The sequence below is a fragment of the Notamacropus eugenii genome, chromosome 6, assembly GCF_028372415.1.
Source record: "Notamacropus eugenii isolate mMacEug1 chromosome 6, mMacEug1.pri_v2, whole genome shotgun sequence".
Lineage (NCBI taxonomy): Eukaryota > Metazoa > Chordata > Mammalia > Diprotodontia > Macropodidae > Notamacropus > Notamacropus eugenii.
Genome location: NC_092877.1, coordinates 117,648,487 through 117,720,575, shown reverse-complemented (window position 1 = coordinate 117,720,575; position 72,089 = coordinate 117,648,487).

Here is a 72,089-nt window from a genome sequence, read left to right as displayed (position 1 = left end):
CAGATCTAAACAACTGTAAAAATATCAGTTGCTCATGGGTAGGCCAACTCAATATAATAAAAATGACAATTATATTGAAACTAACTTATTTATTCAGTGCCATATCTATTAATCCAATAAAATTATTTTATAGAACTATGGAAAATAATAACAAAATTCATCTAGAAGAATAAATAGGCAATAGCATCAAGGGAATTAATTGGAAAAAATGCAAAGGGAGATGTCTTAGCAATACTAGGTCTCTGGTACTGGCTAAGAAATAGAGTGGTATTTGATAAACCCAGAAACCCCAGATTTTGGGATAAGAACTCATTATTTGACAAAAATAGCCAGGAAAGCTAGAAAACAATAGGACACAAATGAGGGGTAGACCAACGCCTCACAATGTATACCACAATAAGGTCAGAAAGTGCATAATTTAGACTTTAAGATTGATATCATTAGCAAGTTAAAAGAGTAAGGAATAGTTTACCTGTCAGATCTATGAGAAGGGAAAGAATTCATGACCAAAGAAGAGATAGAGAACATTACAAAATGTAAAATAGATAATTTTGATTATATTAAATTAAAAAGCTTTTGTGCCAACAAAACCAATTCAACCAATAGTAGAAAGAAAGCAGAAAGCAGGGAAACAATCTTTCCAACAAGGGTCTCTGATAAAGGCCTCATCTCTAAAATATATAGGGAACTGAGTCAACTTTATTTTTTATTTTTTTCAGTCTGTGTAGAAATTTATTGTCAGCTTTCAACATTCATTTCCACAAGATTTTGAGTTGCAAATTTTCTCCCCATCTCTCCCTTCCCCCACTCCAAAAAACCCTGCATTCTGATAGTCCTCCCTTCTATCACACGCCTCCTTTTTCTAATCCCCATCTTCTCTCTTTTCTTGTAGGACAAGCTAGATTTCTATACCCCATTACCTGCATTTCTTATTTCCCAGTTGCATGCAAAAACAGTTCTCACCATTCTTTAAACTTTGAGTTCCAACTTCTTTCCCTTCCTTCCTCTTCACCCATCCCCACTGAGAATAAAATGAATTCAACATAGGCTATATATGTGTAGTGTTGCTGAAGACTTCCATAATAGTCATGTTGTGAAAGACTAACTATATTTCCCTCCATCCTATCCTGCCCCCTATTTATCTATTCTCTCTTCAGACCTTGTCCCTCCCCTAAAGTGTTTACTTCTAATTACTCCCTCCTCCCACTTGTCCTCCCCTCTATCATCCTCCCACCTCACTTATCCACTTCTTCCCTACTTTCCTGTAGTGTAAGATAGATTTTCATGACCAATTGAGTGTGTGTTATTCCTTCCTTAAGCCAAATGTCATGAGAGTAAGCTTCATTTTTTCCCTCTCACCTCTCAACTTTTCCCCTCTTTTGAGAAAAGATTTTTCTTGCCTCTTTTATGAGGGACAATTTGGCCCATCCATTTCCCTCTTTCTCCTCCCAATATATTAGTCTCTTATGCCTTAATTTTATTTTTTTAAATATCCTTTTCTATTCAACCCACCATTTGCCATGTTCTGGCTACTTCTTAAACAGGGCTATTCAATGAATGGATGTTGCCTCACCCTATGTGAGTACCTGCAAATTCCTTGGCCTAAAGGCCCAAGGGCTCCCACTGCATCCTGGGTTGCCTCCAGTCTTCCTGAGGAATATCAAGTCACTGGATTCAGATGGCTCTGGAGGAGCCGTGAGGCTGGTGACCTGCACAGCCCTCTTTCACTCAAAACAAAGTCAAGTGCAAGTCATGTCATCATTTCTCTGACGGCGTGGTCTTCTTTGGCAACAAAGGATGAACATGAACCTTTTGCCCTCTGTCAACATGTGTATAATCCCTCCAACTACCCAAATACTAAGAAAAGTCTCAAGAGTTACAAATATTATCTTTCCATGTAGGAATGTAAACAGTTGAACTTCAGTAAGTACCTTTTGATTTATTTTTCCTGTTTACCTTTTCATGCTTTGTAAGGGGCCCAGAGGGTCCCAGGGGGTGCAAGTCAGAGGCAAAGCCTGTTCCCGTGGGAACGGTGCTGATGCGCACCCTGGCAGAAGCTCTGTGTGACCCTGGAACCTGATGTTCCTGCAGATACCAATGTCCTGTACAGTAAAGTTACAAGTGAGCCTGGGAACCCAGGAACTAGCTGCAGGAACAAGATAAGCTTTCTTCCTTACTGCGGGTGTAAGGATGTGGAACAGTCATGAGATGGTGAAGTAATGGGATGAGCTCAGCATGTATGTGATTGGTGGATCAGCCTTTATAAACCCTAACCCTCAGCTGAATAAGGAGTTGTTGTTGCCTGGATCATCTTGTCTCCAGTCTCCTTCCTTCAGGGCCCACAGAGTAGAAGCCTGTGGGTCAGGGGGATCCAGGGGTTCGGGCTCTGACCCCGAACAATTGGCGCCCAAACAGGGACTGGAAGGGAAACCGAGGTCCCCCTGCAAGGCGTGGGCTCGGAGTCGCACGAGAGTGATGCCACCTGCATGCTCCAGTCAGTGCCCCGGTGGTTCTGTGGAGCTTGGGAGAGACGTGCACTCGGCTGACTGGGACAAGAAGAAGAAAGTTACAGACTGTGAGTAACCCTGCTTATAGATAAAACAGGTAGAGAGCTTAGTCCAGAGAGATCATATCCAAAGCTACAGAAAAAACGAACAGGAACTTATACAGATGGCAGAATGGCTATGACAGGATTGCCCAGAACTGCAGGAGTGGAAGAGATGATGCAAAGGTGTGAAGATGTAGGTTCGGTAACATTCGCAGCTCATGTGAAGGAACAGGTAAAGAGACAGTATAGAACTGAAGCTGCCAGCATGAGACAAGGACAGAAATGTTATAGCTGCAGGCCAGGAGTGAGGCCTAAAACACCATGCCCAAAGCGTAGAAGAAAGGGTCATTGGCCCTCAGAATGCCGAGGAGCCCTGCCACAACAATACTCTAGCCCAGGACCTGAAGGAGGGACAAACCTGACAGCATGGAGAGCCAAGCCCAACAAGGAGACTCAACGCCTCAGACAATGGTACCGAGTGGCCACAGTGAAAGAAAGAAAGCCACATACCTAGGTTGTACATAGTGTCTGTGTCTGTGTTCTGTCTTTCTGTAATTTGTGTGCATGTGTTTGTGTGTTAATACCGCCGATGCCCTTGTGCTGGTTGGAATGCAGTTATCTCTTTTCCTCCCCCTCTGTTTCTCTCTCTCTGATGGCTGCAGCATCAGGGAAGAGAATGGGAGAGAGAAAGAGAGGAACTCCTCTTGTTTAGTTTCTGTGACTGCTAAAGTCAGTTCAGGTCAGGTCAGAAACACGTACCAAGAAACAATGTATGTACAGTTTTAGTAGGGGCTGCTATCTAAGCCCACTAGAATAACTTGGGTAGTACCTTGAAAAGTTGTTGGTAAAATTCTCTCTCTCTTTCTACCTTTTAACCCTGGCCAGGTTGTGAAGGTGGGGAGACAGACCAGAAATTGGGGAACTTTTTCCCCTCATCTTATGGAGGCAACCCAACTAGTGTTTTAATCATCTCATGTCTCACCAAAAAGAGAAAAAGTTTCTTTGCTGTAATTGTTTTAAGTGTATGATGTCACTTCTCATTGGATAGTTCAGACAGGGCAGATTCACAAAGTTTTGGGGACTGGGGTAAGTACAGGGACCGAAGGCCCCCCGTAGCTGGGAAGAAGGACCAAACGCCCGTAAGCGAGTAAGGTGAGCCCCGCTGGGAGCGGGAAGAAGTCGCTGTTCATCAGCGCAGAGATCCCCGCTGACCGCGGGAAGAAGTCGCTGCCAGGCAGCGCAGAGATCCCCGCTAACCGCGGGAAGAAGTCGCTGGACAGCCAGCGCGAGTCCCTCACTGCGTGCAGTGGGGAGACGGGGGAGCCCCGCTGGGAGCGGGAAGAAGACGCTGTTAGACAGCGCAGTGAGCCCCGCGCGCGCAGCGGGAAGAAGTCGCCGTCAGCCGGCGCAGAGATCCCCACGCGCGTAGTGGGAAGAAGTCGCTGATTAACAGCGCAGAGAGAGCCTCGCAGGAAGCGGGAAGAAGTCGCTGGGTAGCAGCGCCTCGCAGTTAAACGGGTACCATGGGTCAGGGGTATAGTGTCCCACTGATCAAGCCTGAGGAGAAGGCAGTGCTTGCTAGTCACTTATGAGTGTATATTGGAAATGTAAATAACGGTACCTACAGTTCACTGTTTGGGTTACTATTGTGTTTCTAAACTGTAATAACACTGTCTTGTATTGTACATTAAGTGATCGTGGTATTCCAGAAATTGTGTTACAAAAGGCTAGAGATGTTGGGAAGCTCGTGTAGAGCAAGTTATGTTATTGTAAACTTTACCTGTCCTGTACCCTTGTCTCATAGTGTTATGTGATTGCCCTTCAGAGTAACCAGGTATTTTCCCCCTACGTTTTGCAGTTGCTGTTTTAATGCTAAACCTAAAATTGTTAATTGATTACTGTGTAAAAAAAGGAACGGAGTAAAAATTTTATTTAGACTGGTTCTGCCCATTCAGAACAGTCCTCCTATATGTTTGGGGTTTGGCAAGCATGGGATCCATACCAATTCCTTTTAGTTTGTAAAACTGCCAAGGCCTCTTTCATGTGGACAAGGTCATCAGTCCCAAGAAAGATATTTGTTTAGCTTATATAATTCATAAACTAATAGATAGAAAAGATTTTTAATAATTGACTTTTACATCAGGACGAGTGTTAAATTTGAGAAGGAAGGATTGTAAATGAAATCCCATATGTATGTGAGCCCTGTTACTCTTCATTGCTTATTGCAACTCCATGAGTATAGAAAGAACTGTGTCTGGTTCTGAGCTGTGAGCAGTGAAACTTGCTGTTTAAGGTAAAGGCATTTGGGACTATAGCTAGTTTCCTTTTAAGTTTGAGTTTGAATTTGGGTATCGTTGCTTGCATTAAATCAGTATCTGAGAGAATTGCCACAAGTTACTCAGAAGGACTGTGATCCTGCACTGTTAACAGGTGAAGTTTGTATCTGGATAGGAAACACCGAGGGGACAATTCTAGACTCACTCTAGGATGGGATCCTCCTGGTCAGTTTTTCCCTTGTGTCCTGGAAAAAGGAATGTTTCTCACCTGACTATTCCTGAGTCTGGCTATGGAATAGATACTGCATGGTTTGGAGTATTGCACTGTTACCCAATTCAAACAGAGTCAGGGATGTTTTACCCTGTCTTAGTTGGTATGCCACATGTCCCTGCTTTTCCTTCTATAGCAAATTTCTCTGAATATAGCAAGTGACCAGCAACATATGTGAGCCCTTTTGTACTGGGAACACCAATATTAGTTTTATCGGAACACTGATATTATTTTACCTGAACTTGGTATGATCAAACATTTCTGTACATTCCTTTCACCCTAAGATGTCCTCATTGTGTAGAAGCATTTTAAAAGAAGTACCATTTTTCTGTACTCAGTCTTATACTGTTACCAACACGAAATTCCCCTGCGCCTTTTCCCTGGGCATTCTGTGATGATTACGGCTTTGGTTCATTTGAGGAATGTTACTTTCGCTTTCCCTATCATTGTAAACGGTTTTGTCTTCAAGTGACACTGTTGTAAAGGCACCGGACAGATTTCTGGAAGATGTGCTGCAGCAGAAAAGATCTTGCTATTTTGACACGCAAAGGTTGAAATCCATGTGTGCATGTATTCTCCACTTCATTTCTACGAGTTTTCTTCCAGCATGGACATAAACAAGCCTGTGCAACATTGCTGGACGTCTCTTCAGTTGTGCAGTTCGAGTTAGGGGTCTCTTTTGTGTATGGCCCTACAGCTCTGGTAGTGACGCTATGCCTTGTGTGCTACCTGTCTGTGGTAGGAAGGTTGTGGAAGGTAAAGCAGTCTGGATGGTGGGTTCAACAGCTTTGGATGCATAACAGGTTTGATTGACACTAGGGAAAGCAGACGGGAAGGTGGGGTGTGTGGGGTCATCAAGGTCCTTCATATCCCCCGATCGTTGCTCCAGGTACTTTTGTGCCAGTTTCAGGGGGTTTAAGCATGTAGGGACAGCGTGGGGACGTATGTTCAGAAGACAGCAGAATGATGTAACTACCATTTTTAACCCCTTCTGGTCGATTTTGGCCTTTGCTTGCTTCACCTCCTTGCCAGCTTTGTCTCCTCCAGGTTTCGTGTCTTCCACTTTGGAGATACCGGTTCTGGCTCTATGTGACTTACTGTCTGCGGCTCGTTACCCTCTGGACTGCTGTGGCCTCTCCACTATCGGGACCTTGTGTGCCTGGGACGGCTCTCCGTCCCCTCTCATCAGGATGCCAGCTGCAGACGCTGAGACCTTCGTCCCTTACGCCGTAGATCTGGGTTCTTCTCTTCAGCAAAAAACAAAAAGGGGGAGTGACGTGGGCCCTCAGTTTGGCCGTAGTGGGCCCTCAGTTTGGCCGGATGTACTTGGGCCCTAAGACTGAATTCGCATTGTATACAGTCTCTTCATCAAAAAACAATAAGGGGGAGTGTCGTGGGCCCTCAGTTTGGCCGTAGTGGGCCCTCAGTTTGGCCAGATGTACTTGGGCCCTAAGACTGAATTCGCATTGTATACAGTTGAACGTATGTCCTCGGACCCTAATACTGAAATCACTTTTCCCAAATATGTTTCTCTCTAGCCCCTAAATACCATCTCAGGCAGTTTCTCCCTCAAGGACACAGTCTGCCCCAGCAGCAGCCGTTATCTCCCTCAAGGACACAGTCTGCCCCAGCAGCAGCCGTTATCTCCCTTCCTCCTTCCTCCTGTAGTAGTCAGCTGAACCTATAGGATTCATGTGCCAGTTACGTATTACTGTTCACTGACCAGTCATGTGTATCCTAGACTCAGTTGTATTTATATTGTCACTCAGATGTCAGATGTATGTATATTGTTACTCAGATGTATATATTGCTATTTTGATTGGAACAGGATCCTCACTTATTAGGCCACCACTCCTTCAAGACCAGACACACCACCATGAGGTATTAAGGATGATATGTATTGTACTTTATCTCGATGTATCAATTCTCAATCAGACCCCTTTGCTATGATTATACAGCAACCCACATATGCTATGTTCCCTGCTAAGGTAAATCATACTTGGCTCTGTAGAAAGAGATGGTGCAACATCTGGCTGTTAGATGTGACAAAAACTATGTATTAGCTGTGTTGTGATTGCTTGTTTCTTTACGTCTGCTATGGCCTTAGGCCTGCTAATTAGCTATATGTACTATATGTAGGAGGGTTAGCAAGAATGTGGGCAGAGGTGCAGAGCAGTATAATAGTAGTGATTGTGATGGGACAGATACCAGACTTCACCTGTATAGAACTACGGACTTGGATCAAAACTGTGGCTCCCCTGGAATTGCTTGTATGGTACCTCAGAGCTGCAAAAACAAAAAGGGGGAGTTGTAAGGGGCCCAGAGGGTCCCAGGGGGTGCAAGTCAGAGGCAAAGCCTGTTCCCGTGGGAACGGTGCTGATGCGCACCCTGGCAGAAGCTCTGTGTGACCCTGGAACCTGATGTTCCTGCAGATACCAATGTCCTGTACAGTAAAGTTACAAGTGAGCCTGGGAACCCAGGAACTAGCTGCAGGAACAAGATAAGCTTTCTTCCTTACTGCGGGTGTAAGGATGTGGAACAGTCATGAGATGGTGAAGTAATGGGATGAGCTCAGCATGTATGTGATTGGTGGATCAGCCTTTATAAACCCTAACCCTCAGCTGAATAAGGAGTTGTTGTTGCCTGGATCATCTTGTCTCCAGTCTCCTTCCTTCAGGGCCCACAGAGTAGAAGCCTGTGGGTCAGGGGGATCCAGGGGTTCGGGCTCTGACCCCGAACAATGCTTCTCTTGATTCTTGTTTTTGAAAGTCAAATTTTCTATTCAGCTCTGATGTTTTCGTCAAGAATGCTTGAAAATCCTCTATTTCATTGAATGACTATTTTTTCCCCTGAAGTATTATACTCAGTTTTTCTGGGAAGGTGATTGTTGGCTTTAATCCTAGTTCCTTTGACTTCTGTAATATCATATTCCAAGCCTTTCAGTCCCTTAATGTAGAAGCTGCTAGATCTTGTGTTATCCTGATTGTATTTCCACAATATTTGATTTTTTTCTTTCTGGCTGTTTGCAATATTTTCTCTTTCACATGGGAACTCTGGAACTTGGCTACAATATTCCCAGGGGTTGTTCTTTTCAGATCTCTTTCAGGGGGTGATTGATGAATTCTTTCAAAATTTATTTTACCCTCTGGTTCTAGAATATCAGGGCAGTTTTCCTTAATAATTTCATGAAAGATGATGTCTAGGCTCTTTTTATTGATCATGGCTTTCAGGTAGTCCTATAATTTTAAAAATGTCTCTCTTGGATCTATTTTCCTGGTCAGTCGTTTTTTCAATGAGATACTTCACATCCTCTTTTATTTTTTCATTCTTTTTGATTTGGTTTTGTAATTTCTTGGTTTCTCATAAAGTCATTAGCTTCCATCTGCTACATTCTAGCATTTAAAGAACTATTTTCTTCGGTGTACTTTTTAACCTCCTTTTCCATTTGGCTAATTCTGCTTTTTAAAGCATCCTTCTCCTCATTAGCATTTTTGGTCTCTTTTGCCATTTGAGTTAGTCTATTTTTAAAGATGTCATTTTCTTCAGTGTTGTTTTGGCTCTCCTTTAACAAGCTGTTGACTTGCCTTTCATGATTTTCTTGCATCAGTCTCTTTTCTCTTCCCAATTTTTCCTCCACTTCTCTTACTTGACTTTCAAAATGCTTTTTGAGCTCTTCCATGACCTGAGACCATTGAATATTTATTTTAGAAGTTTTGGATGAAAAAGTCTTGATTTTTATGTCTTCCTCTGACATGGTAAGCATTGTTATTCCTCATCTGAAAGGATGGAAAAAAAATACCTGCTTGCCACAAAAGTAGCCTTTTATAGTCTTATTTTTTCCCTCTTTTGAGCATTTTCCCAGCCAGTTACTCCACTTTTGAGTATTTTTTCAAAAGGAGTGTATACACTGGGGATCTGTAAGTTCTCAGTTCCTCCAACATGGCACAATCAAGGGAGAGGAGTTTACTCCTTTCCTGATCTGTGCTCTGGTCTGGGAGCAACCACAAGCTTTTCTGCCTAGGATCTCAGAGTAGAGTTACCTCTCTACAACTCCCTCCAGCTCTACCACGTCAATACTCCTCCTCACCCCAGGGCCACCACTCAGGGCTGACATCCAGATCATCGGCTCAGTTCCTCCAGGGGCTTTAGGCTGAGGGCTCCTAAAATGGATGTTGCTGCTTCACCAACTGCCACAGTCCTGGGTCTGGGGCAGAGTGCATTCACTTCTCACTCAGGTGAAAGAGCTTTCTCACTGACTTTTGAAGCTGTCTTTAGCATTTGTGCATTGAGTAATTTGGGAACTGCAACTTCTGTCCTGTATTCTGCCTGCTCCAGTCCTGTCTATACAGCACCTAATATCCAAGGTTGGGCCATGCTCAGCTCTGAGTCTGTTGGGATAGATATTCCTGTTGGCATTCCAGGTTGTCTTGGGCTGGTAATCACTTTTACTCAGTTGTTTTGTGGCTTCTACTGCTCTAGTATTTGTTTAGAGTCATTTTTTACAGTAATTTTATGGGCTTTGAGGGGAGAGTTAGAGTAGGTCCGTCTTTCTATTTTGTCATTTTGGCTCACTCCCCACCCCTACTTTTGATCTGTTTCTTCATTCACAACTTTGAATAATACGAAAAAAATAACCTGATAGCACATTTATGAAGTGTATCAAATTGTCTACAATTTTTGAAAGAGGGAAGGAGAGAGAGGGAAAAAAATCTGAAACTCAGTATCTTGTAAAAATGAATGCTTAAAATGTACTAGGTACAAAGTAAGAGCAATGCTGTTAGATGATCAGTGGTCAGTGATTTAGCTCTTCTCCACAGTGTAGTGATCCAAGACAGTTTTGAAGGACTTGTAGTAAAAAGTGCTATTTATCCCCAGAGAAAGTATGGCTGGTGTCTGAACACAGATTGAAGCATACTTTTTTTTTAAACTTTTTTCCTTGTCTATATTTTCTTTCACAATATGACTATTATGAATATGTTTTGCTTGACTACATATGTTTAGCCTATATTGAATTGCTTGCCTTGTAGATGAGGTAGGGCAGGGAGAAAAGTAGGGAGAAAGAAAACTCAAAGTTTTAAAAACAAATTTTAAATAGCATTTTACATGTAACGAGGGAAAAATTCTAAATGAAAGCTAAAAATAGGAAAACGTGAAAGTTTAAAATTTTCTTGACATGTAACTGGGAAAAAATAAAAGACTATCAAACTTAAAAAAGAAAACAAATAGTAATGAACTTCCTTGCTAGATTGGAGACTTCATTTCATTGATTGTATCTTATTTATATCTTCATGAATTATGCTTAAAATGATGAAAGTTCTTTTTAAGTTATATAATACTAAAATTTTCTTCAACTCAAATGCTCTTCAAAATGGCATAAACTAGAGAAATGCAAATCAAAACAACTCTTAGGTACCACATCACTCCTATCAGATTGGCTAACATGACAAGACAGGAAAATTATAAATACTGGAGAAGAAAATTGGAACACTAAAACATTGTTGGTGGAGTTGTGAACTGATCCAACCTTTCCAGAGAGCAATTTGGAACTATACTCAAAGGACTGAAAAATGTGCAGATTTTTTGAGCCAGCAATCCCACTGCTAAGTCTGTATCACAAAAGATCACAAAAATGGAGAAAGGACCCACATGTACAAAATTATTTAAAACAACTCTTTTTTGTAGTAGCCAAGAACTGGAAATTAAGCGGATGTCCATCAAATGGGTAATGGCTGAACAAGTTGTGGTATATGCATGTAACAGAATACTATTGTGCTATAATAAATGATGAATGGGTGGACTTCAGAAAAACCTGAAAAAACTTATATGAACTAATAGTAAGTGAAGTGAGCAGAAGCAGGAGAATATTGCACACAGTAGCAGCCATGTTGTGGGATGGCTGATAAACTTGGTTCTTCACAGCAAGGCAAGGACCAAAAACAACTCCAAAAGGCTCATGGTGGAAAATGCCATCCACATCCAGATAAAGAAATATGGTGTCTGTATGCAGATCAAAGCATGTATTTGCTCTCTTTTGTTTTTCTTTCTCATGATTCCTCCCATAAGTCATAATTTTTTTATACATGATTAATGTGAAAATATGTTCACCAAGGTTGTATGTGTAGAACCTATATCAGACTGCATGCCATCTAAAAGAGAGGGGGGTGGGAAGGAGGTGGAAAAAATTTAAAACTTATGGAAGTGAATGTTGCAAACTAAAAATAAAGGTATTAATTTTTTTAAAAAGCACAATCTAGAATTGAGGCGTGAAGGCCTGTGTTTAAGTGGGAAGTTAACTCCACTGCACCTATCTCATTGGGAACATGACGGGGTTGTCTTCTGAGGTCACTTTTGGCACTAAATCTATGATGCTGTAAATTAATGGAGTGGACAATTTATTGACTCTTTTGCTTTGGTGGCTTTTAATCATTGGGAATGTAGTTTTGATGTCATTGATGTCATCTGCAAATGTAAATTAGCTATATATTCTTGGTTTTTCTCTGGAAAATATATCTAGAGCTGACTTATTTGTTTCCATTTTATTTGTCTTAATAGTATTTTATCATTCCAATTATATATAGAAATAATTTTAACATTCATTTTTACAAAATTTTGATTTCCAATTTTTCTCCTCCCTTCCCGCTTCCTTTTCCTAAAATGGTAATTTGAAATAAGTTACATATGTAGAATCATGTAAAATGTATTTCCATGTTACTCATGTTGTGAAAGAAGAAACAGACCCAAAGGAAAAACATGCAAACATAAGAAATAATGAATAATATGCTTCAATTTGCATTCATAGTTCAACAGGTCTTTTTGGATGTGGATAGTCCTTTCTATCTTGAGACATTTGGAACTGTCTTGGATCATTGTATTGCTAAGAGAAGCTAAGTCATTCATTGATCATCACACAACGTCATTCATACTGTGCACAATGTTCTACTGGTTCTACTCGTATCAGTTTGCATCAGTTCATATAAGTCTTTCCATGTTTTTCTGAAATCATCCTGCTCATCATATATTCAATAACTTTCATATACCACAGACTGTTCAGCCATTCCCAAATTGTTGGGAATCTCTTTAATTTCTAATTCTTTGTCACCACAAAAGAGTTTCTTTATTTATGAACTCTTTGTGATACAGACCTAGTAATGACATTGCAGGATCACAGGATAGTCCTTTCAGCATAGTTCCAAATTGTTCTCCAGAATGGTTGGATCAGATTGCAACTCCACCCACAATGAATTAGTTTCCCTATTTCCATACATCCTGTCCAATATTTATAATTTTCCTTTTTTTGTCATATTAGTCAATCTGATATGTGTGATGTGGCACCTCAGAGTTCTTTTAATTTGCATTTTAGAGTTAACTTTTTAAATGAAGTAAACTTTTTTTAGTAGTTTCTTGAATCACTATTAAAAAGATGGGTAACTCAATGTCACTACTTTCCCTTTTCCTGCCTGTGAGTTGTTCATTAAGTCTATGTTGTTAGATGCCTAAGGAATCTATCTTGGATGCTAAACTCTAAATCATTTCTATATTATCAAATATGTTTCCCTGAGTTTTTCCTTAAGGACTGGGTGGAAATTTAAAGTTTTCTGAAGAAATTATTTTCAACAGGAATGCCTTTGTAAGATATTTTGAAGGTTATCTTGAGAAATGAGAAGCTGAGTGATAGAATGGACAGAAAAGTGGCCTTGAAATCAAGAAGAACTTGGTTCAAGTTCAGTTTCTTTCACAGACTTGCTCTGTGACCCTGAATATGTCCCTAAGTCGCTCAGTGTTCAAGGCAATGCTAATGCTATAAATCTGCTAGTTCTCATTCTCGAGGAGGTCCAAAGTGACTTCATTATGCTAAAGTTAAGTTTATGTGTCCAATTGTGGCTGTTCAGACCAGTATGAGCTTGGAATGCTGTACTACAGGTAGGGAAAAATAGTCTGCATGAATGTTTGAGACAGATAGTCTAAATTAGTGTATCCTGCATTTCCTTTGAGTTGTTTCAATTCTGCTTTGCTCATAGAGCACAGCACCTTCTCTGATGTGGTCATGCCACACTGACCAGTCCTGTGCCAGTATCTCCCATGTCACATAATCAATTCCAAAGTTCTTGAGGGAGACCTTAAGAGTGTCCTTGTGTCACTTCTGACCACAATGCACATGCTTGCCCTGTTCTAAATATCGATGGTGATCCAAGTTGTTCCAAGTATGAATGGTTTAGTGATAGCTCATGGAGCACCTATGTTTTCTTGGTGTTAATTGCTAGGCCAAAATCAGTACAAGCAGCAGAGAATTGATCTGTATTTTGTAGCATCTCATCTTCAGAGGCTGCATTGAGTGTGCAATCATCTGCAAACAGAAAATTATGCATGGACACACTTTCCACTTTGGTCTGGGCTTGCAGTCTTTTTAAATTGAAGAATTTGCCATTGGTGCAGTAGCTGACCTTGAACCTACATTCATCTTCATTGAAAGCTTTTGATAATATGGGGTGTAGACTGCATCAGAGACAACTGGAACCTCTGGTATAATGGCTGCTGAACCCTTTTCATGACTGTTTTCTGCCTTTGGTGGCTACCTGTTCCATTCAGTTCTCATATGTGGCACCAAGAAACTATAGCATGCACAGTAGTGACACTCTGGTAAACCATTTTGGCATTTGGGCTAAACTTGGTTGAAGGTAATCAAGGGGTATCAAATCCATTGGTGAGTTAGGGGGGTATCTACTCCAAACATATGAAGACTTCCCCTGAAGAATGGATGAATGAGAACAATTTGTTCTCACATCCATAAAGGAAGCTGAAGCAGGAACTGTGGAGCACTTATAGCCTGATTAGATATTGAAGATGCCAAGGTCATCCACTGCATCTTGAACCATCACCTGTCGTTTTGATCTGTACTGCCACTGGAATGTGTGACTGGAGGAGATAGTGAGATTGATGACTTTGTGCAATGCTATAAATTAAAGAAAACATGAAGACCTGTATGGGCCAAGAAAGTTTTTTCACCAAGAATTCTCTATGCCAATGAAATCACACGTCTTTCAATAACCCCTATTCCTCTTTCCATTACCATAAGTGTGTCTGCACATAGTGTGGATTCTTATTTAGTCAGTGAAATTCATTCATAGCGCTCATCAAGGTGGATTAATGTGGTGGAGAGGCACAGAAGACCAAGGAGATAAGAGACACCATCTGAAAACTTTTCTGGACCACAAAACAGTCATAGTATGAAGAACACTTATTTATAGCATTTGAAGAAAAATTCTTTAGAAAATTTCCCAAGCAATTTTCTATGCCTTATAATGAAAATTGAATGATATAGGAATAACTAATAAATGGATTCAAAGTTCTTCAGAGTTACAAAAGACCATGCAAGAAGGGAATGCCATTTAATAAGCACCAAAATGCCAGATACTGTGCGAAGATTAAACTAATGATGATGATGTATGCTTAATACAGGTAACTAGATGCTTAAGGAGGTAAGAAATTTTAAGGACTATGAATATTAACAATAGGAAAATAGTACTATACTGAGTTCTTCAGGTCATTGTAACTTTACTTGGGACATATCAAGCACAATTTCAAACTGCAAATTTGCTTTCCCCTTCCCGTTTATAATTGTTCATGGATCTTGAGATTACTAAGAGAAATAAAATCTGTATTTTTGAATACACCGGAATCAAATTATTGTTTTTGTTCACATTATGGGACTCAGTGTTGTACAACGTAAAGATCACTGACTCTGGAATTGAAAGACTTCAATTCAAGTCTCACCTATGATTCATAATACCCATGTAAACATTACATTGTCCTAGGTCACATAGGTAATGTATCGGCCTCAATTTCCTCATCAAATGATTACAGGGGTGGTACTAGATGACACTTGTGACTGATTCCATCTCTTGAATTATGTGGTCCATTCCAGCTCTAGATCTATGATCCCATTTTCTGACTACTGTCTAAATATGTTTTCCAGATTTATTTTTTTAAGACACCAGAAGTAAATTTCCTAGAAGTAAATGAAATTTGTTAAATGAAAAACATGGTATCAGCTTTTGAAGTTTGATTACAATAGATTCTGATTACAATGATAAATTGATAACGTTCACATATAGTTTCTTTTTCTGTTGGGCACTTGCTCCTTGAAATTAACTTTCTAGACAAATGAGTAGAAAGTCATTTACTGTCATTATGGCAAAATGAATTTATTGATGAAATTCCACTCTAGAAAAAGAAGCCTGAACATGAATGCTGTAGAGGCTCCCTGACTGGAGGTGCCCTAGACGTGAAGGAGGATAGGACTTGACAGTAAGTTGCATTGATGTCAATCAATGTCTAATCAGCCCATAGTACTTGGGTGATTTTTGATGCAATTAAGCAACACATTTAGCATAAAAGAACAATTTAATCAACCATATGATTCATGTTATATGTTAAAAGCCTGAAAGATGAAACACTGCACACTAAGGTTTCTTCTTAATTTGAAAGGATATAGTTTTCATGCCACAGGATAAAAATTAATACCATTGGAAGAGAATGCCTACGCCTCAAACTATTATAATCTTTTAGGGTTCTCCATTTTTTCAAGTGACATAACATCAGCATATCTTAGCACAACTGAAATCTAGCTGTGAAAATGTTCCCATGGGGGCAAAAGAACAAATTAACACCAGTTTGAGTAAAAGTCTACCTAATTAGCTGATCTATATTATTAGGTCACAAGAAGAAGCTAAGTACCACAGTATTCTTAACACATGCCCCAAATCCTCACTCCCTGCCTTCCCCTCTCACTTCCTTACCCTCACAAAGTGAGATTTTTCGTGAAGCCTTGAATTTTGTTTGGGCTTCAACACAGACCAGCACAGTGGCAGCTTTTATTTATTCAATATGTTTGTTGTCAGCCAGTCAAAAGTACATTTGAACTTTTCTATGTTCCTCATTTGAAGGGAGGACAGGGCTAGTAATGAAAAATCTTATTTATATATAAATTTTTCCTGGAACATAAGCAGTAGGGGAGACTGAGAAATGTTATTATTTGGAAAGAAAATAGGGGACAACCTCTGATGGTGAAATTTTTTTTTCAAAAGCTTGGTGGGCTTGACTGCTTTGGAATCCTTGAGGTGTTGCCACCTGCAAATTCAATTTACTGGGGAAGAGGGGTATGAGGAGGAATTGGCAAGATGGAGGAGGATTGTTGATCTGTCCTAAGAGCTGAGAGTTTGAATTACTGAGCTCAACATTCTGTGTGCAGCCTCAAACATGCTCTATGTTGTGTTAACAGGAAACTGATGATTTTGAAGAATAAAATACACTGCTTACATGAATATTTCCATGTTGCATATGTTACCTTTGTAAGCATAAATCATACAACTTCAGTAAAAATTGATTCTTTAAAATTATTCATCTATATAACAAATGTTCTATTTGTTCCCTATTGCTCTGACACAAAAATAGTGACCACAGGCATTTTAAAGCTGTGAAAATATTATTTTGATTCATAAATGATCATTTCCTTCAACAAAGAACAAGAAAATAAGAAATTATTGCACATCAAATATGAATTTTCATAAAGTACCAAATAGCTCCCCTTTTTCTCTTTTAATATTTACAATGAACTGAGCACATTGGTTTCAAAGCTATTTCTCATGCATTTGTCTCTGAACTGCCTTCTCCTACCTTCTGTGCCTTGACACATTTTCATTTTGATGTTTTTTTTCAAAAAAAATATTACTTCCTCCTCCTCTGCATTTCTTTCTTTCTTTTTTGTTTGTCACTTCCCCCACCCCCCAACTAGCCAACTTCACTTTATTACCCATGGTAGCTTGATTAATATACGCCCTAGATACCTATAAATATTTTGGGGGATTTCTACCACCTAATTAGTAGTTATAATCTGCCATTCCTAGGAATACAACAATGATCATATAGCAAAGACTTTCTACTCTTAAATCCTCCATGTTATGAATGATAAGTCTGTGAGTGAAATACCGTATGATATATACAAGTGGGTTAATGAAGTCGTCAAATTCTATTTTTTATTTTTTATTTTATATATTTATATGTTATTTTTTAAAAGTTGGGGGAAAAAAGCTTGAGGGCACGAAGATACTTCATCAATGAGACAACACCCCAGTCAAATTTAAAAAAAAAATAACTATCCTGAAGTCATTCACAGTCATTCTTTCTGCCTTTACTTTGCTGCAGTCTCACCTCCCTCGCTTTCTTCAAGCCTCCCTTTAACTCTTACATGTTAAATTCTCAACTAATGGCTGTTTTTCTTTCTCAATGTAAAGCTGACATTTCACTTGAGAAATATCAGGTACAAGCATTGCATGGAAGCAATTAAACTACAGTGATTTAGGTTGTCTTAATAAAAGAAACCTTTGAAAACAGCCAGCTGCCTAGAAAGCTATTTCCTGAGGGTCAGACTTTTTCCCCCATGCACAAGTCCTGGTCCACACATGCAAATCTCCTGGACTTCAAAGGGAACATTGAATTTCTCTTTTTTCATTCCTGGTGCATTTTCCTCCTTAAGAGCTGAGGTCTGTGCTCAATCACTTTGAGTAAAATTTTGTGCAGATAGTGATGATAATAACTGGAGCTATGAAGATGATCAATTTAACATGGTTATGAAGGTGTGAATTCCTCTCATTTTTTTAGGGCTCTTTCAAAAAAATCAATCCAATAATTATTTATTAGCACTTATTATATGTAAGGTACTCTGATTGTTCCTGGAAATACTGAAAGAGTAGCCCCTTGCCCTCAAAGGTTTATATTCTACTCAGGGTATAAACTGATAATTAAATATTAGATAATCTGAGGAGGAAGAAAATAATAGCCTGAAGGTTCTGGGAAAGCTTTATTGAAGTAAGTGTTGGCACATGGATAGAGCTTTGAAGAGGGATTCTAGGAGATTAGATTGAGGAGAGAGTGTATTCCAGGAACTGGGGACCCACAGACTATGAGAATAAGACATGCATTGGACAGTGGATAAATCAGTAACATATCCTATAATGAGTGGAGGTGGGAGATATGACATCTGTTGAGGAAAGAGAAAGCAAGATCAATTCTTTTCATTGTGTTAATGAATGTGAACATACCTCCAGTTCTTCAGGTACTCAGAGAAGCCTTTGAACAAAAATTTGCAGTTGGATTTGTTTCTGTTTGTGCAACTTTCTGCTGATAACTTCAGACTTAGGTTGGTCTTACAGTACTTACAGTAAGTACTTACAGTACTTACAGTACTAGGATTGATGACCATTAACATTTCAGGACTACTGAGATACCTCCACCCTCTTCCCTCTCTCCCCCACTGGCACACTGAGATATACCACAGGAATAGTCAGTTAAAGTGCACAAGCTACTTTCCTATAGTATGAGGAAACTAAGGTTAAAAAGATTTTTAACTAATTTTAAGGCATATCACATCTTTTATTCTATTAGCAGTTGATTTAACATACAGCACACAGTGAGTCTTCCTGACAAAACTAGCCACTATTCACAGTACTTGAAGGGTCTCCATACTTTCAAAACCAGATCTCATGAAGCACATCCCTTCCCACCAATGTGCCAACCAAGGACACAGTAAGAACAAATAAAAAGTATTTAAGGAAACAGTATAGTAATTAAAGTAACAACACATTATTTCACACACAAACTTTAGGCATTGTTTCCCACAAGTATATATGCCATCATTGTATTTGATGGAGAACACACGTAACAGTATTCACTTCAGGAGTAAACATAGCTACTCTACATAGTAGAACCATAAACTTGTAAATCTGGAAGCTAGAAGGGACCTCAATAACCTTTTAAAAGAAGCACTTTATTTTTTAGATGAGAAAACCAAGATCCAAGGATGTTAAATTTCTTGACAAAGGAAGAGCAATTAATAATCCAGAAATATTTTTAAGCATTTCTTGTGTATTGGGTAACACAGATAGCATCAGCCTCTAAATTTGAACCTCAGACCTTTGACTGTGGTGGTAATTGTTCTTCCAGTATAACGCATGGCTTCATTTTGGAGGAATAACTCCTGGTTCCTATATTTAGGCACTTGAAGTCTTAAGGCAATAGTATTACATAACTCTTTCTGGGCTTACTCTATTTTACCAAGGTGTTAAATGACATGCCCACGTTAAGGCAGATAAGAAGTGCCAAAACTGGGATTTGAACCTGCCTCTTTTTATGAGAAACACATTTCTTGATAAGATTCATAAAATTTGTTTCAGCTCTTTTCAAAATTTTTAATTCATATCTTTTGATGAAGTATATATCTTGTAATATAAGTAGTTACAAACTTTCATACCATCCTTGGTAACATCTCTTGCCTATATCCATTCTTTCTATTCCTATTGCCTGGTCTAGAGCTTTATTCTACATGAACAACTTAGCTTCCTAACAATATATACTTCCTCTACTCTCTCGCTTTTCAAAACATTCTTAGTATACTGGAGACAGCTGATCATATCATTCCTGCTCAAAACGTTTTAGTCTCAATATTGTCAACATAGGAAATGTCATATTCCTTCACTTAGGAGTCTACTATATATATATATATAGCCTGAGGTCACTTTAACGTTATGGCTTCTATATGCTGCTCAAATACAACTATTGTCTTCCCTTACAAAACTCATTGAAGTTTTCCATCTCTGAGACTTTTTACATACTCTTCTTTATCCCTGGAATTTTTTCCCTTCGACATTTAATTGCTAAACTTCAGTCCATCTTTTAACACCCAATGAAAATTGTACGTTGTCCATGAAATTTTCCCTAAACCTCTCTGTCAGTGATAGTCTACCTCCTTGCACTTCATACACTTGATAAAATATTTAGGCCTTCACCTGAAACTTTGCAAATGCAGCATGGAACACTGGTTGTAAAAATGATCTCCAAGCCAGGGAAGCCTTAGTTGGAGTCTCACTTCTGAAGCATACTGACAGTGTGACTTGGGAAAGACACAATTTGTAGCTTCTATAGGTTACTCTCTAAGATGACAAATAATAGAAAATCTTCCCACCTGTGTTGGTAGAATGAGTTTTCTCAGATGAGAGTGTTATATACCAGTGAAATCATAGGTGCAGTCCTTACCCATATCGAGGATAATAGATTTAAAGACGAAGGAGCTTGATAGATAAACTAATATCCAAAGACATAAAGACATGCATAATTTAGTCAAGCAGGTGCAATATACGTAGCAGAGCAAAATGTGAAGTCAGATACTCTGATTCTAAACTTATCCCTTTACTTTGCTGCTCAGATTATTCTTAAATTAAACTCCATTAGTTTCCCATAAGGAGAGAGGGGAAAACATACACATGTACCTTGCTTTATGAAGATATATGCTTTTAAAGTTAATAATTATACAATTATTCCAATGGTAGTTGTTTCACCAAAAACAATTGTCCTTGGCTATCTCTTTTTTTTTTTTGACTTCACTAACTCCCTTGGCAATCTCCTTCACTCTTACGATGTCAGTTACTCAATTTATATAGATGTGTGACTGATTTGTGTCTCTAGCCTTGATGTCCTGTCTGAAATCCTGATCTATATCTCCAATTGGCCAAAGAATATTTTTGCTAATACTCCAACATCATCTGAAGTTTCACATGTCCCAGAGATTTTCATATTCCTTCCCTAACATATTACTCATTTTTCTTTTATTATTTTCATTGGTCTTATTAAATTTCCCATTCTTTTGACTGAAAACTTTGGTTCATATCTAAGCTATACTTGTCCATATTACTTTTGCAACACTTTAAACTCCAAATCCACCCCATTTCTATTACTGTTGTTGAGTCTTTCAATCTTTACCCTTCCTTCCTCTAATCCATCCTTTGTGCTTTGGCCATAATAGCCTTCATCATGTCACCATTACTCAAACAGCATACTTGACTTCTAGTGACTTTAATAAAGCACATATTCCTTTGCTTGTTATGCAAATACCTCAACTGTTCTCATTGTATATGTCTAGTCTTCCCATCTATTTTTCCTCTCCATGCATTCTATAGCCAAATTAAATATAATTCACAATGCCATGTAACCAATTTATAATTCAGCCAAAAATGAAACTCATTTCCCAGTAGCCAATTCCTTTCTTCCATGAGGCTTCCTCCTTGCATACTCTTCAATTACTAGAAGAAAAATCTACTACCTTGCTCTACTTCATTGGAGGCAAATCAGTCAATAAAGGAGAAGCAGAATGATCACAAAGGTGACTTCTGAAATTCTTGTTCTGTGTGTAAAAAAGTTAAGCAAGTGGAAAAAATTGAATATTACAGTGATAGCAGGATCAAGTTAAAAGTTGAGAGGAAATACGTGCATATTTTCATAAACAATCAATAGTTGCTTCCCTTAGTCTTTGTCAAGCTAACCTAATCTTTTCAGCTTGGTACCATGAATCCTATGGGAAAGTGGAAAAGATCACATATTATTGAGGTATCTGGGTTTTAAACAATATAGAGGTATGAATTAGATTTAACTTTACTGCATATAAAGTCTTTCATCTCACAAAACCATCAAGTCCTAGTAAGGGAAGAAAAAAAAAAAACCTCACTCCAGCCTTCAAAGTAATGACATGATTGGAAAGTGGGCCCAGACTGAGCCGTACTCACCTAGAAAATTTTAGCAGGCTGATCCTAATGGTAGTCATCTCCTTTCTCCTCTTGATGAACTTTAAGATAAAATCCATTTATCATCTCAGAAAAAAATCATAGGGAGAATCTCAATTAAGAAACAATCACAATGAGAAATTAATGGTAGAAGAACATAATTGCATTGAAAAGTCGCTTTATTTCAAGCAGTTCAAGGTCAGGGGTGACTGGAGTAATCACTATCCACCAGGAAGTCTCAGCACTCACTTTCACGATTTATAAATTATAAGACATGTGCCTGGATGTTCCTAGTTTCATGGTTCATCTTTGATTTTTAACTAAACATTTTTGCAAATCATAGTTTACAGTGAGGGTACAAAGATAATTGAGGTGAATTTTTAGATGTTCATTAGTGGTTTTTAATTTTTTTTTCCTTTTTGAGTAATATATGCATAAAGAAGTTCTTAAAGACACAAGGACCTTTTTTGCTTTCCTGCTAGGTAAAATCAGAAAACAATTGACTTCACTTGTGTCTCAGAGACTTTAAAAATGACACTGTTATAAAGGATTTTGATTCTACATAGTGAAAATAAGCTTTATACTTGGAAGACAGAATCTCTTTCATATTCTAATATTCCACCAACCCTATTTGACTATATGTAAGCAACTAAATTCATAATATGTCAACAGCTAGGGACCCAAATGGGAAGCAGTTCACTGAGCAAGCAACTCAGAAATGGGAGGGTACAGAGGAAAAAAAATAAAGCTGAAAATCATGGAATAGTGTAAAGTATGCATTGTCCATGTTGGTGGCATGTGTGCACATGGTTTCTTTTGATGTGGCTCATCAATATTTTGATGAGACTTGAATAATCAATATTTTTTGGAGTCTCCTGTGCCCGCCCTTCTCCAAGGGAGACCAAATCTTCCCAGAAGAGGAGCTGAAGTTTAGAGACGTGAGGCTGGCCATAATATACCCAATGAGAATAGTTATTAGCTAGACTATCTTCCTCAAAAAATATTGTTAGTTTAGGAGAAAACTAATTTTTAGGTTTAATCCACTTCAACTGCTGTTGCTTAATCGAGAAGGAGTGGTAGAAGTTATTTCTGAATACTTGGTTCCATTCTCAGAAAATAGATTGTTATACAAAAACTATTAGAAACAGGAAATGATGAATAAAATAATTTAACCAAACAAATAACAAGCTAATCAGACAATTCACTGAGTGAATGATATCTTTAACTTATAGGAGATAACTCAGCTCAAAGAAGAAAATGAGAATCCCCAATCATTAAAAGAGAAAATTCAAGCTGAGAATTGGGACCTTCTCAAGACACTGGCTCTTCTTTATGTGCAATGTTTTCTGGAGTCTTTCTCTCTAGAGAAAAAAGACCTATCATGTCATGTGTTTTCTCTCAAATCTAAAAGACAGAAGATCAGAAGATCCCCCTAAGCTCTTGCCAAATTCATCCCTCACACACCCTGGAATATCAAATAATTGCTCTCTCCAATGAGTAGAATTTTATTTTAGTTTCAAGGTTTTGTTTTGCTTTTTTCATGATGCTAACAGCATTTTGTTTGGAAGGACTTAACTCCTTGGCTATTTCCTTACCTGATTATCCTCTGATTCATCTTATATTCTCTTTTAACCATTCCTACTTAGTTTAATGTGTTCTTTTATAACATTCTCCCATTTACCCTGGCTCTATCCTCTTGGGTCCAAAATGCCAATAATAATATCTGTGTAGCAATGTAAGAACTAAAAAATGCTTACAAAGTAGGTTTTATAAGCTATATCACTGCCATTTGATGTATGAAGATTTTGAGGAATAAGGCTGTAAAGCAATGTGTCCAGAGAAATATAATTAAAAAGTAGTAGAACCAAGATTTAGGCACAGGTTTCCTGAGACCAATCCCAATTTGTGACACTGCATGAACCATCTCTTCAAATAGAAAAATGAATGAGTGCATAAATGAATGGATAATTTATCTCCTACATATTTAATGTCAGCAATTTTGCCTTTCTAATTCTCTTCCACTTTCCATTTAAATTCATTTAATTCATCAAATAATTCTCCTACAGCATGGTTAAAAGTCCCATTACTAGCTTAGTAGCACAATTCTGGGCAAGCACTACCTTATAAATGTATTTCATAAAATGTGAAGCCCAGAATTAAACATAATATTCCAGATGTGGTTCAATCATAGGAAAGTGAAATAAAAATAAAATATTCTCTATTCCAGACACCAAAGTTCTGTTAGTGCAACCTTAGATCATATTAGTTCTTTTGTGTAGGCAATACTGTTCATTCACATTAACTTTGGGCTGTATCAACTCCCTTTCACTCCTGACCCCCACCCCCACTCAGGCCCCACCAAGGAAGTGTTGTTTTGCCAATAGTCTCTCCATCTTCTATTAATGCGGATGATTAAAAAAAATTCAAATTAAAAAATTCATATTAAAAAAAATTCAAATGTAGATTTTCCATTTATCTCTACTAAATTAGATTAAGTCTATGTTTCAAGTATATTTGCCCATGGCTCTGAGATGTTATAGTGTGTACAGTGGCCTCACTCTCATAAAAGTCTCAGCACACAATCTAAACAAGGTTGAGACTAACCAAGAGCCCTCAGACTGTTCAGTGAGTTAGGGGGGATTTCTACTCCAAGCGTGTCAAGACTTGCTCTGCAGAATGGGTGGATGAGAACAATTTGTTCCAACAGCCATGAAGAGGGCTGAAGCAGACTCTATGGAGTGCTTTGTCTTGATCAGATATCAGCCCCTTGCCTGTCATGGTATCTTTTGTTTTGCTACTCAACTTTGATCACTCCTGAAGAGAGAATGAGGCTGATAATTTTGTGCAACTCTGGCTCACATACATCCAGTTCACAACAGCTGTCATTGATTTCTTCAAAAATGAAGGATAAATAATAACTCTTTTTGAATTCTTGATTCCATATGCCAACAAATTGTATAAATATATGTATGTGCACATATATATTTAATATGTTATATATGTATATATAACACACAAAGTTTTTGGCATAGAATATGTATATATATACATTACACACTTCTACATGTGTATTTTCACAGATATATATACATGCATGTATGTGTTTATATATGTTTGTGTATGTGTATGTTCAGTCCATTAAATGTAAAAGCCTATCTATGGCTTCTTACTTATACATTTTGAAAAAAATTGGATAATGTGTGGAGATCTGTTATGCTGATTATTTCTAGTTGATTGTAATAGGGTAGATTATTATTTTACCTTTCCCCACTTACCATCAGATAGGAAAACAGATCTCATTGAATTCTGTGGGCAGGATTGAAAAAACTACTTAGTTATTAATAGGACAGAATGAATTTTACTAAAATCTTATTCCTTTTGGAAAAGGTGGGATCAGGTAGAACATCTCCACTCATAGTAAAATGTGATGGAGCTATGAATTCAGAGATTATCTTCTGCTTTTGGGAACCAGAATCCTTGATACAGGAAAGAAGAGACTTTACTAGGACTTTGTGATTTGCCTAAATGAGAGTCGCAAATGAAGATTCAAGTCATTTTTGCTTTGATTTTTCTCTTCACCTTTCTTTCTGGTTAATCATGTGGTCTAATTTTGAAGGGTTACTTTTCTGAGGCTAGAATTTAGCAGGAAATGCTTTATAAATGAATAGTTGTATGTTAAATCTATGGCTACATTAGAGAAATAAAAAGACAATGCTCTCACAATGTATTTATCCTTGTGAAATTTATTGAAGATTATAGGTACAACCACTTAGAGGAAGTAAGAACAAAGAGCAGATTTATTAGTAAAGACCTTGGATGCTTCCAGATAAGAGCTATATGCTTTTACAGGCTTGTAAAGTACATCTTATATCAACTTAACTTAGTCATCCCAACTGCAGCACAGCATAAGGTTCCACAAGAAATCATGGGATGGTGATAAGCATGGTACCATGTCAAAGAATGTCCCGTAAATCAATCAATAAATCATTATTAAGTACCAACTACATGCCAGACACTGTGCTTAGCTTTGGAGATAGAAAGAAAGGCAAAAGACGATTTCTGCTCTGAAGGAGATTACAGTCTAATTGAGGAGACAGCACACATACAAACTATGTAAAAACACAACTTACACAGGAAAAGATGGAAATAGCCAATGAATGCAGAAGGCACTAGAATTAGAAGGGATCAGGAAAGGCTTCATATAGCAAATGAGATTTTAGCTTCAACTTGAAAAAAGCCAAGGAAACCAAGAGATAGAGATGAGATGGGAAGCATTCCTGGAATGTTGGAAAGTCAATGAACATGCTTCTGTTTTGGAAATGGAGTGTCTTGTTCAGGGAACTAAACGAGGGGTCATTGTTAATGGAGTGCTGAGTAAGTTGGGGTGGGTCATATAAAATGTAAGAAGACTAGAAAGGTAGGGAGGGGAGCAGGTTATGCAGGTCTTTGAATATCAAACTCAAGCTTTTATATCTGATGTTGAAGGAGATAGGGAACTACTGGAATTTATTGTGTAGAAGCATAGCATTGTCAGACTTGCACTTTAGTTCATTGTTATCTGCCTTTCAAAAATAATTGTAAAACTTGAATGTTTAGGATTATTGAAGAAAAGGAGTTGTTTTCCCTTTGCATATGAATAATACTGTATAGATGTTTGTCTTGGAGGAAACAGAGGTTCCTATTCATGGTCCATGTGCTTCGTGGTCCCTATTAAGTAACACTTCTTTCTGAAGCAGTATTGTGTGTGTTTATATAGGTGAGGTTTAGCTCAACTAGAAGTCCATTGGCCAGTGCCTAGAATTTCCCCAGGTGTACTGGCCTTTGCTGGACATGAGACATGGCAGGCTTGCTGATAAAGTGTCACCACCTCACATAAAATTTTAATTAATATGAGAGTACAGTAAGTCAGTTTGTTGAGATTGGTGACATCATGAACCCTTTGAATCTGTTCTGCTTTAGCTCTACATGTCTATAATCCAGTGTGATAGTAAACAGTCTGCCCCACAAGAAGAGGCATGCACCACAACAAGAAAAAGACTAAAGAGTTTTTCTTATGCTTCATTCCCCTGTAGCCTATGTTCTGTAACTTTAATCTCTGTTCAGCAGTGAATAGGTCAGAGGATGCAACCCTGATTTCCTCTCTCATGTCATTTTCTCAACATTAGTATTCAAAATCCTTTGTCTTCTAAATGGAATTACGATCAAACAAATATTTCTCAATGAAACTTACTTGAAAATTCAATCTACCTTTGGATTTGACTCCTGTTTGGGTGGACAGCTCATTTAATTTAGAAAATTATTCATGGCTTTGCTTAAAGATAGTTCCTATAGCTTTGGCCAACTCATATGGATGCTCCAAGGAGCTTCTCAGAGCATACTCCACAGCATACGCTTGCTATTTAAACAGATGCTCTAAACTTGGAGAAGCTCCCAGAAGGCATGAAATTGCTGAAGAAGCTATGGGCCATTACTTTGCACTCCCAGGAAATATTCACTGTGCTAGAAAGTTTGAAAATCTAGCACATAAACTTTAGGTATCTTTTTGACCTATGCCAGGCCTTTAGAGAACTATTAAAAGCTGACATTTTTTTTCTTGGCTCAACCCTCTCCAGCATTCCAAGCTCACAGTCTATAATTGGGAGGTGTGACAGTGGGAAGCAGGGAGGACATTTCACAAGCCTGACCTGTTTCTTCCAAGATATATCATCAGAGTCAACTACAGGTTTATCTGAAAAAAACAATTTTCTGAACTTTATCCTTTGCCCTTGACTGACATTTATTTGCTGTCAGAAGAGACTGAATTCTGACTCCACTTTTGTATAACTGAAAGGAGAAAAATAAACAAAACTTTTGCTAGACATGTAACCACTTTGGGATCTGACTGGGATGGGGAAACCTTAACAGAAAAGCTGCATTTCTTTCTTGTGAGTGAAGGTATTTGAAAGTAAAAGTATTCAAAATGAATAAAATGTCTTTACTGTGTTCAGGATAGAAAAACATAGAGGTCCACTAAAACCAAATAGAATCATCAAAAAGAGAACAGTAAAGAACCAAGTGTTGACAACCACAAAAAAAATGTTAAACTTTGACACTGATCCAAAGAAAGGTTTTAATTTATAAGAACTGTATGTATATTAAATAGAAATAAATTTATAATAGCATACTTGAGAATAGATCTCTAGACATTGTCTTGTCTTCTCATAAAGAGTATAGTTTCTGGTTATATTTACTGCATGGAAATTGAAATCTCCTTGATCCTTTTGTGATATTGTAACATTCAAGATTAACATTTAAGCGTGAGAGATGCTATGTGAAGTTTAATTGCATGCTTTCACCCTATATATCAATATATTTCACCTTCTGGGAAAGAATGAGTCCACTCGAACTGGTGTCCTTCTTCAGAACTACTGGTGCTAGAAAGAACCGTACCGTAGTTTGCTTAAAGGATTCATTGGGATTATGTTCCCCCTAGAAGCCACCTTCATGTAATTTACATTTATTTTTGTAACCAAGAAATCACTCAAATATTATTCAAAATATGTAAGAGTCAACAAAAACTCAAGTCTTAATTTTTAATATAGACATGAATTAGATACATATACCTTTAGTACTATAAAATGGGTATTATACATAGGAATCAGAGAACATGGGTTCAAATTACAATCTCCTGATTATTGGGAGTATTTTAACTTAGAACACCATTTCTTGAGGAGTTCTACCCATGTATGATTCATTCCTAATTCCATTGAATTTGCAGATTTCTCTTCTTCCACATGTCATCTTACCTTTATTTTGAATGTTATTTCCCCCTTCTCTCTTCCCAACTTTCCTATTACTTTTGAAGCTATCACTATTCTTCAACTCATTCAAGCTCTAAAGCTCAATATCCTCTTTGACTCATCACTTGTTCATCATCCCATGTCCAATTAATTGTCAAGTTCTGTCATTTCTACTTTCATAGCATCTCTAGTAAATGTCACCTTGTGTAGGTAAGACCCTCATTCCTTCATTTGTGGATTATTACAGTTTTCTTATGTTTGGACTTCCTGTCTCAAAACTCTCTGCATTCCAGTCTATTTTCCCCTTGGCTGTCAGATTGATATTGTTCAAGTGCATGTCTTATCAAGTCACTTTCTGCCCATTCAGTAAATTCCAATAACTCCCTATAACCTCTAGGATTAAGTATAAGATGTTAAGCTTAAATGTTCAAAGGTCTTCATAATCTGTCTTTCTTCCTTCCATCTTTCTATTCTTCTTACACCTAAACATGACTGAATCTCACCATATCCTCTTTGATCTAGTGACAATGACTTCCTTGCTATTTCTTGTAGAATTCACTCCATCTCCCAGTTCGTGGCATTTTTACTGGCTATCTACCATGCCTGGAACATAATCTCTGCATCTTTGATATTGTTAAGTTCCACTTAAAATCACTTTCTACAGCAAGTCTTTTTTTATTTATTTTAATGCCACCATTCTATTGATTTTTTTTAGTTTATTCTATATATATATATATATGTCTTATTTATAATAGAGTCATTTGTATGTTGTCTCCATCTTAAACTGTGATGTCTTTGACAGGAAATATTATTTCCTGCTTTTCTTTGTATTCTAAGTGCTTAGCACAGTATATGGCACAAAGTAGGCACTTAATAACTGTTTATTGCTTGACTGATTGTGCCAAATTTTCCCATAGCACATATTTTACTCACAAGTCTAAGATTCAGGATGTAGCTATACTTTTTTTAGGAGAGAGCTAATCTCATTGACTCTTTTCTGTATTGTGTTATCCTTGAGCATATATTTTACCATAAATCATCTATTAAGTATATATCCAACGTACTTAAAATCATTACTATTAATGGTAATATAACTATCACAATATAATTTTATGTTTACATAAAACAACATAGTTATTGTCATATTTTTTCAGGAGGTTCAAACTCAAAACCTGAAGCACTATTGTTTTAGTTTATGAGCTTGCTAAATTGCAACTTTATTTTTCATTTTGGATCTCTGATGTCAGAATAACTTCATCTAGTTCTTAGTCTTCAGCAAGCCAGTTTAGGAGTTGAGCTCCTGTCTTTGTAGTTTCATAGTTGTGGGGATCTTGTTTGTTTGGGGACTTTTTGTTGGTTTGTTTGTTTTGCTATTTTTTTCTGACACAGAATGTCCTCTTGCTATCAGTTAATTTTGGTTGAGAGATCAAGATCTCTACCTTCTTAAACTTACAAGGCTAATCCAAGACTTGGAGAATCCATTTCAGGATTGCCATACAGTCTTTTTTGACCAAAGATAAAATCACAAAGTGGAACAGATTGCCAGATACCCTCGGTCCAATGATGGAGCAATGGAAATCCTGCTGAAATGGGGAGATGGACAACAACCTCTGCCTACTTTTCCAGGATTTAACTTGAATAGTCTTGTCAGAACTAAGAAGAGAAAAAAGTTGCTTTTTTTCTCATTCTTCTCTTCTTTACCATATCATAATTTTATTAAACCCACAGCTCCTAAGTTCTCATTACTTTGCCAATTCTCTTTTCCTCCTTTGAAGGGCAGACATAATACAATAAATTCTGTAGATGTTGATAAAGTAGATATTAAAGAGAAGGGGGGGGGGTTGGAAAGAGTAGAGAGAGGAAAAGAACTGGCTTTGAATCCTGCCTTCAGCAATTACTGTGACCACAAGTAACAATTTTTGTTTTTCAGAACTACCTCCTGCAGGTGGGAAGAAAGCAATCATCACTGGGTTGAGGATATAGTCTTATTAGATTTACTTTTTTGTTTTATTTCAATCATTCAGTCATATATGATTCTTTGTGATTCTATGGATCATGGCCACACCAATGCTGTCCATGGGTTATTATCTGTATTTTTTTTTGCCAAAGATATTGGAATGGTTTGCCATTTCCCCCTCCAATGGATTAAGGCAAACAGAAGCTAAGTCTTGCCCAGGGTCACATAGCTAGTAATCATCAAGACCCACTACTATCATAAGGTGGTAGATTGCAGCCCTCCTCACCATCCAATTATTTAATCATTCTTTAGCCTATCTCACTTTGGAAATTTCTAATGTAAGTTATAAAATTACACTTAGAAAAATCATTTATGAGGTCAATTATTTGATGGTTTAATCTATTCAATAATCAAATATACTTCATATTCATATAAACTTTGACTACTTAAATCCTTTGTGTTTAATGTTTTTTTCTTGAAGAAAAACAAGACAAAATGTGATGCTTTTTGAACTGACTTTAATTTAAAACCTCACAACCATGAACAACTTAACCATGGAAAGCGAAATGATGGCAGAGGAGCTCATCCTTTCAGAGGAGAGAAATTTGCTTTGTGCAGTCCTATTGGACACATTATAACAGATCTTCAATTCCCATTTATTCTGTAATCAAAGTGGGCCATTTGTCAGGTATTTGTCTTAGTCTGAAAGCTCGTAGGGAAAAAAGCAGAAATAACAGATATACAGTGCCTGGTATTTGAATTATTGATTCTTCTTTCTAATATTTTCACTAAAAATTAAAAAGAAAACAAGTAATTTCCAGCTTGTAATCATGTTCAAATCCTTTTGCATGAAAAAGCTCAGGACATGAAGAACTGATGGGTACAGCAACCTATGATTTATGTATCTGCCACAGCAAGGTCCAGGAGCAGCAGTATTAGACCTGATTTTACTCTGTTCAAACCCCACTACTGCATCATCTCCAAGTCAAAATCCATGCCCCCTCCCCCGAAAAAAGAAAAAAAAAACTAGGCTATGTTTTTCTCTGTGCTAACAGGGGAAGTTTATCTACTCTTGTATGATAGGAGAAGGGCACTAGACTTGGAAAAAGGAGACTAAAGTTTAAGTCACACTCAGATGCTGACCTGTTGTGTGAACATGGGAAAGTCACTTAATCTCTCTGTGCCTCAATCTTCGCATTTGTAAAATGATTTGGTTGGATCTGGTAGCCCCTAAGACACTTTTAAGCTATGCAATCCATGATTCTCAGATTTATGATCCTAAAACTGTAAATAGTGACTGCAGCCTATGTAGCTGCCTAAGTGGAGCAGGCGATGCAGTGCTGGAGCTGGAGTAAGGAAGACCTGAGCAAGCGTCTGGCCTCAGACACTTTCTATGCATATTACTCTGAGCAAGTCATTTTGCTGTTTGCCTCAGTTTCTTCATCTGCAAAAATGGGAATAACAATAGCACTTACACACATGGAAAGACTATTATGAGGATTAAAGGAGATTTGAGATTATACACACACACACATATATATATTCATATACATATATATATATACATATATGGAGAGAGAGATAGCATTTAGCATAGCACCTAGAACATAGTAGATGCTACATAAATGTTAGCTATTCTTGTTGCTGTAATTCCTTGTTATAGAAAATACATTGAAAATTGAATGAGAATAATTTCCTCCAATTAATCTGAAAATGACTAAATTACAGCCAGTATAAGGTATCTTGGGGTATATTTCATTCACCTTTTTCCTTTTCTTTGATTTTTTTCCCTTTGTAAGCAGATTCACCTGGATTGAATGAGGCAGTTCAGTGTGTTGGAAGGAGGGATGGATATGAAGAGAATATGAGTACAAATCTTCAGTCTTCTGCTTGCGACATTGTGTCCTTAGGCAGGCACATTACTCATCTGGGCTCAAATTTACTTTGTAAAATGGTGTTAGATCAGATGACCACCAAGCTACTTTAAAACTTTTAGTCTGAAATAATAAAATTCATTTATTAATTCTTTATCTTTCATGGATCTGTGCCATGTAAGCAACTTCTACCAAATAACTAAACTGACAATTTTGCACATACTAATTATATTTTTGTCAGAATGCCTGAGCCACTAACTCATCTCAACAAGGTTTTTGGGCTGCTTGTTAGTCATTAGCGTTCCCTTGATATTTAGGCTACAAATCATATCGCCTCTTTATTTATCATAGCCCTTCCTCTATGATTTATTCAAAATCCTTTTGGGGCAGTTAGGTGGTGCAGCAGGAGTCAGGAGGACCTGAGTTCACATCTCACCTCAGACACTTGACACTCACTAGCAGTGTGACCTTGGGCAAGTACTTAACCCCAATTGCCTCATCCTGGGTCATCTCCAGTCATCCTGATGAATATCTGGTCATTGGATTCAGATGGCTCTAGAGGAGAAGTGAGGCTGGTGACCTGCACAGACTTTCCTCACTCAAAGCAAAGTCAAGTGTAAATCATGTCATTATTTCTCTGATGGCATGGTCTTCTTCGGCAACAAAGAATGCATACACACATTCAATGTCCCTTTACAAGATAAGGTATCCCCTATACATCCTCTGTACCTGACTGTCTGCAGATCTCTTCATTCAGTCACTCAGGGGATCCTGCATATCATTCTTTCCATTGATGATTATGTATTTTACTCTCTCTCTCTCTCTCTCTCTCTCTCTCTCTCTCTCTCTCTCTCTCTCTCTCTCTCTGTATGTATATGTATTTCCATACACACACATATGGGTATGTGTTTATATATGTGTGTGTATGTATATGCATATGTATATATGGAAATAGTGGTATAGTATCATTCTGATAGACACACACACACACACACATATCTATGTTACTCTGATGGACAAGCCAAAATTCATACTGACTTCATTATACAATTGAGGAAAGTGATACTGCAAACAAAGAAGACTTTCTCCAATCAGTGAAAACTTATTTTTTTCCCACAGTTTCTTTGTCATGAGTGTTAGAAAAATATATGAAATGAATTTTAAAAGGTTTAACTTGACATAATTTTAATCTTATACTTTTGGGTTAAATATGATTATTTAATGTAACATTAGATATGAGCAGAAGAGATTCCATTTGACCTCAGATCAAGGTCACATTTTAACATTGTAGAGAGCGCCATTACATTGTCACATTTATGCAATTTGATTCTAGAATAATATTTTTATGAGAAATCAAACATGATATCTCCATTCACTAAATTTCTTAAATAAATACTATCAAGTAGAATATTCTCAGAATCAAGTTATTTAGTCTACAATTTCAAAGGTGAAATTCTTTGAAGTATTAACTTTTAAATCTGGCAAATGAGGGTAGGAATGGGTGAGGAAGAGGGAAAGAGAGGGGAAAAATTAAAGCAGGATATTCTTTTATTCCAACTAATCCCACAGTGATTAAATAACACCAAATCTAGGGCAGCCTGGAGTGCGTTTTTAGATGTTAAGCTTCTTCCCCCTTCTTCATGTCTATGGATTTTTCCCTTCATAATCCGACTCATCTTGATTACATGGGGCATCTTGGTGTGGAAGAAATAGTAACAGAAATACTTGTCACTTTGGTTTATTATATTTTCTTTCATGCCACCATTGACTCAAATTCTTAAGTGTCTATTTACCTAAGGGAAAAATGTGATCTTCAAACACTTTCCCCAAAAATAACAGAAGTAATGAGTGAAGCTTGTGGTATTTGAATATATTTATTTTAGAAGTTTTCATTAATATTTTAAAATTTAATTTTAAAGTTTTTATTTATTTGCATTATTTTTATTCACCCACATCTCCCAGAGTATCTTCTACCCTCTATCTTCCACAAAGCCTTTTCTTATAACAAAGAGGAAAAAGAAAATTTCACTAAAATATACCAACACATAGTAAAAGTTTCATATTTTATGTAGTGTTCTGTATTCATATACCTATCTACATCTTCAATCAAGTGTGTAGAGGTTCATTTTCAAATTTCTTATGTAGGGACAAGCTTACTTATTGTAGTTTTCAAAAGTTTGTGTTGTTTTTTGAAATTCTTTTGCATTTTTATTATTACATATATATACATATATATTATTCTCTTGGTACTTACTATTAGCAATTTAGACTATTACTTAATATGGGTGTTGCATGAATGAATGAAAAAAAAGAGATGTATTACATAGTTACTATATGCGAAACACTACTGTAAGCTTTAAGGATGTAAACATAAAAACAAAGAGACTTGCCCAGGGTCACACTGCTCCGACATCTATTAGGCAGTAATCAAATTGAATTTCTGCTAACTCTGCCCTATAGCTACTTCATTAACTTAGCTTAATTTAGATTAACATTGGCCTTCTGATTTTACTTGCCTATCTTTATTTAATAAATTAATTGATGAACAAATAAATTGTTTTATTCACTTATTTATCTGTTTATTATCTATATATCTAAAGTATGATCGTAAATAAGGACTATGTAACCATTTTAAATTCATTGATTTATGATAATTGTTGCTAATCTTAACCTACATCTTGCCAAGTTGCTTTGCACTTTTCCTAATAATTCTTGCCAAGAAGGGAACTGTTCCAAAAGTAATGTTTATTAATTTTCACATTTATCAAACATTTGATTATTGTAGGATTATTTCTGTTTCTTCCTTGTTTAACACATTCCATTGCTCTTATTTTTTTTTATCTTATTGCAAAAAGTCTGGATGATTACCACTTTATAATTGAGTTTCAAGTTTCTGAAAGGCAAAGGCCAGATTTTAAGACAATACTGATTATGAGCAAAGGGCAACATAGTATGACATCAAAATAAATTAAGTATATTTAAAAGAAAATAAAGGATACTATGTTGCAGCTTCTCTAGATGTTTTATTTAGGAAATGAACTAATATAGTCATCCAAAAAGAATTATTTTTAATTCTATTTTATTCGTGGTTGTGCTCCAACCACAAACTAATGATCTTCCAAAATACTGAAATTTCTAGCTTAGAAAATAGTTTAATATTTGGTCTTAAAACAGGGAAAATTAATACTAAGTATTTGAAAAGAACAAGCTTCTTTTTTAGGATGTCAATTTCTAGAAGGCAAAGGCCAGATTTTAGGACAATACCGATTATGAGAAAAGGACAGTCTATTAGCAAAGGAAATTATCTTAGGCCTCTGAATTATTAGTTTTGACCTGGAAGTGAATATATCATATGAAACCAACCAAAGAAAATAGACAATTGATGGGACATCAGTAGCATCCTGTGTATATATGAAAGACATTGTGTGTTTTCTCTTACAAATCAATGAATGATGATTTTAGAAGTTAAAAATTCAGGAAAGTGAAATGATTACTAATAACCAATATCTTGGGAAGATTCAGAGTTCTCCTCTTCTTCAATATTTTTGATTTTATATAGTTCAGTCTCTTGAAGGACATTATTGATAATGAAATTGAATTAACTCTTAGATGCCACCTAGCCTTATAAGGGAATGTAATCTAAATGGGGGGGGGGGGGGGCGACCATTGGTTTCTACTCAGGCTTGGATAGAGACACATCATTTTGTCTAGATAAACCAAAGCTGCAGGTGGCCTGAGTATAGAGATAATTTCTCTGTCCAAGGATGACTGATGTAACCCTCGGTCCCTCACTGAATACCTACTAAATAAACTGTGAGCCTTTCCACAATTACTGTCTTTGGTCTGAGATGGCCAAATGACCACCGTTTTATTAATAAGATCTTATTAATAAAATGATTAAAATACCCAGAATCTATGTCTCTCAAACCTTTTTAATCATCTTAATGAAAAATCATTTTGTTATGAATATAAATGTACAGATATATACATGAATATTTGGTAAAAACAAATACAGTGTTTACCTATATTTTTATCCCAGAGATTATTAAGTGCATGTAGAGTGCATAGAATACAGCAAGAGATAAAACATAAGAGAGAATACATTATCAAGTCAAAGTTGAGATATTTGGTCAGTTAAGAGCCTCCTTAAGGAATATGAACGCTTGATCAATGTATATAACCATTTTATTCTCTAGATTTTTATAAACATTTTTTTTTTCAATTTTCAGTGTAAGAGGAACAGTGTCTCACACGCAGGAGGTATTTAACAAAGTATTTATTTGATTGGATCAACTCAAGAACATTTTCATTTTCCAAATAGAGAAATTCTAAAGCCTATACATGAGGCTACATATTCACTAAGCAGTACTCAAAGTGCTAAACCTTTTGAGGTGACTTTGGAATTCAGCTTCTCTATTTGGCAATGAAAATAATTTTCTTGATTTGTACAATTTGCAATAATTAAATCATTCTTCCTCTCACTGAAAAATGGAAATAAAATCAATATCTAAATAATATAAAAGCACATAGGGAATATATTAATGTATATAAATCATTCTTCATAGAGAAAGAGGAAATAGGAGAGTACTGTTATTCCAATATCTATGTTGCATCTTCATCCCCAAAGGTTAAGAGGTTGTTTTGTATTTCCCCTTACAAGGCTTTAGTTTATTTTTGTTTCCTCTGCAGTAGCTTTGTAAGTCCTAAACTGTAATTTCATAGATGTAAGTAACTCCTGATGTAAAAAGCTCCATACACTGATGCAGCTGACAATTCACTTATAATATATGATACTAAAATGTAACCCAAGACAAAAGTAAGTTAAGTTACAGGCTTGTGGTCTCTCAATTAGTTTATATCAAAAGCTGGACCTCAACCTAATTTGCCTCTTTATCCAGTATAACACACACACATACACATGAGAGAGAGAGACAGAGACAGAGACAGAGGCAGAGAGAGAGAGAGAGAGAGAGAGAGAGAGAGAGAGAGAGAGAGAGAGAGAGAGAGAGAGAGAGATTCTATGCTTTTAAAATATAATTTTTTTCTAACATTTTGCTCCTTGATTTGGAAGATTTTGATGTGCCTTTATAACTAATCTTTCATATCATCTAAAGTTGTTTGATTTGATAATTTGGGTAATTCTTAATTTTAAAAGATATCTAGTTTTTTACCATTCTTTTCATTACATTTTTGTATGACAAATCTATATTTCAGTAAACACACTTTATTAGTGAAGAACTATAAAGCACTCACAGTATCTCTTTGTGGGGCTAAACAATAGTTTTACTTTGTTTGTGAAAGAGTTAAAATATGGTTAAGGCAATTATCATTCTCTTGCAGTAGTTAATATAATTAGTGGGTCAAAAGACCTCCGCTGATAGCAATACAGTCAGGTCCTAGGTCATAAATGTAATGGAGAAATACATTAAGCCAACTCAACACATTCAGAACTCAAATTCAACACAGATGGCAGTAATAATAATGGGGGCAGGGAGAAAGAATTTTTCCTTCTGCTAGTTTATCATTCACACTTCAGTGATCTTTATGGAAATGACCAATATGCCAGACTGGGTACAAATAAGTCCACTGAGGGAGCCTTAATACCTATTCTTATCAAATTGAATCACCGCAGAACTAATCTTCTGCAAATAATTTAAGGGAGTTGACATTTTATATGCACATTAAGGCTCCCTGGAAAGGGCTCATCAAACTGGAAGGGTCACAGCTGATTTCTGTCAGATTTTGACTTGGTATTTATTAAACTAAATCTGTGTACATCCTTTCTTTAATAAGACCAAGGTAAAGACGGAAGAAGAAAACAAAGATGATTTTGAAAGAGACAAACCAAATTTTTAATTGAAAGCATGATAAAAAAAATGAGTGTGTCAAATAACACTTTTCAAGGATTTTGACCTCACATAAATGTGTTAATGTCTTGGACAAAAAATAGAGTATAGGGATATGATTGTTGACAGTTTGATCCACTATATCAAAATTACTCCAACTCATTTTTTCCCAAGTTAATAAAAAATTTCATTGATAATATGAGGTAATGTTAATAATCAAAGGAAATTTTAAAAAGTCCAGATGTCTGAATACTTAATTTTATTCTTTAAAAAAAATGTACTCTAGTATACAATTGTAAAATTACTCTTTATATTTTGAATTTGAGTCATAATTTTTAATCACTTCATTGAACTGGGTCATCAATGGGAAGGGAGATATTTTTCTTGTGAATTTTATTAGAAAATATGCATTTCCATTCCTTCCTTCTAACGAAGAAATAAAATTGTTTAGATAATCTGCAGTGTAATACCCAAAATTATTGTTCATTATTTGATGAATGAATATTATTGGGAAACAGCATCAATTGCTCTGGTGACCTCTATAATTATATGTAATAATATACTTATAACAACAAAAAGTGAAAATAATTGCCAAAATAATAATTTGTTTTATAAAGCCTGACATATCAAGTTATCTTGATGAGTTTATCTTTTGAGTTAATTTAGAGGGGGAAAAAAGAGCACCACACTATATGACTACTACAGTTGACTGAAATTTACATTGTAATTTCATTGAAATTTAAGTTGCAGTTTACATTACAGCTAATGAACTATTTGATTTAATATATTATTACCTTATGTTTAATTAACAATATTATGATTTAATGAATATTAAAAGTCACCACCTCCATTTTACACTTACTGTACTTATATAAATGATGAGCAGAAAATTATGTCTACTTAATATCAAACATTATATAATTTAGAAATGTACAATATCTGACTTATCACTTACAATTTGATAAAGGAATTTAATGCTACATATATGGAACCCAAGAATGTAATGTGATCTTATTGAAAACTAGTAAACTGCCTTCTGTGTTCTTTTGGATATATTTTGTTAATCATTTGTGCATATTTTAGTTGTAACTAGAAAAAATGACATTGTCTTTCATTCACAATTTGTTAAAGACATCTTACTTAGTGAACTTATGAAGTGGTAAAATTAGAATTATACAATATTTAGAAACACACACTAGGAAGCATACAACAGTGAGCATTTCATCAAAGAAGATGAAAAATGATTCTGTGAATTTGTTATAGAATGAATATAAAATAAATATTATTTTAGTGTTTTAAGTACCTAATCTCATTAAGTACTATACATGTTTTGAACCAGTGCTTTGAATTCAGAAGCCATGACATTATTAATTTAGTAGATACATCATCTCTCTTTCTCTCTCTCTCTCTCTCTCTCTCTCTCTCTCTCTCTCTCTCTCTCTCTCTCTCTCTCTCTTTCTCTCTCTCTCTCTCTCTCTCTCTCTGCCTCTGTCTCTGTTTCTGTCTCTGTCTCTGTCTCTCTTTCTGTCTCTGTCTCTGTCTCTCTCTCTCCCTCTTTGCATGACACAACTCCATTCTGTGGTTCTCCCTTTAAAGCACATAAAATGCATTGTGTACATGAGAAAGGTGCTTTTGTCAAGTGAGCCACTGCGTAAGCAATTAAGTACGGGGAAAAAAGTCCTTGAAGTAATTCTCTGGTAAAGGTCTCATTTCCAAGATATGTAAGGAAGTGCTTCAAATTTATGAGAATAAAGCCATTCCAGGACCAAAATTGTTTTATTGCATGATTATATGCTTATATTTTATAATATTAATTATACATTGTATTATGTAGTGCCATTATATAATTGTAATCATATGTGGTGTTACATAATTTTATATGTTACCATATATGACATTATATTCTTTTTCTGATATATTCCCATTGGAATTATTTTGCAGTTGATTTGGGTTCATTATGCCTTTTTCTGTTTCCTTTTGTGTAATTCACAATTTCAATTCTTTAATGACTGCAGCATTCCATGACTCATGGTCATATAGCATTAACAGAACAAGACTGTGTTAAAAAAATAAAAGAAAGATTAGTTCCTCTTTCAAGGAGAAGATCAAGGTCATTAAAAGCACTGAAAAAATTTAAAGATGCTGTTATGGTGACCCTTCTAGTTAACAATCAGCCCAGTTTGTTGTTCATTCAGAGTTTGTAGATAGATACAGATTGACACGTAGAGTCACAGACACACAAAAACATACTTATGAGCTAATGATTTTATGCACAGTCTTCACAACCTCATCATAGTTTGGAAAATAAATATTTTAATCTATTTGATTTTTTTCCTTTGCAATACATTAGCTGAAAACTTTGTGTGTGGGTTGTGTTTGTGTGTAAATGTAAGAGACAGACAGACACACACACAGAAACAGAAACTATGGATTCATCTTTATGAGGGACTGCAATGTTTCATGGCATGAGGCACACATTATTACATGTTCAAACAAGCATACCTGAAGAACCTTGGGTCTTTACAGAATCACCCTGTGTTTGAATTCTTCTCAACACATCGTATATGATATTGGCAAGCAGCATTGACAAATGTGAATTTTCCTCTTCTATATCACTCTAGATGGTCATCAGAAGACAAAATATTTCGTATCTTTACAATCATGCACAATTCTGCCACATGTGGGAGACATAATTTTAGAAGAAACATTAAAGTGGTATTCTGCTCTTCTGAGGCAATTATTTTAATAGTCAATAATACAGCATGGTTAGATCTTATATTCTCTCCATTAAAATAACAGTATGATTGAAGGGACAGGTAGGTGGCCCAGTAGATAGAATGTTGGGCCCGAAGTCAGGAAGTCCTCAGCTATTTTCTGGTGGTGTTACCACAGGTGAGTCATTTAACCTGTTGTTGTTGTAGAAAGTTGTAGAAAGTTGTAGAAAGAAATGAAAATAACACTTCAGTATCTTTGCTAAGAAAATCTTACATCGGGTCATGGAAAGTTGGACACAATTAAAACAAATGAATACACACATACACACATGCACACACACACACACACACACACACACACACACACACACACACCAAAATCCAATTGCTCCTTCTTGCGGCCTAATAAAATAACTTTTAATAAATGAACCAATTTTTTTTTCTAAATGTATAGATGTGGGAAGTAGACATGTGAATTATTAATATACATGTTTTCTTGATCACTTTCTTTTTGAACCAATAAGGTTTTAGCTTTTGTGCCCCATGTTTTTGATATTTTACAGTATTTAAAATATATAAAGATCTCTTAACAGTTTTGTAATTGTTCATGAGCATCTACCTCTCCCATATATAATGAGTGTGGTACAGATGCTTTCCAGAACTTTGGTTTATTTAATGCTATACTATTACCATAACATGTAGTCCATTAGAAACTATGTTGCCTCTGTCAAAGAAAATGCGTGGGAAAGCTTGATATAAAAATCTGTATACAATTTCCATTTCTCATCTATGAAATTTCTTATTTGTAGTTTCATTCTTTTTTATTTTTCCAATTTATTAGCTTGTGTTTCCAGTTTTCAACAATCACTTCCCTAAGTTGTGAATTTTCTCCCCCTCCCTCCCCAAGATGGCGTGTAATATTATAAGGGTTCTACACATACATTCCAATTAAACACATTTTCGCATTGCTCATGTTGCATAGAAGAGTTAAAACAAATGGGAGAAACCATGAGAAAACAAAACAAAACATAGCAAAGGAGAAAATTATTTCTCTTCCACATTTGCACATAATTGTATTCATAATACCTAATTTTAATAATTAATGATAGGTTGATCATGAAAAACTTAGAGTAAAGGCTTCCCTTTTTTTTCTTCTTGTGCATGTCTACTTGTTTAATCAGGGCTAAACTCTTGTTTCTTCATTTCAGTTAAATCACTTTGAAATTCCAAATAAATAAAGGAATGGATAAAGAAAAGAAAGTGTTTTTTTTTTCATTATTTCACTTAGCTTTATGTGATCTAGGTCTATTTTTGGTGAACATTTCCCGCAGATTAAAAGAACAATAATTCTTTTATGGTACTTAAAACAAGAAATCATTTTTGAATGTGAGAAAGTTTACTGAGGTGTTGAAATTGGGCTATATGTAAATTGAATTGTATAGTGATGGCTAGTTACTAAGTAATATCCATTTTAATAGATCTTCCAAAAAATCTATTGAAACAATATTAAGTCTTGGAAAATTTTACTCACCAGCTGTCCAAATGCCTGGTTACCTTATCTCTAGAGTGCTTCAACCATGTGCTTCCTTAAAGATTAATTGCCCTTCAAGACTAATAGATCTTTTATCTTTGCTTGGCAGAAGCCTTGTTACATAATCAGATAGACACATCTTAAAGACATCAATAATTTTTTCAGTCTTTTTCCTCCTACACTTCTTGTGGACCCATTGATGTTATTCTTCCTTGGTGAACTTCTGAAAGTAGTATTTAAAGAATATGTGAAGGTTAACTCACATAGTAATACTGAAGACAAATTTCACATGTGCACTTATGTGTGTGCACATGCATGCATCTTTTAGAACAGACATTTAATTGTGGTTTTTCCTCTTTTCATGAGGTTTAGACAACAAAATTATTGTGTGCTGGAGTCTTGAGTGTCTCCCTTTAGCCAGGCAAGGAGAAACCTTTACTTAATAAATGAAATGGCATTTTTCCTTTCTGTTTTTTCTTCTTAACTATTTTTATATATTTACATAGCTGTTTCCAATATCAATGTCTAGCTCAGGGCTTTTCTAAGGATCTCATGAAATAATTCTCAGTGAACCTGCCAATAGAGTGATGATTTTTCTGGCAATAGAATACCTGCGAACAAATGTGAACAGCTATGCAGCACAAATATCATACCTTTACTTACTGACAATTCATCAGATTCCAGCTCGCTAGAGTTGAAAATGGTAGCCAGGATATCATGACTGCCTGGGGGAGGAGGGTGGGAGGGGGAAGAACAAACAGAAATCTTTAATTTCACCATCACACTTTAGTTTTATGTCTCATCTCTGGAATCTCCTTGCCAAACTGATTAACAAAGGCAAATTTGCCAAGATATTTATATGTTATAAATAATTCACAACTTGTAAATAGTGTGCCTTTGAAAAGAAGCTAAAATAGAGCTTTTCAACAACAATGCACTTGTTAAAGGGAGGAGGGAGACAAGGAGGAAGAGGAAGAAGAAGAGGATTAGTAAGGAATCTTCACTTAAAGCCCAATTCTTTCCAGTATTCCCTGTTTAATCAGTGGAAGTTTCATATTCAGTTAGTGAGGGCAGCAGAAGAACTTTCTGAACACATTTTCTTCATATTTCTATTTTTTTTAAAGTCCCTCAAATGCTCTGGTTTTTCACCTTCTTGTAGTTCCACACACAAGACTCTCCATCTCTCCATTCTGGGCATTTTCATTACCTCTCCCAAATGCCTGGAACTCCTTCCTCATCCCCTCCTGGCTTCCATAATCTCCTTCAAGTATAGGTAAAATCCCATCTTCTATGAGAAGCCTTTCCAGATACTTCTTAATCTACTCTACCTAAAATAACCGTTAGATGATGCTTGGACAGGGACTTATTGTTGCTCAATCCATGAGATCTGGAGTGATAGGGGTTTAAGGTTTGGTCTTGGAGAAAGAAATCTAGCTAGTAAACTCAAGTTAACTCAAGATAACTTTCTGTTCACAAAATTTACCTTCCTTTCAGAAGAACACCCTCAGGAGAAGGGAGAAGAGAGGTCAGGGGAGGAGAGAAGAGAGGAGGAATGAGAAGAGGACAAGCCGAGTTGCCCAACTGGAACTGGTCAACATAGTGAATGCAAATACTGACTGTTTCCCATGACCAGCAACCATGAGGATCTTCCTTCACAAAGTGAGAACCTGAAAAGTCTTTAGCTTAAAAGGGCCAAGGTCTCACATTGCATCCTGGATCATCTGCAGGTATCTTTATCAATGCCTGGTCATTGGACCCGGATGACTCTGGAGGAAAAATTGAGGCTGGGGACTTTACACAGCCCCCCCTCATTGAAATAAAAATCAATTGCAAATCATGTCATCATCTCCCTAATTTCATGGTCCTCTTGTAGAAGAAAGGACAAACCACACACAAACCACAACACACACAAAAATTTGTGTATATATATATACATATATATATACATACATATATATAGAAAGATTTAGAGATACGTAGATACAGAAATATTTATATCTATGTATCTATCTACACTAAAAGAAAAATGCTTGCACAGAAATGCTTTGTATAGAAATGCAATGGAGACCTTGGTTCCTTCAGGCCAAGGCCTATTTAGGTACTCACTTAGGGTGAAGTAATGCCCATTTGGTGAATAGGCCTGTTTAAGAAGTTGTCAGGGGGAAGACCCTTTAATGAGCCAAAGAAAAATAATTAAATCAAGTTGAGAGAGAATCAGCAACAGTATTGATCATCATATTTAAGCCAGGGAGGTCCAGAAAACAGTCCTTAAGTGGAGCTTGGGCCAGAGTGGGGGGGGTGGATATTGTTGTACAATCTGTGGGTTTCAGAGTGCAGTAAGTTTAAGGGGAAAGAAGAGGAGAGGAGAGGAGAGCAGAGGAGAGGAGAGGAGAGAAGAGGAGAGGAGAGGAGAGGAGAGGAGAGGAGAGGAGAGGAGAGGAGAGGAGAGGAGAGCAGAGGAGAGGAGAGCAGAGCAGAGGAGAGGAAAGGAACCTAGCCAGTAAAACACAAGTTAACTGGCATCTTCTGCCCATCCAAATCTACCTTCCTTTGGAGAAGAGAAGGAAGGAAAGGGGGAGACAGACAGGAGAGGAGGAACTGAGTTACCCAGTTAGCTCTGTGCGTGTATGTGCATATATGCACACATTTATAGCCTATACATAAGTATGTATTAGCTACACATATAGAATATAGAAGTACATATGCATATATATGTAGAGAGAGAGAGTCTATAATATGCATATGTATGTATGGAACATGTTTTTATTCAACTGAAGTCTTAACAATGCACACACAGGGAATAATACATAATCTGTATTACTTGTTAAGTTAGTTTTTATTTTATTTTATTCAGCTGTGCTTTCTATCCTTGAAAGTATACACCTCCAGAGAAGTGAGACGTACATTGTATCCACTTGAAAACATCTTATTCTTTCTCACCCTTCCATGCCCAAATTATTGCAAAATCCTCTCAATTTTGTAACATCTTTCATATATCTTGCCTTCCTACTCTGTCACTGACACACATTTGTGCAAATCCTTCAGAAAACTGAAATTGCTACCTTACTGGTCTCCTTGCCTCAGGTCTCTCCCAAGTCCTCCATTCAACTCTCAAAGTTGAATATAACTATACATGTATATATAATTTTGACCATGTCATCCCTTCTTCAGTTAAATCAACTTCAGTGGTTCCCCATTACCTCCAAGATCAATTACATAAAAATTCAGTTTTCAGTTGAAGCATTCTATAACACAGCCCAGGGGTGGGGAAGCTGCAACTTCTAGGTGACATGTGGCCTTCTAGTTTCTTGGGTACAGTCTGAGTCCCTTAAAGGGATTTGTTTTGTGAAGTTTGGATTCAATCAGAGGGCCATACCTGAGGTCCCAGAAGACCACATGTGACCTCAAGGCTGCAGGTTTTCCCCTCCCCCACCTACCTTTCTAGTTTTTTTATATCTTACTCATTGCCATATATTCTGGAAACTAGTGATAGTGGCCTTCTTGCTATTACTTATACAAGACTTTCTACATCCCAAATCCAAGTATTTTCACTTCCTTCCATCTATGCTGAAATGCTCTCCCTCCTCCTCTCCTTGTCCTTATTTCCCTGGCTTCCACTAAAGTTGCAGTATCCAGTTCCAATCCTCTTTAATGCCTCCCTTCAGAGATTACCTCTGACTTTTCCTGTGTGTATCTTGATTGTACAGAGTCGTTTGCATTTCTGTCCCCCACTATATTATGAACTCCTTGATGGTGGGGACTGTTTTTTACTTTTGTTTTTGTCCACAGAGCTGAGCTCAGCGCCTGGTACATAATAGGTGGATAATAAAGGCTTGCTGCTTTGGCTTGACTTAAGGGGAAACTTAAAAGTCATATGACGATGATTGAGTATGGATCAGAGGGAGGCACAATTTGAATTCACAAATCCAAAGCTGACCAATATGCACTAAACCATGTCGCTTCTGTATTCAATTGAAAGTAAATACATTTAGAATGCAAAGCACAGCACTATGGTAAAAAATAAATTTTGAAAAGAGCAGATAATACTATTGAAGAAATAATTTCTTCTTGATGAAACTGAATAGTCCGGGTAAAAATCATATTGACACATTTGTTTCAAGTCAGTGCATTTTATGCATTTGGGGGGAGGAATCTATGGCTTAAAATTGTTTACTTATAACTAAGCATCCTCAAATATCTCCTTAATTTAATTTTCTATTCATCTATTTGCTCAATTGGGGTTTGAGGATGGGTAGGTAACATGATAACTTTGCAGGTGGACTTAAGGAACTGAGTCATAACATAGTTAACTATGAATGAGTCATTATCGATAGCATTCTTAGGCAGCTCTAGTAACTGTCTTCTTCCCTCAGCTGCATGCACCCCAACATTCTGGTGTCTGGGTTGTAAAGAATTTTACAAGTGATGCTGTAGTGTACAGTAGTCAAAAATATTATCCAATGCATTTTTTAATGTTTTTTTTTTTTTGCCAGCCCGACTCTAGCATTAAAAAATGAATTGGAAGTCTCAGTTATGTAATATAGTAAGAAAGACTTTTCCACAATTCATAACTTTGAAGGACTGGAATACTGTCGACACTCCTTTGTGGCTATGCAAAAGTTTAAAGTATCATTAAATTGGAATAAGTAAGATGGGTAAAAATATAAGGAAAGGAAATGAATAATTAAAAGGCAGTATTTGCCTTGGGGAGTTTAAGAAATTATTGTGTTGATTTCATCTTGATTGGCACATGCAATTTTGAAAAGCATTAAATTCTGGCAGATGTAATTTTTTTACAAGTACCAAAAATCAACTTGAGTTATAGAGATGAATTAATGACCCAGTGATTTTAAAATGCACTTATAATTTACCTTAGAAGATAGATCTTAAAATTGCTTTCAGATATGTGTGCATTAGTCATTCCTTAATAGAAATCTTTTACCTCAGTGTCAAAGGTTTGATTAAAAAAAAGAGTTGAGGTCTTTTAGTCCAATATGCTCATTATTGTTATTTTTGTAAAAAATCTTAAGTAGGAGATGAAAAATATTTATTGGAAGGAATTAGGTGATAGATACTACTATTTGATGAGTTCTAAAGGTAAAGTTAAAGGACGGTAGATTTGGAGCTGAAAGAACTGTAAATGTGTTTTGATATCTTCTACTGCCCCTCCCCATTTTCAAATGAGGATAATTTTCACAGAATAGTAGATCGAGAGCTAAAAAGAACCTTAAAAATCATTTATTCTAATTATCTATTTTGTAGATGAACACAATAAGACTAAGAAATACCAATCTGCTTAACATCACACAGTATTGGACAGACCTTGTATTGAAACCCAGGTCTTCTGATCTGAAATCTATTGCTTTTATTTTGTAGGCTTGTTTGTTTTCTGAGAATTAAAGGGTTGGGAGTAGAAAAATGTAACGAACCTTGGGGATCATCATGTCCAACTGTTTATTTTGTCTTTTATTGACGAGAAAATGGAAAGGTGAAGTGATTTTGCTGAAATCACATTAGTGGCAGAGTAGAGTTAGCACTAATTCTTATTAGTTTCTGTCCAGCGTTTTTCCATGATGCTTGAGATACCTTGCATTTTATCTTACATTTTTCCCATGTTACTCTGCTTCCATATAGCCTGCTCCATGTAAAATTTGTGATGGAAGGAATGGCCACAAATGACGCATTTATTAATGTTTCAAAATAGTTGACAATATTTCCATTACCTTTTCCCCCCAATAAGATGCCCTTTTCTATGGAGAATTTGTGCTCGTGTATAAGTTACTCTCTAAAACATGGTATCTCAAAAATTGAAATAGGTTGATTTTCTTTTAAATTTGCATTGCCCATGTAGACTGTGATCTAATCTTTTAAAAATCACAGGAAGAAATTACCATGGAAATGTCGTCTGTGGTATGTGCTGAGACAGGGAAAGTTGAGGAAAATCACACACACACACACACACACACACTAGGACACTGAAACAAATGCAAAACTTATGTAAAGAATTTTAAGTACTAATACTGAATGTATTATTGACAGGGTTAGGGTACATGTTTTCTTTGGAATCTCTCTTTTTCAGAGAATGTCTGATGCTTAAAGGAGATCTCATTCTATGATGTTTAAATTGCTGTTCCAAATAATAGCACAGATGGAAGATTGCTGGATTTGTAGTCATAGGATTTGGCTGAAATCCCACTGTTGCCTACTTTTTAGTAAATGACACCTTATGTGACCTTTGATGAGTCACCTAAGATCCCTGGACTTCATTTTCCTCATCTGCAGAAGAAGCAGGTTGCAACACGAAGGTTCCTTCTCGCTCTAATCTATACTTTTATAGTTCTCTTAGAAACAGTACACATGATTAAAAGGCAATACCACAGCCAGCCTGGAGACAAAAAAACACCTTTTCCTGAGATGCTCTGCCCTCCGCCCTCTTTTAACTGCTGTTCTAAGAAGAGCTCCCATCACAGGTGGTAAATATCCTTGTAGAAACTTACAGTGACAGGTGAAATAAAACAGAATGCATGGAGTTGGCAGGAACCATTTTAAAATTAGAGACTTCTCTAGGAAATGTGACAGTTTCCTTGGTGGTGAAGCAATGAGTGTTATGTGAAAAGATGTATTCATTCGGGTGTCAGAATAGCCTGTCACTTACTCCTCATGCTCCCTATTTGCAAAACTTTGATTCCTCCTTCACTTGAACTGCTCTAGAATAATGCCGTAGCTATTGGTAACATTAATGAAATAAGAATTTAAAAAATCAAACTAAAGGGATACAAGGAGAACACTTAATTTATGACAGAGTTGTATATTGAGTTTTCCTCTAAGTGACCCCAACTTGGCTGGACCCCAACAAGGAATTCATGCTTCAATAAGAGCTGCCCAAATGGCTGTGTGTCCCAGAAGCCCCTGCTCTCAGCTTTTTCTTCTAAGTCTGGGGAATGAAGAGCTCAGAAAAGCTCTGACATATTATGATGGTCCTGAAGTTGAGAGATATGGTTTCAAACCCTGTCTCACACACTTGCTACCTGTGTCAACTTGGGAAAGAGGCAAACTCTCTGGGCCTTTGTTTCCTCATCTGTAAAATGAGAGTCAGACTAGATTACTTCTGAGGTCCCTTACTGCTCTAAATCTAGTATCCTATGATCTTATAAGTTCAATGGGCAACAATGTGGCATGGTGAAAAGTGTTTTGGAATTAAGCCTTCTTCCAAAAATATATCAGTTATCCTCCTCCTCCTCCTCCTCCTCCTCCTCCTCATCATCATCATCATCATCTGCGTAATGATTTAAGATTAGCAAAGTGGTTTTCAAATATCACATCATTAGGTGAATTAATAAAGCAAAATTTGAATTTAGTTTCTATTGAACTTAGCATCAAATACTTGTGTTGAAATTTGAACTCTGATATTAATAAATTGTGTGGTCATAAACAAATAACTTGTTAACTTGAGCTTCCCTTTGTTTCAGATGAAAATCATAATAGTTACATTACCTACCTCCTAAGGTTGCTGTGTTCAAAAACACACATATTTGAACCATATAGGAGTATATAAATATGACTTTTCTGTTGAAAAATGAATGTCTTTTTTTCATTTCTGGTTTGTCCTACAATGTCAATAGCGTTTTATAATGTTATTTATTATAAGGCTGTCTTGTTTCTTTACATTAATTTTATAAATCTGGCTTATGGAGTACAACTAGTTCAGAAACTGGGAGCTGCCACTTCTTTCTAACTACATGTATACACAATTTGACATGACTCTTCCCTTTTTAAAATGTAATACTTGTTTTACTCTACTATAGAAACCCAGTTTAAATTGCCATTTGTTTCTGTGTGAGTGGTGGGAATCTACAATTCTTTTTTTTTCCTATTAAATGCGTATTGCATAGAAGAATTAAAATGAGTGGGAGAAACCACAAACTAAAACAAAACAAAATATAATACAAATGAAAATGGTCTGTTTCTATCTGTGATCCAATTCCATAGTTCTTTCTCTGGATGTGGAAGGCATTTTGCCTCAAGAGTCCATTGGAAATTTTTTAAGTCTACACATTTCAATGGCAATCTAGATTTCAAGTTTGATTAATAGAAAAGTCAGTCTTGTAAAAAGTGACCAGAGTAATGCTAAAGCTTACATCATCTATCTAGTATTCAAGTTGTCTGTTATTAAAAAAAATAAAGAATTTCTTTAAAAAAATGCTAGTTTCATTACCCAGTCCCTCATCCAACCCTCTATCTGGTGATGTAATAGATATAATCCTAGTCCTGGAATCAAGAAGATATGAATTCAAATCCAGACTCACACATTTACTAGCAATGTGAAAGTCACTTGACCTTACCATCTTAATTTCAATTATGAAATGAGAATAATAACATGACCTGTCTCTGAGGATTATTGTAAAGGTGACATAAGACATATTTACAAAGTGCTTAACACTTTGCCTAGTAGTACAAAACTCTTTAATAAATACTTGCTACTTTCTTTCTTCAATAGTGTAGACAAAGGTATAGACCAAATGGCTATCTCCATAAGATGATTTGGAGAGAATCAAAAATAATGTTTGTATAAAAAATGTGTTTAGATCCCTTCATTGTATTATTCACTTCCATTTTCTAATTCTTATTTTTTGTCTATTTATTTATTTCATTTTTAATTTATGGAATAAAGCAATCATTTCCATAATAGTGTAATAAAAAATGATTTGATTTCACATAAAGACTGCATATCTACTGTGTATAACTTGCTATTCTCTTAAAATATATAATGAAATTACCATGTATTTTTCTTTTTTTTCTTTCCCTCCACCACTGCCTTAGAGATGCTCACTATTAAATACAGGTAGGTATATGTAAGTATTTTATACATCTATTTTTCAATGCTTTCTCTGCAAGCAGATAGTATCTTTCTTCATAAGTCCTTTATAGGGAATTTGAGTATTTATAATAGTCAAAATAACTTCTTTGCTCAAATCCATTCTTTAAAAAATATTGTTACTGTATATAATATTTTCTTGGTTCTGCTCATTTCATGCTTAGTTATTTCATGCAAGTCTTCCTATCATTTTTCCTGCCATTTTAATTCAAGTCCTTGCCTAGACTCCAATAATAACTTTTTGGATCAAATTTTCACTTCCAGTCTTCCCATATTTCATCCACTATTTATGTATCTGCCAGAGTAATATTTCTAAAACATACCTAAAGTTATATTTCTTATTTCGTTAAAAAAAAAAAGTTCCTTACAAAACTTGCTTAATAAGGAAGCCCCTACAGTGGCCAAAAATTTGCTTTGTTTTCATTTGACTTTTCTAGTTTTTTTTGCTCATTAACTATCTCCACAGATCTTTCTTCCATTCAAATTAAACTGAATGAAGAAGACATAGGCTGATAATGTTCACACTTCTGTGACTGCTTGTTTTTATATTCAGTACCAAATTGTCTCTCTCATTCTACCCCTTTCCCCATAGATTAAAAATGTAGGCAATAGAATATTTGTTATACATGTAAATCATAACTTTTTTTTGCAATTTCTACTATGAAAAGAGCAGAATTAAAAGAAATTGCTCAGTCTCTTTCATGAGAAATCTTCAAGAAAATGTCAGATGATGCCTTGTTGGGTAAAAGGAAGAGACAATTCTTGCTTATTTTGGCCTCCCAGTTCCCTTCCATTTCTAAAATCATGTGATACTTTGATATTTGTCTTTGCCTTGACTTTTCTGCTTCTGGACCTTTGCTCAGATGTGGATTCCTTCTTTTCTGTGTTCCTACAATACATTGAATATTCCAGTGTCCCAGTTTTCATATCCTATCTTTTATAAATTGTCATTACATTTGTCTCCTTCATTAGACTAGAGTTCTTGAGGAGCAAGGGCCAAATATTTATGTATACCCAGAAAAAAAAATCAAGAAGGAGAAATAAAAGTTATTGAATCTTAAGGGAAAATTAAAAGAAAACAACTCTTTCTGGTCTCATATTATATTACAAAGTAGGAATCATTAAAAACATTTTGTAAAGTCTAAGTATTTGAAAAGTAGATCCTTAGTACAGACCACTATATCATGAAGGCTCATAAACAATGAATTCAACAACCCTGCATTTGATAAACAATCTAAAATATTATTGAGTAAGAAATCCTTATTTGACAAGAACTGCTAGGGAAACGGTAAAGTAGTTTGGCACAAAAATAAGTCTATATGATAATTTTATGTTTAGTAAACCCAAAGTATATATACAAATATGATCTATATTTCAATGATTTCATAATTTTTTAAAAATTAAGGAAAACAAGATCAGGAAATTTACACAGCTATGGCAAGGGGAAGAATTCTTAACCAAACAAGAGAAAAGGTAGATCACAAAGGACAAATTTGTTATTTTTTTAATATGTGCAGTTGGAAAACTTTTTAAGGGACAACATTACTACAGCTAGGCTAAGAATTTATCAAGTGGGGTAAATATCCTAAATATCAAGGGAATTAAGGTACATTACCAGACTTTATATTTTGTTGCTTAGTTAAGCCTGCTCAGACTTTCAAGAGGAATAGTTTTATAAATGGTTTCTATCTGACTCAGCTCTGGGCTGAGCAGTTAGTGAGTTTTGAGGGTTACAAGATATTACAAGATATCAGAATGGAAATCTAGGAACCACAGTGCTTTTCACAGTGAGGGTGGGACAAAAGTAATTTATCTAATTATAATATAATTAATATAATATAATATAATTACAGAAAAGAGATGAAAGTTTGATTATTAATAAAGTGTACTTTTTTGAATAAGGAGTGCAGAGATTGAAGGAGAAAAGAAAAGACAGATTCAAAATTTGTATTAGCTAACCTTACAGTTGGAAATGATGGACACAGTTGTTTCTGTTGATGAGCAAAGCAATAGATTGGAAAAAGGGAACTGAAGAAGTCACTCAGTGGATCAGCTAATTTGGCTGAGGTATTGTGCTTATTGATGTGTCAGTTCAATACAACATGGACCAACTCAGTTTAGCAGTGAAAGAATATAAAGAATGTAAGCCACAAAGAAGCAACGTTCATCAAACAACTTTTATGCACAGTTCCTGAAAGAGAAAGAATAAATTAAGACTGACAGTCCTAGATTTGGAATTAAGACTGAGCTCATAACTCACGCACCACCTTGGTAGGATTCTCTGTGTGTCCATTTTACTTCACTGAAACTGAGTTTGGTGGGAGAGTATAACCCAGATTTATCTGTGAATTTGGATGTATTTATTATTCAGGTACTTGTTTCAGTATGAGAATCATATCATTTGTTATTTTTTATTTTGGCTTATTGCTTAAGATGGTTATATTTAAAATCTCTACATATCATTATTTAATGTGACTGGACTTAAAAATATAAATATTGATAAGACCCAAGACTTATAGGTTCAAGTAGTGATGTGTATTTCACCTCTTAGGTTAAGATTGCCCTTAGAATGCTAAAATCATTTGAATAGTGAATAAGATAATTTGATGGTGATTCTTCTCTGAAAATTTACATTTGAAAATGTGAGAGTAGATTGGAATGAGAGATTGAATAGGTGTATACACACACCCATACACACACACACAAACACACACACACATACGCACCTAGATCAGAGGTATCAAGCCACATCAGGAGGGGCACACCAAAGAATTGTTCCACATTCATAATGCCAAAAACTTTTCCCCAAAAATAGGAATAAAATGCTACTTAGAAAAAAAGCTGCATGCAGTAAACAAGCATATAAAAGAATATTCTAATTACTAATATTAAGAAATACAGATCAAAACAACTCTGAGATTTTACCTCTCACACAGCAAATCAGCAAAGAAATTTTCTAGTTTGCCCTTATAGAAACAGATATACACATTGGTAGAACTGGAAATTCATGTTACGTTCTGGAAAATAATTTGAATAATGCCAACAAAGTGAATAAAATGATCATGCCCTGTAATCTAGAATTTCATTTCCTAGATATATGTCTGAAGGATCTAAAATGCAAATTAAAATAGCTCACATATGTTACCACAATCATAGCAGTACTTTTTGTGAAGACAATGGACTGGAAAACAAAAGTGCATGTCCATTGAAGAATGACTAAACAAATTATAATATGTGAATATAATAGAATATTGTATTTCCAAAAGAACAAGTGAATATGATTAATTCATATGGAAGTTCTGGTAGTCTCTAATAGAATTTTGAATACACAACACAAGATAGCACACTAGAAAGGCAATATTAGATTTCACTGAAGGATGTATGTGTTAATTAGTAGGCAAACAAAATTCATCTACAATCTGGGCTCATTAGAGCACAACTACAGAATTATGCTCAGCGCTACATGTGTGTTTTAATGTATACAAAATAGTAACATATGCACTGTGTATATATGCATGTACATTGTTATTGAAGCATTTCAATCATGTCTGACTCTTTATGATCCCATTTTGAGGCAAAGATACTGATATGTTTTGCTATTTTCTTCTCCAGCTCATTTTATAGATGAGGAATTGGGGCAAACAGGGTTAAGTGACCAGCCCAGGTTCATATAACTAGTAAGTATCTGAGATCAGATTTGAACTCATGAAAATGAGTCTTCCTGATTTTAATCCCAATTCTCTCTTCATTGCATATGTACGTATAATGCACATGTATGTATATGTGTGTTTGTATGTTTGTATACAGTCATATATTTACATATGACTGTATACATACATATAAAAAGATTCATAGTGGACCTACAAAATTCCATTGGCAAAGGGAAATCCTTCTACCATTGAAGACTGTCACTTTGTGGATAACTTATAGTCTTAGGGAGTGGCCTAGAAGACTAAGAGGGTATGTGATTTGGCAAGGATCACATAGGGCTTGAATCAAGTCTTTTTGTCATTAAGACCAATCCTTTGTCCATTGAGGCACACACAGAATAAAAAGATATAGATATCTTTATTTATCTGTTGGGTAGGATTAGACCTAGGTTAAAGTCCTGCCTCTCTTACATAACGGCTGGAGAAAGAGACCTTTCAACACCCCAGGCAATTTTCTAAGTTTCTTTAAGTTTAAGTTAAGTTATTTGACCACTAGGACTTCCCTATCTCAGAGAAATCAAAGTTCTAGTATTTTAAAATGTGGACACATGTGTTTATTATACATACACATATAGATAGAAATTTCTAACACATCTTTATAAACTATAGCAGAAAGATAACTGTGGTCAGCATAAAAATAATGTTTATTGAATGGTTTCTATATTTTGGATTGAAATTAGACTTCATGTGAGAAATTATAAGAGAAAGCATTTTATCAAGGGGAGATGTCCAGAGCACTTTTAGGATAGAATGGACATTGAGTAGAGTACTGGAATGAGCTAATATCTGTGTATAGCTGGAAGAAGGCTGAAAGAATTAAGGGCATGCTTGGATAGGGATTGAGTTTAGAAGGAGGTAGTAGGAATAAGGTGATTTGTGCCATTTTCTGCTTTTTGTATCATAGATGGAATCAGGAGTTTGGGAAGCAATCTGGTGACATATACTAATGATAGGAAAGAGTTTAATGATAGGAGAAAATATAGAATTAAGCAGCCCCAAGGTCCCAATTAGAATGCTGATGTGATAGGGAAAAAAGTCTTAGCCAACAGTTTCCCACAAGTGATGACAGATTAAAGGTTGAGTCAAGGTATATCCTGATAGGCAAATCAGCAATTTCCCAATGAAGAGGATGTTATTGGTTGCATGTTTGTTGTCCAGATAGAGAGTTGATGTCCTCAGGGTCACCAAGTAATGTCATTCTTCTTGACTTGTGACAGACAACTAAAGGAAATCTACTTGTTACACCTCCTTGTAGAGTCTGACCCTCTTCAGAGCATCTGTTATAGCTTGAAGCAAGAACAACACAAAGATCATTTGTGTCAAAATTCTCAAAGATGTCAGAGGTATGAGTGACTTAGGCGATCTGAATGAATTGTTATTCAAATCAAAGTGTTATTTGCTGCTATGCTGATCTTTGCTTCATTCTCACATTTCTTAGGAGGAAAAAAATAACAGTTTTTGTTAAACTCATGGCAGCAGTATTAATATCTGACAAAATGACCATCAAAGAGGATGACAATATGATTTGTGAATAATATTGTGCTTTTCATATTTCTCTTCAGAAGTCCTACTCCAAGGCCTCATAGTAGTGATGGTGGGAAAAATTATTCCAATTCCAGGAAAGACAATACTAACAAAGTGAAGACTCAGGAATTCTTATCAAGTGAAGTCAACAACATTTATTAAGCATGTCCTATAAGTCATTTGCTATGTTAAACACTCTGGATATAAATAAGGGGAATAACAGTTCCCACTCTCAAGAAACACACAATCTAAATGGAGAGTCCTGTGAAAAACTATATGCAGACTGTATACGGGATACACTGGAGATGATCTCAGATGGAAGGCACTAGCATTGAGAAAGATTGAATTGACTTCATGTAGAAGGTGGGAATTTTAACTAAAACTTGAGGGAAACCCAGAAAGGGCAAGATAAAAATGAAAAGGTGAAAAAATCCATGAATGAAAGATGGCCAATGAAAACAAAGGGAAAGTCTGAGAAAATGTACCAATAATGATTTATATCTCTATTTGACTTAGGGATCTTCATCATTAGATGATTTGCTACTCTATGTTGAAAACTGCAAGCCACAAAAAACATGAGACTGAGAGTCAAGAGGAGAATCCATTCCAAGTTAAGCCAGGGATCCTTTAAGAAAACCACATTTCAAATTCTAGTTTATGATTCACAAAAGCTCCTTCCTTTTATAAATCCTGAGATAGCTCAGGCAGATATATCTACTCCAATATGTAAACTGTACTGAATTGTCCTTGGTCACTTCTGATTCAATACTTCAAAGAACCCTTAATTTTGCTAGTTTGCTTCTCCTACTTGTGTATATAAAAACTCATCAAGTCCCTTTAATTCTTGTGATCTTTAAACATTTCTTTGCATAAAAGAGCCCCCTCGAATGCTGAAGGTTTTCCTGAGTCTAAAATATTTTGTGGTTGTCTAGTGAAATATTCAGGTTGTCCTCTGATTTTCACATTCCTTATGTTTCGGGTTCATCTACTATTATTGTCATGTTAATGACAATTTTATACACTAAATAGGCAAGTATAAAATGACACATTTTAGCCTACCCTTTTGGGTAGTCCTCAGTTGTGACTCCTGTAAGAATAAGGTAAGCAGTGATCAGAAAAATTGCTATTCCAATCATACTTCGCATATTTACTAGCTGTGTAACTCCAGACAATTCACGTTAAACTCTTAGACTAAGTTGCTCAGCTTCAAAATGGGATTGCAAAGAATATTTATAACACAAGGATATTGTATCAAATTCGATAACATATGAAGATCTCTATATTAAATGAAGCTAATTCTATTCTGGGATTGTGCTGTGTAATCATTCACAGCCATAAAATTTCACCAAGAGACTTTCAAAACTAATATAATTAGAATTTATTTGTTAATATTTGGGATCACTTGGCTGGATCATATTTAAGAAATAGAATAGTATTCTGTATCTTCTTACATACAATTTCAGCCATAGGTCATTCATATAATGTCTGATTAGTAGATAGAATAGGCTTCCTTAGTGGATTACACAGTGAAATCCATGTACTAATCTGGGAAATGAGAAGTAGTATTATTTAGTTTATAGAGAGCTGGCCAGAAAATCAAAATATCTGGGCTGAAGTACTTCCTTTGATATATACAAGATATCTGTGCTTGGGCAATTCACTAAACTTTTCAGTGCTCTGGGAAGCTCACTTATTTTATAGCAGCCTATGAGCTGAACTATAGCAATGAGAACCTGCTTTCCTCTAACCTTATATGAATAAGACCATAAGTCTATGCAAAAAATAAAAATCTATATAATAATATTTTAAGCATGGATGTCTGAACTGCTCTGTTTATTGAGAAAATAGATTTTTATGACAAAAACCCACAATAAATCAAAATTGGTAAATGCAAAAAAGACATTTGGGCAAGTTGGAGCTAATGTCTCTACAAGACATCATGAAACAATAAAACAAGGTCAAAAGAATGAAAAAAAGAAGAAAATGTGAAATATCACATTAGAAAAAAGAACTGACTTGGAAAATATATAAAAGAGATGTAATTTAAGAATCCTAGGACTACCTGAAAGCCATGATAACAAAAAAGACTAAACTTCATATTTCAAGAAATCTTGTAGGAAAAATGGCCCAGAAATACTAGAATCAGAAGGAATAAAATAGAAATTGAAAAATCTACTTGTCATCTCCTGAAAGAGATTCTTAAATAAAAACTCCATTGCAGCCACATTTCAGAGTTTCCAGGTCAAGGAAAAGATGATGAAAGCAGCCAGAAAGAAAAAAAAAAAAACTCAAATATCATGGAGATTCAGTCAGGATCCCACAAGATTTAGCAGTTTTTACATTAACACATAGAATATAATATTACAGGAGACAAAGGAGTTAGTATTACAACCAAGAATTACCTACCCAGAAAAAAAAAGCAAACTTAATACAGGAGGGAAAAATGGGCAAATATACAATGACAGAAAAAGAAAAAAATGGATATTCAATGAAATAGAAGATTAGCAATCATTCCTATTAAGAAGGGCAGATGTAAACAGAAAATTTTATTTTCATATAAAAACTCAAGCAAAACATAAATAATAAGGAGCTTACTATGATTAAACTATGTGCATTCCTATATGGGAAGATGGTACTTGTAATTCCTAAGAACTTTAATATTATTAGTGCAGTTAGAAGGAGTAAAAATAGATAGACGTGATGGATTTGAATTGATTCTAATAGAATGATCTAAAAATGAAAGGTGAGAATGAAGGCTGGAGATGGGAAATGGGAGAAAGGAAAGGAAGAATGGGGGTGGAATGTTCTTATTAAAGTGTCACTCAAGGAAGATCTTTTACGTTGAAGGAGAACAAAGAGGTTGTAGTGGACAATACTTAAAATTCACTCATCAAAATTGGTTCGAAGAGGAAATAACATACACACTCAGTTGGGTGTAAAAATTTATCTTATCCAAAAGGGAAATAAGAAGGCAAGGTCACAAGACAAGTATGAGGAGAGAGAGAAAAGATGGGAGACTAAGGGAGATAGTGGTCAGAAGCAAAACAGACAAGGAGGAACAGGATAAATTGTGAGAGAGAAGGATAAACAATGTAAAAATAGGATGGAGGGAAACACAGTTACACAGGTAGTAATCACAACACTGAGTGTTAATGGGATAAACTCTCCCATAAATGAAAGCACACAGCAGAATGAATTAGAAAGCAAAATTCAGCAATATGTTGTTTGGAAGAAGCACACTTGAACCAGAGAGACATAGAGTAAAAAGAAGGAGCTGCATCAGAATCAGTTCTGCTTCAGCTGACATAAAAAAGCAAGAATAGAAATCATGATCTCATATAAGACAAAAGTAAAAATTGACATAATTAAAGAGATAAGCAGGGAAGCTACATTTTCCTAAAAGGTAAAATAGACAATGGAATAGTATCAGTATTGAACATATATACACCAAATGGCATAGAATCAAAATTCTTAAAGTAAAAGTTAAATATGTTATAGGAGGAAATGGACAGTAAAACTATGCTAGTAGGAGATATCAACTTTCTCCTCTCAGAACTAGATAAATCTAAACATAAAATAAATAAGAAGTTAAGGAGGTGAACAGAATTTTAGAAAAGTTATGTATGATAGACCTCTGGAGAAAATTGAATGGGAGTAGAAAGTAATACACCTTTTTTCTCAACTGCACATGGTATCTTCACTAAAACCAAACATATGTTAGGGCATAAAAATATCACAGATTAGTGCAGGAAAGCAGAAATACTAAGTGAATCTTTTAAAGATCATAATATTATAAAAATGACATTCAATAAAGAGCCATGGAAACACATATTAAAAATTAATTGAAAACTAAATATATAACTCAATTCTAAAAAATAAGTGGGTAAAAGAACAAATCACAGAAATAACACATAATTTCATTAAAGATAATTGACCACAATGAGACAACATACCAAAATTTATAGGTTATAAGCAAAATAATACTTAGGGGAAAATTTATGTCTCTAATTGCTTACATAATAAAATTAAGGAAGTACAGGTCAATGATGTGAATGCAATTTTTTAATTGAAAAAGAAGAAATAAAACTCCCACTTTAGCACCAAAATGGAAATACTAAAAGAAGAGATTAATGAAATTAAAATTTCAAAATGGACTAATTAACAAAAGAAGGAACTGTTTTAATTGAAAAGCACAATAATATGGGGTGGGGGAGAAACCTGGCTAATTTGATTCAAAATAAGAAAGAAGAAAGTCCAATTAAAATAAAAAAGGTCAATTCCTGACTAATGAAGATAAAACTAAAGCAATTATTGAGACATATTTTGTCCAAGTATAGGATAATAAATCTTATAATCTAAGTGAATTGGAAGAATATTTAAATATATGTATACACCACACATACACAGAAGTGTGTGTGTGTGTGTGTGTGTGTGCATGCCTGCATTTGTATGTGTGTGTACGTATGTGTGCCCATGTTAACAGAAGAGGAAATAAAATAATTAAACAATCCTATCTTAGAAAAAGTTACTGAGCAAGCCATAAATCATCTCCCAAAGGAAAAAGTCACAGACCACACAGATTTGGAAGTGAATTCTACTGAACATTTAAAGAAAAATTGATTGTAATACCATATAAACTATTTAGAATAGTAGACAAAGGAGTGCTACTAAATTCCTTTTATGACAAAAACGTGGTAATGACTCCTAAACTGGCATCACCTAAAGAAGATAAAAAACAGAAAAAGAAAATTATAGATGTATTTTCCTAATGAATATTTATACAAACATTTTAAATAAAATATTAACAAGGAGATGATAGCAATATATTACAATGATAATACACTATGACATTGTGGGATTTATATCAAGAATGTAGAGCTTATTCAATATTAGGAAAACTATCATCAAAATTGACCATATCAGTAACAAACCAGTATTAATCATATAACTATATCAATAGATGAAAGGAAAAGAAATGACAGTCACAATATTCATTCCAGTTCAAAACACTAGAAAACACAGGAATGAATTGTAATTTCCCTAAAATGATTAGAAATAATTGTCTAAAACTATCACCAAGCATTATCTATAATAGAGATAAGCTAGACACCTTTCCAACAAGATCAGGGTGAAGCAAGGATTTCCATTATTAAAATTAGTATTTGATATTGTGCTAGAAACTCTATCTGCCCCAATAAGAAAAGAAAAGGTAATTGAAGTAATTAGAACAGGCAAGAAGGGAACAGAACTCTCATGCTCTACAGATGATATGGTACACTTAGAGAATCCTAGAGAAATAGCTAAAAACTGAAGAAATGTGAAATGAACAGAAAAGGAGAACGTTATACACAGCAACAGCAGTATAATCTGATGATGAATTGTCAATGACTTAGCTTTTCTGATCAATAAAATGACACAGGACAATTCCTGAAGGACTTATGATAAAAAGTTCTATCCTCCAGAGAAGAAACAGATGGGATCTGAGTGCAGATTGAAATGTAATTTGTTTCACTTTATTTTTTCTTGTTTTTCTTTCAACATGGCTAATACAGAAATGTTTTGTTTGATTTCACATGTATAATTGATACTACATTTCTTGCATTCTTAATGTGAGAGGAAAGGGTAGAAAGGAAAGATTTCAGGATGATTTTGAAAATTATTCCAATAAATTACATTTTGGTGGAATTTTAATCTGTTTTGGTTGTAAGTTCCACTAAAATTTTCATGCCTTCAGGATAGATTTCTCTTGTGTATATTTCATCAAGTCTATCTGGTTTTAAGTGTCATCACCTAAATTGTTTTTCTCCTAGAAAAAAATCTCACATTCTGAAGCAGGTCTTGAGATCTTCCCCAATCTCTCCCTTCCCTTGACCCCATCTACTAGGGTTTTCCCCTCTTATATTACCTTCCATTTACTTTACATACCTAGTTATTAGTATTTTGTCACTCTTATTATAATATTTTATCCTTGAGGGGAAATACTAATTATATCTTCCTTTGTATCGCTAGCACTTAGCACAGTAACCATTGAATAAGTGCTAATAAATGAATGTTTTATGATTAGTTGATTGATAATATATCAGTAGCTGAGGAGATAGATTCCAAATTAGAGGCATCTCCTGCTTTTGATTCTGAGGATAACTTACAGAAATATTGGTAAATGGGTTCTAGTTCATGCAATTTGTTTTCCTAGTATTATTTACATGTGCTTGCTGCATGCTCTTTTTTAGAGGAATCCCATTAAAATTTCTTTGAAGACTCATTTCCTTACACTGCTTTTCACTGTGTGTGTGTGTGTGTGTGTGTGTGTATGTAATGTAGCAAGTCTGTGTTTATAAAACATGAATTACATGCAAAAATCTTTTTGGAATATTTTTTTAAATTTCATTTATTTATTTATTTATTTATTTACTTACTTACTTACTTACTTATTTACTTATTTAACTTTTAACATTCATTTTCACAAAATTTTTAGTTCCATATTTTCTCCCCTTTTGTCCCCTCCTCCCACCCCAAAACACCAAGCATTCTAATTACCCTTATCACCAATCTGCTCTCTCTTCTATCATCCTGCTCTGCCCTTGTCTCCATCTTCTCTTGTGTCCTATAAGGCCAAATAACTTTCTATACCCCTTTACCTGTATTTCTTATTTCCTAGTGGCAAGAACAGTACTAGATAGTTGTTCTTAAAACTCTGAGTTCCAACTTCTCTTCCTCCCTCCCTCCCCACCCCTTCCCTTTGGAAGGCAAGCAATTCAATATAGGCCAAATCTGTGTAATTTTGCAAATGACTTCCATAATAGTCGTGTTGTATAAGACTAACTATATTTCCCTCCATCCTATCCTGTCCCCCATTACTTCTATTATCTCTTTTTTATCCTGTCCTCCCCCATGAGTGTTGACCTCAAATTGCTCCCTCCTCCCCATGCCTTCCCTTCTATCATCCCCCCACCCTGCTTATCCCCTTTTCCCCCACTTTCCTGTATTGTAAGATAGGTTTTCATACCAAAATGAGTGTGCATTTTATTCCTTCCTTCAGTGGAATGTGATGAGAGTAAACTTCATGTTTTTCTCTCACCTCCCCTCTTTATCCCTCCACTAATAAGTCTTTTGCTTGCCTCTTTTATGAGTGATAATTTGCCCCATTCCATTTCTCCCTTTCTCCTCCCAATATAATTCTCTCTCACTGCTTGATTTCATTTTTTAAAGATATGATCCCATCCTCTTCAATTCACTCTGTGCACTCTGTCTCTATGTGTGTGTGCGTGTGTGTGTGCATGTATGTTTGTGTAATCCCACCCAGTACCCAGATACTGAATAGTTTCAAGAGTTACAAACATTGTCTTTCCATGTAGGAATGTAAACAGTTCAACTTCAGCAAGTCCCTTAAGACTTCTCTTTGCTGCTTACCTTTTCATGCTTCTTTTCATTCCTGTGTTTGAAAGTCAAATTTTCTTCTCAGCTCTGGTCTTTTCATCAAGAATGCTTGAAAGTCCTCTATTTCACTGAAAGACCAATTTTTCCCCTGAAGTATTATACTCAGTTTTGCTGGGTAGGTGATTCTTGGTTTTAGTCCTTCTGGAATATCCTATCCCACACCCTTTGATCCCTTAATGTACAAGCTGCTAGATCTTGTGTTATCCTGATTGTATTTCCACAATACTTGAATTGTTTCTTTCTAGCTGCTTGCAATATTTTCTCCTTGACCTGGGAACTCTGGAATTTGGCCACAATGTTCCTAGGAGTTTCTCTTTTTGGATCTCTTTCAGGTGGTGATCTGTGGATTCCTTGAATACTTATTTTGCCCTCTGGTTCTAGAATCTCAGGGCAGTTTTCCTTGATAATTTCATGAAAGATGATGTTTAGGCTCTTTTTTTGATCATGGATTTCAGGTAGTCCCATAATTTTTAAATTATCTCTCCTGGATCTATTTTCCAGGTCAGTTGTTTTTCCAATGAGATATTTCACATTATCTTCCATTTTTTCATTCTTTTGGTTTTGCTCTGTGATTTCTTGGTTTCTATTAAAGTCATTGGCCTCCATCTGTTCCATTCCAATTTTGAAAGAACTATTTTCTTCAGTGAGCTTTTGAACCTCTTTTTCCATTTGGTTAATTCTGCTTCTGAAAGCATTCTTCTCCTCATTGGCTTTTTGAACCTCTTTTGCCAATTGAGTTAGCCTATTTTTCAAGGTGTTATTTTCTTCGGCATTTTTTTGGGGTCTCCTTTAGCAGGGTGCTGACCTGCTGTTCATGCTTTACCTGCATGTCTCTCATTTCTCTTCCCAGTTTTTCCTCCACCTCTCTAACTTGATTTTCAAAATTCTTTTTGAGCTCTTCCATGGCCTGAGCCCATTGGGTGAGCTGGGACACAGAAGCCTTGATTTCTGTGTCTTTGCCTGATGGTAAGCATTGTTCTTCCTCATCAGAAAGGAATGGAGGAAATACGTGTTCACCAAGAAAGTAACCTTCTATAGTCTTATTTTTTTTCCCTTTTCTGGGCATTTTCCCAGCCAGTGACTTGACTTCTGAGTTTTCTTTCCACACCCACTTCGCCTCCAGATCCACGGAGCCAGTGCTTGGGGTCTGAGATTCAAATGCTGCTTCCCAGCCTCAGGGCTTTGGGTGGGGGCGGGGCTGCTATTCAGTGTGAGATTAAGTTCAGGTGCTCAGGTAGGGGCAGGGCCGCCTCATGGGCTTAGTTCCCTCAGGGGCTTTATGCAGAGACCTTCAACAGTGGATCTGGGCTCCTGTCTGTTTGGGGAGCCCTGGTCTGCTCCCACCTCCTCTGCTGCCTCCCGAGGGGGCCCGAGCCACAGGGACATCCCACTCCCCTGTTGGCCACTCAAAAAGACTCTCTCATCGACCCTTGTCACCTGTGGTTGGAGGGACCCATGTGGCTGCTGGAGATTCTGTCCCTGAAGCCTGCTCGGATCAACTCTTCTTGGTGCCATGCGGCAATGGCAGGGCTGGGTTCTGCTCCTGGTCCAGGGTACGACAGACCTTTCGCGCCAGGTCTCCTCTCTGGAACAGAAATCTCGTCCACTCTGTTGTTCTGTGGCTTCTGCTGCTCCAGAATTTGTTGCTCCAGAATCTTTTTTACAGATATTTTATGGACTGTGGGTTCGGGGCTAGCATATGTGCGTCTTTATACTCCGCCATCTTAGCTCTGCCTCCTGGAATATTTTTTGTATCATTTGAATTGCAAAATGTTTAAAAATAATATAAGAACTTTCCATAAAAATAATCTCCAGGAATGGCAATATTGATTTAGATCCAAAATTTAATAGTCATATTTTATTTGTGTTGTAGTGGGGAAAATAAGACTGTTTTAATTCTTGGCTCTGCCACTACTTAGTTTTGTGATTTTGGGTACTTTGCTTTAGCCTGTAAGTCTCATTTTCCTCATCTATATAATAATCATGGACTAGATGATTTTGAATATACTTACTAAAAGTTATTAGACTTTTACTTCTATGTTTTACTGTTTCAATTGTATTGCCAAAATGTTGTTGTTGTTTGTTCGTCATTCTCAAAGAGGATGAAAAGCATCAGGAGATTGATTTCTTGACTTGCTAGTGAATTGGATTTAAATGAGGGAGGACTGTGCACAGTCATCAGCCTCACTCTCTTCTCCAGAGTCATTTGGGGTCCAGTGGCAAGATATAGGTCAGGATGACTGACAATGGTACTGAATGCAACAGGAGACCATCTTTTAAAGTTGAAGTTTTTCCTAAGTCTCAGTATGTCTGAAGCAACATCTATTCAGTGATGAAAGGCTAGGTAAGAATTGAGGCAAAAGATGACCCAGTTTGCCTTTTCAGAAGAATTGGTCTGAGATGGGAAGGACCTCAGGGTTTCTGTCCAGAACAGAAATATTTGCTATATACACGGACTCTGACATCAAAACTCAAACAATGAGCAAGTGAGGCTTGATCTGGGGCCTATTATTGGCCAAAATAGGCCACATATATCAATCCACTTGTTTGTCCTTCATTTTGGAAAAGGACCAATGATATTAAGATGGTAATGTCTTGACTTGCACATGAATTGGATTTACGTAGAGTTGAGCATATCATCAGTTTCACTTTCTCTTCCAGAGTCATAGGAGTCTACTGGCAAGACAAAAGTCAAAATGGCTGGTGATGCCCCAGGGAACAGTGAATGACCTTGTCATCTTTGATTTCTGACTTAGCAATAAGTCCTCCACAGCACCTGCTTCAGACATCTTAATGGCTGTTGGAACAAATTGGTCTCATTCACCCATTCAGCCACAGAAAGTCCTATTCTTGGGGTAGAGATTCCTGTAACTCACTGATGAATGTGAGACCTGACAATTACCCTCAACTTTGTTAAATCTATTTTCTGAGACAATTTCAGCAGGGTATCACTGCTGCACATGCTATAGTTTTCTGGAGCCACAGGTTAGAGTAGAGTGAAAGTGGACACCAAAAGTAGATGAACATCCTTGAAAAGGACTTGGAAATCCCTCACACCATAAGAGTTATTGCCTTCCAAACATTCCATTCACCCCAACTTTTACTCACTATGAGTCTGAACATTATTCTCTGTAGACGTGAAGGCTCTGCGTAAGCAAAATTTTTCTTATGAATACAATAAAATTGTATAAGTCAGAGAGATTGAGCTTCAAAAATTTATTTTTAATGATCTGTTGAGTATTTGTTTCAAGTTAACAATAAAACATTGAGATTTATATTCTAAACTGTCTTCTACTGCTATGGAAGATGCCCAGCATGAGTCAGGAGAACAAAATTTCAGTGATATTGAGTGTCTCCAAATACTTCTTTTCACAAGTGATACATCAAATACATTGAAATCCTGGGACAGTATGAAATTTCCTCACTGTGATCCATAATAGGTAACTCTTTACAAGGGGAAAATAAAATAGGATAAAACTGAGTTGTAGTAAATAAGGATGGATTCCTTTTGGAAAGTTGTTCAGAGCTTTCAAAAATCAACAAAATAAAACATTCTGAACACATTTACACAGAATGAAAGGTTTTTAAATAGATTTAAAATGGTTTCATCATACAAACACAGATTGGAGATGGCACATACATGCAAGTATTTGGAATACACAATGCATGGCAGTCAGCCTAGGAATGAACAACACATGGTTGGGTAGAGAGCAACACAGCAACTGGGGGAGCAGGGCAGCTGCAATGGAGCACAGATGGTTTCTGAGGAAGGCTTAGTTGGCAATTCACTGAACTTCCAGAACAATATGTGAAATTAATTTATCAACCATTTCACTACAAAAAGTTATCTGAGGACAGAATCTAATGTACACATTCTACTGTCTGAAGTGAAAGATGCAATCATATTTTAAAGTACAAAATAATCTTCTAAGAGGTTCAGAATCTAAAGACATAAAGAAGGAAAATTCTTTTCTTGCAATCATTTGAATCATCACTGCCTACTAGCTTCAATTACCACAAAGAAAAAGGCATGATGGAGTCAGTGAAAAGGGTTTTTTAGAGTTCTCTTTTAGCTATAAAAGAGAGTAAGATAGTAAGTGGGGGACGGTGGTGATGAATGAAAGTATTTGGTTAATAGTGATAGATTTGATCACCACTAACTGTTTTCTAAAGAATGGAGTAAAATTTAATGAAAAATAAATAAAGATCATGATCCCTTCAAGACTTTGTAAAAATGGCTATCTTTCTTTTTTTATTTTAACATGTTTATGTGTATCCAGGTAGGGAGTTTTTCAATGGTACATCATCAAAGGTAGAGTTCCTGGTTCTATTTGACTGTGTAAGCTATAGAACTGAAGGTGTTGATCTCCCAGTGGGTATTTAAAAGGCAGCAATCATGCATTCAATGCAATTTTTTCTCCCTAAGAATTGGGTCAAGACTCTGTTAAACTGCTTCCTGAATTGGAGTTGTGTGAATGGGTGGCTTTCCTTAAGCACTTTCCATCACCCCTCCAGGAATTAACGTAGCCATGAACACATACCATTTAAAATATACATAGAAAAGCTCACATCTTTTTGTTGTTGTTGCTCAGACTCTCCATGACCCAAATTAGTGTTTTCTTGACAAAAATTCTGGCATGGTTTGCCATTTCTTTTTCCATCTCATTTTACAAATGAGAAACTGAGGCAAAAAGCATTAAGTAACTTGTCCCAAGTCATATAAACTGGTAAGTGTCTGAAGCTGCATTTGAACTCAGGATGGTGAGTCTTCTTGATTTTTAGCCCAGAGCTTTATCCACTGTACTACTGAACTACTTAGCTTGATTCTTACTTTTGTTTCTTCTTTCTTGATCACATGTGAATAGATATCTATTCTGAGGTGCATATGATTTTCACAAATTGATTTCTTTAAAGTAATTTTTTTTTTGGAAAAAGAAAAGGACAAAGAATGATAAAGTACCTACCTATTTTGGGGAGAAGAGAAGGAGAATGAAAAATTAGTACCAACTTGTTGATCCTGAGAACATGCATATGCAGGAAGAGTACAGAGAATATTTCAGAAGTTGGAGAGCTTCAACTTCTTTATATCTGTCATTGATAAAAGAGATCCTCACATAAATCCATGAGAAACAGTGGTATCATGTTGAGACACTGTAACTAGAAAAACATAAGGAAGACATGAAAAAATAGAATAAGAGAGGTTATGGCAATAAAATGCCAAAAGAAAAATCCTAAAGTGCAACCTAATTGTATGATTTGAATTAATGCCAATTATGTCATCTAAATATTCTGCTCATTTATCTTAAGAATGATTATTTCTTGATTTAAAGTTTTGTACATACATGTACATATATATACACACATATGTAGGTGTGTTTGTGCATGTGTGTGTGTGTATCTGTGTGTGTACAGTAGGGCTTTGACACTTTTCCATATCACCCAAAATGGAGGCATCTATGTGAAGTTTCCAGGGATCTACTTCTAAAGGAAGATATTCTGTGTTCTCATATCACATAGATGGGAACAATCCTTTCCCATGGCTGCATAACTAAAAATCTGCGTCTTTAACAGATTATAATACTTTCATTCTCTCTTTCTGCAAGCATGGGATGGGGTGATCATGGTGAAGGTCCTATTTATCCACATTGTAGGTTCCATGCAATAAACCAGGTATGCAGAAGGGTTACCTCTCCTCACTTTTAGAATCTTTTGTTGTGACAAAAAGACTTAAAATTTTGGTCAATTTTGTTTGTCCTTTTCAGTTCTAGATATAAGCAGTGAAGTTCTGATACCTGAGAGACTAAGCCATAGTGATTTTGGAAGGAGCATTTCATCTATTAATAGCTGTTAAACCAGGGTTTCAGATTGAGAACCCAAGTGGGATTCTGACTTGAACACTGTGAAAACTATATTATATAGGAATTAAATTCAACTGTGAATTTATTCACACCTCTTATCCACAGAGACTGAGGCCATATGAAAGGGGATGGCACCCTCAGGTATTTTGTGTGTGGGGGGGGGGCATTACTTTTATTTAAGTTTTTGAGATACACATTCTTTTATAAAATCTTATCTGTTAGAGGGATAAATGAAATTCAGGTGCAGGTGTCTCTAAAATTAGGGAAATGCCATTGGTGGGGGCTTAAGCCAATGACAGACAGATTAGAAATCTTACTCAGAGATTCAGTAAGCAAGTTTTTTTTTCTCTACTATTAGGATAATCTGACTAAAAACAAAACAAAACAAAACAAAAATAAAAACAAAACAAAACAAAACAAAAAAAACCAAAACATGAATTCCCGTAAAGCAATTGGAGAGAAAAAAAGTAGTAAACCTATCTCCAAGTGTATCAAAATAAGGTATAATATAAAGAACCTGTTTGGCTGAAGGGTTACAGAATAACATAAATAACTCAGAAAATATGCTATGCTGATTGAATTAATTTTAATTCATATGCAATTTCAGCCTGGATGTCCTATCTACATTTTGAACTCAAAATATCCCCCAAAGCACCAGTTATTCCCTTTTTGTTTACAGATCCAGTACAGTGCAGAGTCAGTACAGAGTTTTCAAAGTGTAAGTGAAAACCAAAAACTCTGCTGAGAAATAATTCATTTTGCAAAATGACTAATTAATCCTCTGAAAATAAAGGATAATCCCAAGAAGCATTCAACACCTGGAAAGATAGCTATTTACTTATTGATAGGACAGCATAATCTTCTTGAAAATGGAAGCTCAGATAGAAGACCAATGAAAAAAACAGCTGATAAATATTGCTGGGAAGGAGGAGGAGGAGAAAATCATGGTGTAATAGGCAATGTAAATGAAAATACTCAACTGGAAAAAAAAAGTAATTTTGATTGATGAAAATTGCTTTTTTCATATGAAACTACATCAACACTATTAGTAGTTCAGACAAGTCTATAAAACCATTCCATCTTTCATCAAATTATGACAAATAAACTCACTTTCTTAAGTGTTTGGAGAATTTTTTAATTCTTGCAAATCTACCCACTAATGAGGAAATGAAGAAGCCTGAAAGACACAGACAGATGGGGGAGGGGGAAGAGAGAGAGACAAACAGACAGAGAGAGAGAGAGACAGAGACAGAGACTGAGACTGAGACAGAAAGACAGAGAAAGAGAGCAGAATTCTATCAGAAATGTAGATATTATTAAATGAAGGGGAAATGGTACAAAATGATTTTCCAGTATGTCACACATAATGAAAGGTTACGAAATTTATCTAAGAAATGAAGACATTTTTCAATGGCTTACAGATTCAACTGCATTGAAAACTTATTGTCTAGGTGAGCTGAGATAAAATGGCAGAGTAAGGGCTTAGCAACTATGCTGCAAGTTCCCCCAAACCTCTTCCACAGCCACTTACAGAATGTGTCCAAGCAAATTCTGAGCGAGAAAGTCAAGAAAAAGTCACCACAAGATATTTTTTCCACCTCAGGGCACTTTAGAAAATACGCAGAGAAGTCTATAGACATTGGGCTTTTGGCTGACTGGAAGCACAGCATGTAGCAGAGGTGGTAGTAGGTTGTAGCCACACTATCAATGAGCAACCAAATGCCCAGGCGCAATACAAGGACTAAACACCTGGGCAAAAAGAGAGCCTAGGAGATCACTATATTAGCCCTGGATCCAGGGACAGTTGGTATCTACCAGCTTTGTTTCTATTACACATTCTGAGTCACATTTCAAGACATAAAAGGAACAGTTACTGTTACAAGGAATCAGGAGCTGTACCTATATAAGGAACAGAACACAGACCAGGAGGTGTTCAACAAACCTCAGTCAAGATTATGACATATTGGTAACACGAAAAGTTAAAAAATCTTAGGACATAATTGTGAAAGTAAGAAAAAAATAAAAGACTAAAGCTCAAACAGTCATTCTTCCTCCATCCCCCCACCCCAGAAGTGAGTGGACTCCACCAAAACAAGCATAAAACTCTGAGTTAAGAAATAGGATAGGGGGCGGAGCCAAGATGGCAGAGTAGAAAGATGCACATACACACAGCTCCGAACCCACAACCCATAGAACGGCTACAGGGAAGTAACTCACAGAGAATTCTGCACCCAGAGGCCACAGAACATTGGAGCGAGGGAGATTTCTGTTCCGGAGAGACC